The sequence below is a fragment of the Triticum dicoccoides genome, chromosome 5B, assembly GCF_002162155.2.
Source record: "Triticum dicoccoides isolate Atlit2015 ecotype Zavitan chromosome 5B, WEW_v2.0, whole genome shotgun sequence".
NCBI classification, from domain to species: domain Eukaryota; kingdom Viridiplantae; phylum Streptophyta; class Magnoliopsida; order Poales; family Poaceae; genus Triticum; species Triticum dicoccoides.
The window spans coordinates 155,853,640-155,925,728 of NC_041389.1; positions in this window are offsets into that span (position 1 = coordinate 155,853,640).

Genomic DNA, 72,089 nt, shown 5'->3' on the forward strand with positions numbered 1-72,089 from the left:
TTCTCGGAATGAGCTGAAACTTCTCAGAGAATATTTTTGGAATATATAAAAAATACTGGCAAAAGAATTAACACCAGGGGGCCCACACCATGTCCACGAGGGTGGAAGGCGCGCCCCCTGCCTCGTGGGCCCCCTGAGGCTCCACCGACCTCAACTCCAACTCTATATATTCACGTTCGGGGAGAGAAAATCAAAGAGAAGGATTCATCGCGTTTTACGATACGGAGACACCGCCAAGCCCTAATCTCTCTCGGGAGGGCTGATCTGGAGTCCGTTCGGGGCCCCGGAGAGGGGAATCCGTCGTTGTCGTCATCATCAACCATCCTCCATCACCAATTTCATGATGCTCACCGCCGTGTGTGAGTAATTCCATCGTAGGTTTGCTGGACGACTGTTGGTGTCAAAACCGGCGGATCTCGGGTAGGGGGTCCCGAACTGTGCGTCTAGGCGGATGGTAACAGGAGACAAGGGACACGATGTTTTACCCAGGTTCGGGCCCTCTTGATGGAGGTAAAACCCTACGTCCTGCTTGATTGATATTGATGATGTGGGTATTACAAGAGTAGATCTACCACGAGATCATGGAGGCTAAACCCTAGAAGCTAGCCTATGGTATGATTGTTGTTATTGTTGTTGTCCTACGGACTAAAACCATCCGGTTTATATAGACACCGGAGAGGGCTAGGGTTACACAGAGTCGGTTACAATGGTAGGAGATCTACATATCCGTATCGCCAAGCTTTCCTTCCACGCCAAGGAAAGTCCCATCCGGACACGGGACGAAGTCTTCAATCTTGTATCTTCATAGTCTTGGAGTCCGGCCGATGATGATAGTTCGGCTAGCCGGACACCCCCTAGTCCAGGACTCCCTCAATAGCCCCTGAACCAGGCTTCAATGGCGACGAGCCCGGCGCGCATATTGTCTTCGGCATTGCAAGGTGGGTTCCTTCTCCGAATAGTTTGTAGAAGATTGTGAACACCAGGATAGTGTCCGGCTCTGCAAAATAAATTCCACATTCCACCGTAGAGAGAATAATATTTACACAAGTTCAATCTGCTGACATATTTTGTGGCGTGACATCACACCACCACCAAGCCTTTACTTGAATCGTTTTTATTATACCACCTCAGCGCGTTTAGCGAAGCGGTTTCCTTGGCACGTCTTGTCGAAGCAAAGATCGTGTTCCCCTTATTCCGGGATTCTCATCAATACAGACGTGGGTAACCCAACTGCGCCATTGATTTCGGCGCTTGGGAGAAAAACGAGTTTTACCAGGCCGGTGGGGACGCATAATTTCGTCCGCCCATATATAAGGGGATAAGGATCCACCTTTTTACCTACGCCTTCTTCCTCCTTTGCTTATCCATCTCCGCGCACTCGAGCTCCAGCGCCCAAGTTCCCACATCTCACCTCATCCTCCTCCGACCATGTCCGGAGCGGGAGGCAAGTGGATGGCCTCCTCCGTTACGGAGGGGCACATTGAGAGGCTGCGCGGTGCCGGATACCTGTCCAGCGACATCGCGCACTGGCTCCCCGACAAGGGGCAGCTCATCCCCACCCCCAGGCCCCATGAGAGGGTGGTATTCCTTCCCCATTTCCTCCGCGGACTGGGCTTCCCACTTCACCCCTTTGTCCGGGGCTCATGTTCTACTACGGCCTGGATTTCCATGATCTGGCCCCGAATTTCATCCTCAACATCTCGGCGTTTATCGTCGTGTGTGAGGCTTTCCTCTGCATCCAGCCCCACTTCGGCTTGTGGCTCAAGATCTTCAATGTCAAGCCAAAGCTCGTGAAGGGGAATCAAGCAGAATGCGGAGGCGCCATGGTGGGCAAGATACCCAACGTTACTTGGCTCGAGGGCACCTTCGTGGAAACCATCAAGGGGTGGCAATCGGGGTGGTTCTACATCACCGAGCTGTGTGACCCTAAACGGGCAGCGGCCCCCGAATTCAGATCTGGCATCCCCACACGACTCACCTCTTGGAAGGAGAGTGGCCTGACTTGGGGCGATTCGGAGGAGCTGACCGGACTCCAAGCCTACATCCAGAAGCTGGTGGACAAGAAGCTCAAGCTTGTCAACGTAGTCCAGGTCATGCTCATCCGCCGGATCCTCCCGTGCCAACAACGGGCCTTTAAATTGTGGGAGTTCGATCTAACTCAGCACCGAACCTTGAGCGGGCTCTTCGACACTAGGTACGAAGATGCCTGGAAGGTGCTGTTTAAGGGCGCTGAAGCTCCCGCATCCGCTACCGAAGATCGCGGATTCCGCTCGCAGCGCCAGGCTAGCGAGGTAAGCGATTTTACCCTTTACGGGACACTTGTTTTCCATAGTTTGACTCTATGCGGGATCTAAACTCCCTTTCCTTTGACAGGACTGGATGAAGAAGGCCGAGCAGACTAACTGTCCGGCCCCCTTGCCAGAAGACCCAGTGGATGCCTGTCTAGCGGGGCTGCTGGTTCCGGCACCCCATGTGGTGCCGGAGAAGAAGGCCAAGAAGGAGGCCACGGTTACTCGAAAGAGTTCCCGTTTTCAGGTGTCCGCTAACTCCGAGGCGGACTCCTCCCCCGAGGACGAGGAGGAGAAGAAAAAGGTCTCTCCCCCAGCGGGGGGAGGGAAGAAAAGGAAGGCCTCCCCATCTAGGGAGGCCGAAGGGTCCAAGAAGGGAAGGACTCTTCCCCCGGACTGTTCCGCCAACGCCGATGACGACAACGAGGATTGGCCTCCAAGGGCCAAGCCCATAGCGAGATCGTAAGTATCCGGACTCCCGAATGACTTCATGATTTTTCTTTTTGCCACTTGGTGTCTTTCTAATGCCGCATACAACCCTGAAGTCCGCCCAAGGACGATCTTCCCACTTCGTCGAGTGGGTCCTTGGGCTCGTTGGATGTGAACATCACTTCACTTCCAACCGCCTCCTCTCCCCGCGACGCTGATGACGGCGAGGTGGGATCCCGCAGAGGGGCCCATCCGGAGGAGGAGGACCCGGAGGTGGCACAGGGCGACCTCCCGGACTTCGTGCCGGACTCCGCACCGGAACCTGTAGTAGTTCCGGAGTCCGGCGGGCGGCCCCTTCGTGGCACCGGCGGCCTCCGTCCAACCGGAGGCGCCGGATGACTTGCTGGAGGCGCTCAACGGCGCTTCCATCGAGGAGGAGCACCGCACTGTCATGAGTGCGGTGATTCAGAAGGTCCAGCTCGCCAAAAGCGGGCTGACCGAAGCCTGCAGCAGCCTTCTATCAAGCTTTGAGGTAAGAATATTAATATATATAAAATAGTACCGCATAGACAGTAGCCCCTGATGCTCGGTTCGGTGTTCGGAAAGAAAAGCCGAACTGAGGATCTAAAAAGATATACGCAGGAGTCTTAATAAATATGTCAATATGGGATTGCAGGCTGCGCTGCTGACCTCTACCGCACTGACTGCGGAGATCAATGCTGTGAAGCAAAGCCTCGAGCGGTCCGAGAACGAGCTTGGCCGTGCCAAGAAGCAGCTCGAGGACAAGGAAGGTGAGTAACACCTTATTAAAGTTGTACCTTATAGAAAAGGATTTGGTTGCAAGAGAAATGACAAGGATAACGTGGGTATTTCAGGGGCCACGAACGAGGTGGCGACCTTGAAGGAGGCGGTGTCCTCGGCCGAACGTAATGCGGCCGTGGAGCGTGCTGGGCGAGAGAAGCAGGAGGCGTGGGTGGCGGAGGTACAACAAGAGCTCCAGGCTCTCATGGAAAAGCATGAGAGTTTGGAGCGCGACTCGAAGACTCGAGAGTCCGAGCTTGCATCGGCTCTTGAGAGCGCCAAAGCCGCTAAGGCCGAAGCCCACAAGGCCCTTCAGGAGATCGAGGCATTGAAGAAAATAGTGGCGGGTAAGGCATTTTTCATGCAAAGCAAGCATGTGAATGTAAATTACCTATTACTTACCCGAATTCAGAGCTCTCCAGGAGCGTTCACAGATCTGCCCCGCAGCGTGTCCGATGCTGCCGCTTTCTACAGGGCCGAGGAGGGGAGCTCGACGGAGAAGGTCTTCTGGTCTCAGTATGCTGAGGCCGGACATCTGGTGCCCCTTAGCGACCAGCTGAAGCAGCTGGTCGAGCTCCACAAGGTGGCCGAACAAGCCATGAAGGGCCTCATAGTTCGGCTATGGCCCAATGAGGCCATGCCTGGGAGCTACTTCGTCCTGGTGCGGCGGCTGGTGGATGCGTGTCCATGGGTTGAGGTCATCAAGCTGTCCGCCTGTATTGAAGGTGCCCGTCGGGCCCTTGCCCGTGCCAAGGTACACTGGGGCAAGATGGATGCTGAGAAGCTTGTGACGGACGCGCCACCGCCGGGCAAGGAGTATCGCACGCCCGAGATGTATTACAAGAGTGTCCTGAAGGGTGCCCGCACTATTGCAGGTGAGTGCTCCAATAATGTAATATTTGAGTAGACTCGCATTTTGTTATCCTATGCGCAGAAAACATTGTTCATATGCGCTAAGCAACACTTGTTGATTTAAAATACTACCTTCTGTGCGGCTGTTTATGAAATCTGAGAGATGGCAAGTCGTCAGCTTCAGCCCCCATGCCACGAGTGCTGGGGTGTTCGGGATAAATTTGAGCACTCTTGTTCCCATATTTGGGTCCATCTAGGGAGGCGCTCAACACGACGAACTAGGCAACCAGACTTATAATACTTGAACACTCTCACTTAGCCATAGAATTCTATAATTTTAAATTTCGGCGAAGCCCCTAGTGTTCGGCAGGCCGAATTTGGGGCGCTATCCACGCCTGGGCCGGACAAAGCCGGTTCCTCGCTCTAAGCGGCATAAGTCTTTAGGGACTCGAAAAAACCTCTCGAACAGCGACCGGCTCTCACCTCATCATGACGGTCAGTTTTAGCTTTCTCCACTGAGGCGTTAGCCCAGCTCAACTGGGGCGCAATCGCAGTGGTTCTCCTAGTGCTACCTTAGCCGATACAACGGAACGTAAGGTACATGGGAGCCGGGCAAACCCAACTATTGACCCAAGACATGATTCGGAGCTGATGCATATAATGGTATAAGTTCGGGGTGCCGCACTTGTGAAAGTGTTCGGACTTATCACACCATGATGTGGGGAACATAAGCCCCTGGTGTTTTTAGCCGTACCAAAGTGTACGGATGCAACATGTCGTAAATGAACATATGTATAAGAAAGAAATGCAATTATAAGCAAAAAGGTGCTACATTTTTTTATTCAAGAAGTACTCCTATGAATGCAGAACGATACAAATAGTGCGATAAGCAAGGGATGGGACTATTAAATATGTCCCCCTCCAGGGGTAGGCTGCGCAGTGGTGTATAAAACAGATTTAATGCTCGTAAGGGAGACCACCTGGATATTCGTCGCAACCTTTCTCCTTCCCTGGCTGTTGCATCGTGAGTTTGGCCGGTCTACTGCCGGACAGGGCCTCTGGTGAACGGAGTCCTGTGAGTAAGAAAGAAAAAGGAAAAAAAAGAAATGACACACTTGGGAGCCCCTGATGTGGTTGAGCCGCATTCTGGGCCTGTCGTGGTCGTGCCCCTTCCCCTATGCCCATGGTATCTCTAGAGCGTAATGATGTATGCGAAGGACCAGTCTGGCGATCTTGCGAGGGCTGGGGTTGGGGCCGCATTGCTACGCGTGCTCAGAACGCGCCAGGTGGTCTTGTTGTAGGTTACTTCGGGCGCGTTTGGCCGTGTCCGGTCGCTTAAGGCCGGACTCGAGAATTGCCTTAAGAGGTTGCATTGTACTTCTGCCGCGAGAGCTGCTGTATGTTCCTCTGTTCGGAGGGAGCGCTCGGTGTTTCCGTTGACCGTGATGACTCCTCGAGGGCCTGGCATCTTGAGCTTGAGGTATGCGTAGTGCGGCACCGCATTTGAAGTTTGCAAACGCGGTCCGTCCGAGCAGAGCATGATAGCCGCTACGGAACGGAACTATGTTGAAGATTAACTCCTCGCTTCGGAAGTTATCCGGGGATCCGAAGACCACTTCCAGTGTGACTGAGCCCGTACAATTGGCCTCTACACCTGGTATGACGCCTTTGAAAGTCGTCTTTGTGGGTTTAATCCTTGAGGGGTCTATGCCCATCTTGCACACTGTGTCCTGATAAAGCAGGTTCAGGCTGCTGCCGCCGTCCATCAGGACTCTGGTGAGGTGAAATCCATCGACGATTGGGTCTAAAACCAATGCGGCGAATCCGCTGTGGCGGATGCTGGTGGGGTGGTCCCTTCGATCAAAAGTGATCGGGCAGGAGGACCATGGGTTGAACTTCGGGGCGACTAGCTCCATTGCGTATACGTCCCTGAGTGCACGCTTCCGCTCCCTCTTGGGTATGTGGGTTGCGTATATCATATTCACCGTCCGCACTTGTGGGGGAAAACCCTTCTGTCATTTATTGTTCGGCGGTCGGGTCTATTCTTCGTCATCGCTATGCAGCCCCTTGCCATTGTTTTTGGCAATTAGCTTGCTTGCCTGCTTGAATACCCAATAGTCCCTGTTGGTGTGGTTGGCTGGCTTTTCGGGGGTGCCGTGTATCTGGCACGAGCGATCGAGTATTCAGTCCAAATTGGATGGACCCGTAGTAGTTCTTTTGAATGGCTTCTCCCGCTGACCGGGTTTGGAGCCTCTGAATCCGGCGTTGACTATCGTATCCTCATTATTGTCGCCGTTAATGCGGCGTTTATTCTTGTTGCGACGCGACCTGCCATTGCGATCCTTGGTATCCGGACTGCCAGAATTTTTGCTGAGGTTGTTGCTGTGGGCTAGCTAGGTGTCCTCTCCCGCGCAAAAGCGGGTCATGAGTGATGTGAGGGCTGCCATGGATTTCGGCTTTTCCTGTCCCAGGTGCCGGGCAAGCCACTCGTCGCGGATGTTACGTTTAAAGGCCACGAGGGCCTCCGCATCCGGATAGTCGACGATTTGATTTTTCTTAGTTAAGAATCATGTCTAGAATTGTCTGGCCGATTCTTCTGGCTGCTGAATTATGTGGCTTAGGTTGTCAGCGTCTGGTGGTCGCACATACGTGCCCTGGAAGTTATCAAGGAATGCGGCTTCCAGGTCCTCCCAACATCCAATTGATTCTGCTGGCAAGCTGTTAAGCCAATGCCGAGCTGGTCCTTTAAGCTTGAGTGCGGGCCATGTGGATATGAAGGAGATAGTCTTCGATCCAAACCACGGGGTCTGTTGTGCCTTCATAGGATTCGATATTCACGGGTTTAAACCCTTCGGGGATTTGATGATCCATTACTTCGTCTGTGAAGCATAGTGGGTGTGCGGCGCCTCTGTATTGGGCTATATCGCGACGAAGCTCCAACGAGCTTTGTCTATTGTGTTCGGCCCGGCCAGATTTACTGTGTCCGGCGTGACGGTTGTCGTCACGTATCATGGGGCGCCCACGCGATCCGTAGATCGATCTTGATTGTCTTGCCTTATCCTCCGATATATCTCGCAAGTCTGGAGCATTCCCCTGTGGCCTTGTGCTGTTCGAGCTATGCCGGGGTACGGTTCTAGTGAAGGGCCTAGAGGCCTCTCTGTCGCGGCCACGAGGTGGCCGGTCAGCCGTATTGTGCTCTGGTGATGCAGGTTTATATGCTTCCTCCTATAATCGGGGGAGCAACTTGCGTTTGGGGTAGCTTTTGGAGGGGCGTTCGAGCTCATGCTCTTCGGCCACAAGGACTTTCGTCCATCTGTCGGCTAGCAAATCCTGATCAGCTCTAAGCTGTTGCTGCTTTTTCTTGAGGCTGTTTGCCGTGGCCATAAGCCTGCGTTTAAAACGCTCTTGTTCGACGGGATCCTCAGGCACGACAAATTCGTCGTCGTCGAGGCTTGCCTCGTCTCCAGAGAGAGGCATGTAACTATCATGCTCTACCTCTTCGTCTGCCGCCATCTCATGAGGGCTGGCATCTCCGTCCTCCTGCACTGAATCTTGCTGGAGGGGGTTGTCTTCGGCAGTGTCTGGGGTATTATTATCTCCGGTGCCGGAATCGCCATTCTTGCTGTGGCGGGATTTAGAGCGGCGCCGCTGACGCCGGCGCTTGTGCTGTTTCTTGGAGGGGTCTTCCTCCGCCATTCCTTCGTCGTTCCCATCCTTTGGGATATACACCATGTATATGTCGTATGACGAGGTGGCTTTCCAGTGCCCGGTAGGCGCTGGTTCTTGGTCGTCTCCGGCATCGTCGTCCATACCGTCGATGTCTTTGGAGTCGAAGTCTAGCATGTCGGTTAGATCGTCGACAGCGGCTACTAAGTGGGTGGTGGGTGGGTCTTGAATTTCTTCGTCGTCCGCATCCCAACCATCCTGACTGTAGTCCGGCCAGGGCTCTCCTGATAATGAGAGATATTTTAGCGAACTCAGAATGTCGCCAAAAGGTGAGTGTTGAAAGATGTCTGCGGCGGTGTACTCCATGATCGGCGCCCAATCGGATTCGATTGGAGGGGGCGCGGGAGGTTCGGAGTCCGGCAAGGAGTCCGGCACCTTGGAGTCACGAGCTTCAGAAGGGACAAGGTCAGTATTAGGCTCTATCGCCGTAGAGGTTGCAGCCCCCGAGGCGGTGTCTAACCATCCGTCCTCGATCTGCGCAGCCGGCTCCGAATCGAGGGTTGGAGCGGATTCGTGTGCGGCCTCCAGGGCACTGTCCGGCAGCAGAGCTAAATCATGCCCATCGTGACAGTGCGGCGCGCTCGGCTGTGGCTCGAATCCGTTGAAGATCAAGTCTCCGCGGATGTCAGCCGTGAAGTTAAGACTTCCAAATCTGACCTGACGGCCAGGGGCGTAGCTTTCGATCTGCTCCAGATGGCCAACCGAATTGGCCCGCAGCGCGAAGCCGCCGAATACAAAGATCTGTCCGGGGAGAAAAGTATCACCTTGGACCGCGTCGTTGTTGATGATCCAAGGAGCCATCGAGCCTATCGGTGACAACACAGAGGAACTCTCAATGAAAGCACCAATGTCGGTGTCAAAACCGGCGGATCTCGGGTAGGGGGTCCCGAACTGTGCGTCTAGGCGGATGGTAATAGGAGACAAGGGACACGATGTTTTACCCAGGTTCGGGCCCTCTTTATGGAGGTAAAACCCTACGTCCTGCTTGATTGATATTGATGATGTGGGTATTACAAGAGTAGATCTACCACGAGATCATGGAGGCTAAACCCTAGAAGCTAGCCTATGGTAAGATTGTTGTTATTGTTGTTGTCCTACGGACTAAAACCATCCGGTTTATATAGACACCGGAGAGGGCTACGGTTACACAGAGTCGGTTACAATGGTAGGAGATCTACATATCCGTATCGCCAAGCTTGCCTTCCACACCAAGGAAAGTCCCATCCGGACACGGGACAAAGTATTCAATCTTGTATCTTCATAGTCTTGGAGTCCGGCCGATGATGATAGTTCGGCTATCCGGACACCCCCTAGTCCAGGACTCCCTCAACGGCGATGGGTTGGATGAGATTCATCATGTAATCGATTTAGTTTTGTTAGGTTTGATCCCTAGTATCCATTATGTTGTAAGATTGATGTTGCTATGACTTTGCTATGCTTAATGCTTGTCACTAGGGCTCGAGTGCCATGATTTCAGATCTGAATGTATTATGTTTTCATGAAAATATGTGAATTATTGATCCTATCTTGCAAGTAAATAGTCACTTACTATGTGTTATGATACGGTAACCTCGAAGTGACAATAATCGGGACCACTCCCGATGATAACCGTAGTTTGAGGAGTTCATGTATTCACTAAGTGTTAATGCTTTGGTCCGGTACTCTATTAAAAGGAGGCCTTAATATCCCTTAGTTTCCAATAGGACCCCACTGCCACGGGAGGGTAGGACAAAAGATGTCACACAAGTTCTTTTTCATAAGCACGTATGACTATATTCGGAATACATGCCTACGTTACATTGATGAACTGGAGCTAGTTCTGTGTCACCCTACGTTATAACTGTTGCATGAGGAATTGCATCCGACATACTTATCCATCACTCATCCAATGCCTACGAGCTTTTCACATATTGATCTTTGCTTAGTTACTTTACCGTTGCCACTGTACAATTACTACAAAGCTGCTACTTTTACTTTTGCCACCGTTACTGTTACTTCCATACTACTTTGCTGCTAAATACTTTGTTGTAGATATTGAGTTACTTTGCTGTAGATATTGAGTTTTCCAGGTGTGGGTGAATTGACAACTCAACTGCTAATACTTGAGAATATTCTTTGGCTCCCCTTGTGTCGAATCAATAAATTTAGGTTGAATACTCTACGCTCGAAAACTGTTGCGATCCCCTATACTTGTGGGTTATCAAGACTATTTTCTGGCGCTATTGCCGGGGAGCATAGCTCTGTTCTTTGAGTCACTTGGGATTTATATCTGTTGATCACTATGAGGAACTTGAAAGATGAAAGACCAAGATTTATCCCTCAACCATGAGGGGAGGTAAAAATCTGCCATCTAGCTCTGCACTTGATTCACCTTCTGTTATGAGTAAACTTGTGACACCTACTCCTGCTATTGATTCTGATATGTCGCATGTTATTAATGATTCCACTTCTGCTTTGCATGATACTTATGATGAAACTACTTCTATGCTTGATTATACTGTGCCATTAGGTGAATTTATTGATGAACAACTTGCTAGGGTTAGAGGGAATGAAATTATTGAAACTGATAATATTGATGAAAGTGATGATGAAGATTCTCCCCCTAGATATGAATTGCCTGATGTACCTGCGGGTTATGTTATGGATGAAGAAACTTGTCGGTGTACAAAAGTAGGGGCTCTCCTTTTTACCCCTTTACTTGTGCACGGGCAGTCGGAGCCACGCGCCATGGCAACGCATAGCAGGGCAAAGGAGGGAAGCCGGAGAGAAGCCGAAGGCTCGAGACAAGCAACGCAACGTCAAGGACCAAGGCCACAAAGTGTGGATGGACGAAGCAGGATGCCCCAGCAAGACCCTTGCCAGGGGCAACCTCAGCAGCCCCGGCAAGGCCCTTGCCGGGGCAGCTCCCCCACACCAGCGGAGCGAGCCACCCTCGAGCCCACGGTTTCCAATGACCCACGTTGGACCAGGGCTCAGGAGGCGCCTCCGTGGTGGCATGCAGATCTTTGTGAAGACATAGAATGCTCAAGATCAGATGGGGTTTGAGAGGCAACAATCCTCACCAAAGGCCCTTACCGAAGAAACCCACAAGATCCCTGGCAAGATCCTTGTCGGGGACGCCGGCGCGCCACGGCAAGACCCTGGCGAGAGGCGACAGCGGGGCCACTACCAGGCCCGCACCAACCACATTCCCGCCACCGTTCGCATGCAGCTGCCAGCCCAACCAGCTAGGCAGGCACCTGCGTGGCAACATGCAGCTTCCAGGCCAACTCAGCAGGCACCTGCGTGGCGGCATGCAGATCTTCGTGGAGGCTCCATCATCGCGCCACCTCAGCTGCTTGCCTGCCTACATGGCACCGCATGCATCGCTGGCCAGGGCGCGTGTCCAAGCGAGGAGGAGCGGCGACGGACGGGACGGGCCTCGCTCCCATCCCCAATAAAGTGAGGGACACCTAAGCCATGCATTAAATGCATCTTGTCTTGTAATACAGGCGATAAGCTCGCAACACTGTAGGCCTTTCCACCTACTGTGTGCCACTGTGGCAGCCCCTTTCGCCTATAAAAGGAGGCCCATGGCATACAGGAAAAGGATTCGGCTCTTTCGAACCATGCAGCACCCGCAGCTAGTTCGAGAGCTCAAAAACACTCAATACATCCACCAAACAAGGACTAGGGTTTTACGCATCCTCGCGGCTCGAACCTGGGTAAATGATCCTTGTGCCAACTGCTAATCCTGCTCTTCTCACAACCCCGTGCCCCGCAACCGTAGTAGGGATTCTTGTGATCCCATAGGTGTCATTTCGCACCGACATCTTTGGTGCGCCAGGTACGGGGTGCAATTGTGAGAATCCGTTCTAGCAGTTGACCTAGTTGTTCTTCATCGCCATGGCTCCTAAGAAGAAGACGACCACGGCGATCGGTTCGTCGGGGACCGGATTGCCAGTACCGGTGCGGACCAGTAGCAGGCCAGTCACAGAGAGGACTCGTGGCACGGCCTGCGAACATCCACATTGCTCTGGCGGTCCAGGCCTGGCGAGCGGCGTCGTTCGCGCACCAAGCAACAAGCCGCTAGTCACGGGCTCCAGAGACGGAGTCGGCCCCCCCGCAGGCGGCGCGACGGCCTCCAAGACACCAACACCGGCGCCCACTGTAACGCCCAGATTCGATGCGCCAGGTGTCTCCCAGTTATTTTCCGTTGTTGCCATGTCATGTGCTTGTGTGTTGCATTTTATCATGTCATCATGTGCATTTCATTTTGCATACGTGTTCATTTATTGCATCCAAGCATTTTTCCTGTTGTCCGTTTTGCAATCCGGCACTCCTATGTCCTTCGGCGTCCCCCTTTTGTCTCTCATTGTGAGCGGGTGTTAAACGTTCTCGGAATGGACCGAGTCTTGCCAAGCGGCCTTGGTATAGCACCGGTAGACCGCCTGTCAAGTTTCGTGCCATTTGGAGGTCGTTTGATACTCCAACGGTTAACCGGGTAACCGTAAAAGCCTCTGTTGTCTTGCAGCCCAACACCCCTCCAAAGTGGCCCAAAAACCCAGCAAACTCCCCTCCATGCTCTCGGTCGTTCGATCATGATCGTGTGGGCGAAAACCGCTCCTCATTTGGACTCTCCTAGCTCCCTCTACCTATAAATTAGTCCACCTCCCCCAAATTCGCGGTCTAATCCTACCCTAACCCTAGCCCTGCTCCCTCGCGCCGCCAGACATGTCCGCTCCCCCGCCGGACATGTCCGCTTCTCCGCCCCCGGCCAACCACGACGCGCCACGTCGCTCCCCGCCGCCGTCTCCGCCGCGCCAGGCCTGCTGGGCCCGGATCGGGCCCGCGGGGCCCATCTCGTCGCCGTCGCCCGGGCGCCTCGCCCCCGCGCCTATGCCTCCCGCCGCCCGCCGCCGGAGCGCGCCCCCGTCGCTGCCCCGACGCGCCTCCTCGCCTCTCCCCGCCCGGATCCGGTCGCCCTCGCCCGCCCCAGCATCTTCTTCCTCCTCTCCGGCCCTTTTCCGGCGAGGGTCCGGCGAACTCCAATGTGCCTCGACTTCCTTGCCAAAAATCAACCCTAGATCCGGAGGGTAATATATCACTAAGTCCTTTTTCTCTGTAACATTTTATGCCTCTGTTCATCACATCATAACTCCGTACACACTGCTCCATTTCATGCGTGTAATATATCAAATTGTTCGACTCAACAAGTACTTCATTTCATTCCATTGCATCATTTTCATTTGAGCTCATCTTGATGCCTGAATCATCGTTGCAAGAGTGCATGTTGCTGTTAATCTGCTGAAACTGTTATAACATGCTCATTTGTCATTTTTGCCATGTTTGATGTGTGCATCCTATGTGGTTCATGTCTACATGTGTTTTGAACTATGCCATGCCATCTTTACAGGGGTGTATGATGTGTATTTTTGTGATCAATGTGGTGACCAGCACAAGCATGTAAACTAGGCCTTGTGATGTTGCTGATTTTAGTCCCTGTTCTGCTGTTATTTTTATGCCATGTAAACTTGATGCTACAGAGAGATCCATGCTTATTTTGAGATACTTCAGTAAGGATGTTTTGTACATATGGTTATGCTCTATCCATTCATGCCCCTGGTTGCATTTATATCTTGCTGTAGATTATTCATATCTTGCTCCAAACTTGCTAAATGATGTTGCTGTCAGCCTCTTAACATGAAGTTCAGTTTTGCCATGTGATTTCCTAGTGATCCATGCACCATATGAACTTGATATTGCCATGCTTTACTTCATAAACATGTATTATTACTGTTGGTTGCATTTCCATGCAATGTATTGCTCTGTAGTGAGTGGTTCAAGCTCACCAACATGCCTACTTATTGTTGTTCCTGCCATGTATGAATCTGTCATATAACTTTCCATGTTTACATGGGTGCCATCATATCTTCTGATCCTTTTTGTCTCTTGGTCAGTAAGGGACTTTTGTTCTATGCAATTAGTAGGTTCATGCCATGCCTTTGTTTGCCATGATAAGTTTCTGTAACATGTTGCTTGATAGCTCTAAACATTGCAACCTGATGTTATGTCTGCTAAAGTCTGAAACTGTTATTATTTGTAATCTTGCCGTGTCATTTTGAGCATGTTCTAGTAATTTCTGGAGTTAGTTCAGTGTTCATGTTTTGTTATGCTTTACCTGTACTTCATGCCCATGCATTTTATTTTTAGTTCAGATGCTGTAGCTTGTTGTTTTGATGCTTGCAATATGCCTAGTTGCTGTTTTGGACAGATTGTTGCTATAACTTGTATAGTGCGTATGTGTTGCACCGTTGCTCCGTTTTGAGTGTGCTCTATATGAAACTTGCTTAGTTTTGTATGTAGTTTCATATTATCATGTTGCATCCTTGTTTTGGAGTGTTTGCTTGATGTTTGTATGCATTTTGCATCAATGCCATGTTTAACTTGTTTTGCTCATATCTTCTAGGCCGTAGCTCCAAATCTAATGAACTTTATATGTAACTTGACTAGAATCTCGTGTAGATCATCTTGGTGCATCTTAACTTGCTGTTTAATAACTTGAACATAAGGTTTATTCAGATCTGGACCAATTTCGAAATATGCATATGAGGACTTACCGGATTTGTTATATGTTGTTCCCGGCCTCATTGAAACTTGCTTTGATGTGTTGCTCTTGTTTGCATCATCTCTTGCCATGAGTAGCTTCATGTAGTCTTGTCTTGCATCATTCTTGTTTGTGCATCATGTCTTGTCTATGTGTGGTGTGTTTACCATGTTGTGTGCTTCTTCTCGATAGTTCCCGTTTCGTTGCGATCGTGAGGATTCGTTCGTCTATGCTGGGTTCGTCCTCGTGGCTTCATCTTCTTCATGGACTCGTTCTTCTTCCTAGCGGGATTTCAGGCAAGATGACCGCTACCCTGGATCTCACTACTATCATTGCTATGCTAGTTTGCTTCGTTCTATCGCTTTGCTGTGCTACGTATCATTTGCTCGTCAAGCCTCCCAAATTGCCATGAACCTATAACCTTTGACACCCTTCCTAGCAAACCATTGCTTGGCTATGTTACCGCTTTGCTTAGCCCCTCTTATAGTGTTGTTAGTTGCAGGTGAAGTTGAAGTTTGCTCCTTGGTGGACAGGATTTTGTTGGGATATCACAATATCTCTTATATTATTAATGCATCTATATATTTGGTAAAGGGTGGAAGGATCGGCCTTATGCCTGGTGTTTTGTTCCACTCTTGTCGCCCTAGTTTCCGTCATACCGGTGTTATGTTCCCGGATTTTGCGTTCCTAACGCGGTTGGGTGATTTATGGGACCCCCTTGACACTTCGCTTTGAATAAAACTCCTCCAGCAAGGCCCAACCTTGGTTTTACCATTTGCCTCACCACCACCTACATTTCCCTTGGGAGTAATTAACCCGAGGGTCATCTTTATTTTAGCCCCCCCGGGCCAGTGCTTGTCTAAGTGTTGGTCCGAACCGGGCAGACTGCGGGGCCACCTCGGGGCAACTCGAGGGTTGGTTTTACTCGTAGGCTGACCTATCCGGTGTTGCCCTGAGAACGAGATATGCGCAGCTCCTATCGGGATTGTCGGCGCATCGGGCTGCTTTGCTGGTCTTGTTTTACCATTGTCGAAATGTCTTGTAAACCAGGATTCCGAGTCTGATCGGGTCTTCCTGGGAGAAGGAATATCCTTCATTGATCGCGAGAGCTTATCATGGGCTAAGTTGGGACACCCCTGCAGGGTTTTATCTTTCGAAAGCCATGCCCGCGGTTATGGGAAGATGGGAATTTGTTAATGTTCGGTTGTAGATAACTGGACACCAGATCCGAATTAAAACACATCAACCGTGTGTGTAGCCGTGATGGTCTCTTTTCGGCGGAGTCCGGGAAGTGAACATGGTTTCTGTGTTATGTTTGACGTAAGTAGGAGTTCAGGATCACCTTTTAATCATTGCTAGCTTCGCAACCGTTCCTTTGTTTCTCTTCTCGCTCTCATTTGCGTATGTTAGCCACCATATATGCTTAGTCGCTGCTGCAACCTCACCACTTTACCCCTTCCTTTCCCGTTAAGCTTTGCTAGTATTGATACCCATGGTAATGGGATTGCTGAGTCCTCGTGGCTCACAGATTACTACAACAACAGTTGCAGGTATAGGTTTATCCGATGATCATGACGCGAGAGCGATGTTTACTTGTTTTGGAGTTCTTCTTCTGCTTCTTCTTTGATTAGGGGATAGGTTCCAGGTCGGCAGCCTGGGCTAGCAGGGTGGATGTCGTTTGAGCTTCTGGTTGTGCTTCATCCGTAGTCGGATGTTGATCTTATGTAAGATGATGTTGTATTCATGTGGCATTGTATGCCTTATGTATGTATCCCTACCTATTATGTAATGTTGATGTAATTATATCCACTTTGCAAAAGCGTTTCAATATGCGGGTCTATCCTTGGTGGGACCTTCGAGTTCCTTTTGGATAGGGTCACATATGGGGCGTGACAAGTTGGTATCAGAGCCTCGACCGACCCTAGGAGCCCCCTTGATTGATCGTGTAGTTTGGCCGTTGTTGAGTCTAGAAGAAAACTGTTTTCTGATTCTAGTTATATCGGAGAGTAGGATTTCTTTTTACTCCTCAGCCCCTTCGTCGCTCTGGTCAGGAATCTTGACGTAGGTGTTTTGACTTACTCCTCTTCCCCTTCAAATTTTTCTTTAGGATCACGCGTTAGTTATTCGTTCGTTGGTTCTCAGCTCTTTTATCCGGTGCATTTCTCGTCAAGTTGACTCGAACCTCTTCATCTTTTCCAAGTTCAATCCTCAGTTGTTTTCTTTTCCCACCCGCCCACCCTTCTTCCTCTCAGAGCCGGAGTTCGTAATCGAGTATCCATCCTACTTGTGCGAAGTCTTTGCTTTCTTTCCTCAATTATTTCAACCAGTGTTTTATCTTCAAGATATTCGTCGGTTTCTCCCTTCCAAGCTGCTTTTGTTTTCAAGCCCTCCCACCCTTTTCTTCCCGGAGTTTGAGTCTCTTTAGACCATCAATTTCATTCGTGCGGAGCCTCTGCAGTCTTTCGTCAATTGTTTCAACCGGTGAATTCTCTTTCATTTGACATTCTTCATCCCTTTCTTTTTCCGGTGCACTCAATTCAAGTTTTTCGGGTTAATTATATTTTTTCCTTCGAAGTGTTTTCCCATTGCTCGTTCGCCTCTCGCCAGTCTATCTTTTCGGAGTGCTCAAGACATCTCAGGAGATTTGTCTGTGTGCCAATTAATTCGAGGTTGCCACCTCATTCAAATAATTCAATTGTTCCGGTGCATCATCTATCTGTTCGACATCCTTTTTCAACAGTGTTATGTCTTGAGTGGGCCCTAACCCACAGGTCTTTTTCCAGGATCTTACCTGACTCTTCTAATTATTCCGGAGCCATTCCTATTTCTTTTCAAGTCTGACATAAGTATGATTTCATCAGTCAGATGCCTTTCCAAGATCGATTTCAAATTCTTTTCATTGTTGGCTCAACCTTTTCGGTTTTCATTCTCCCGGAGTATCTCAGTAATTTTGGTGGTGTTTTCCGTTGTCTTTTGAAGACCGAAGGAGAGTTTTTCCTCTAAATCTTGCCTGTTCTCTCGAAGTTTCGTGGTTCTAGCTTCATGTTACCCTCTCATATTATTCCATTTGTAAATTATTCCTTTTTCTTACCCATCCGGAGTATGTCAGGAGTTGTTTTTCCATTTCTTTTCACCGGAGGCCATCATTCCAGTTATCGTTCTCTATTTATCCCGATGCTTCGTTCAAGTGTTCTTTAATCAGCTTATGTTCTCCCCGTTCTTTTGCATCTAAATCCCCTCTAGCTTATTGGTTCTTCTAATTCTTCCCGGTAATTCAGTCTCTTTCATCAGTCATTTTTGAATTCTTACAGTGGTTCCTTCAAGATTCTTTTTCCTTGATTATCATTTTAATTCATTCGTCACTTTTCAATCCTTTTCAAGAAGAATAAGTGGTATGCAAAATCCTTTGCTTGTCATCAATTTAATTTGATGAAGGATAAGCATACAATAAATCTTATTCTTATTTCCTCCATGTGAGTAATCCCTTCCTTCGGAGTTTGTTCTTGATGAATAAATTCTAGTTCCAAGTGTTTTCATCTTTTCTTTCCCGGAGTTCAAAGTTTCCTTGGCCATCTCGTCGGAACCTCCATCTAATCATCGAAACTTTAGTCTTATTCTTTCAATCTTCATTCTATCTCATCATCCCTTTTGTCACCAGAGCTCTTCACGGTGGTTCTTCATGATTTATTTCATTCTTCAAGAGTTCATCAAGATTTTGTTGGAGAAATTCAAGTATCTTTTCTTCTCCGTTCTTTTCATTCAACTCTTTCAATTCTTTCCGGAGTTTTTGTGTCATGTCTTCAACAAGTTTCATTCCATCCTCTCAAGTTCATGTTCTATTCTTTCCTTGTTCAGCCGGAGTGCTGCCTAAATCCTTTCAGTCTTATTCGTTACTTATCTCGTTCTAAGCGGAGTGGTTTCATAGTCTATCTAATTCCGTGAGCTTTTGATTCTCGTCATTCTCGTCGTTCCTCTCTTCTTCTCGAGTGCTCTCGATTCCTTGCTTCTTCTCTTGAGTTCTTGTTTCACCTCATCCTTTTTTTCCATTCCGTCTCGGGACGAGATCTCTTGTTAGTGGAGGAGTGTTGTAACACCCCGGATTCGATGCGCCAGGTGTCTGCCAGTTATTTGCCGTCGTTGCCATGTCATGTGCTTGCGTGTTGCATTTTATCATGTCATCATGTGCATTTCATTTTGCATACGTGTTCGTTTATTGCATCCAAGCATTTTCCCCGTTGTCCGTTTTGCAATCTGGCACTCCTATGTCCTCCGGCGTCCCCCTTTTGTCTCTCGTTGTGAGCGGGTGTTAAACGTTCTCGGAATGGATCGAGTCTTGCCAAGCGGCCTTGGTATAGCACCGGTAGACCGCCTGTCAAGTTTCGTGCCATTTGGAGGTCGTTTGATACTCCAACGGTTAACCGGGTAAACGTAAAAGCCTCTGTTGTCTTGCAGCCCAACACCCCTCCAAAGTGGCCCAAAAACCCAGCAAACTCCCCTCCATGCTCTCGGTCGTTCTATCACGATCGTGTGGGCAAAAACCGCTCCTCATTTGGACTCTCCTAGCTCGCTCTACCTATAAATTAGTCCACCTCCCCCGAATTCGCGGTCTAATCCTACCCTAACCCTAGCCCCGCTCCCCTCGCGCCGCCGGACATGTCCGCTCCCCCGCCGGACATGTCCGCTTCTCCGCCCCCGTCCAACCACGACGCGCCACGTCGCCCCCGCCGCCGTCTCCGCCACGCCAGGCCCGCTGGGCCCGGATCGGGCCCGCGGGACCCATCTCGTCGCCGCCGCCTGGGCGCCTCGCCCCCGCGCCTGCGCCTCCCGCCGCCTCCGCCGGAGCGCACCCCCATCGCTGCCCCGGCGCGCCTCCTCGCCTCGCCCCGCCCGGATCCGGTCGCCCTCGCCCGCCCCGGCATCTTCTTCCTCCTCTCCGGCCCTTTTCCGGCGAGGGTCCGGCGAACTCTGACGTGCCTCAACTTGCGTGCCAAAAATCAACCCTAGATCCGGAGGGTAATATATCACTAAGTCCTTTTTCTCTATAACATTTTATGCCTCTGTTCATGGCATCATAACTCTATGCATACTGCTCCGTTTCGTGCGTGTAATATGTCAAATTGTTCGTCTCAACGAGTACTTCATTTACTTCCATTGCATCATTTTCATTTGAGCTCATCTTGGTGCCCGAATCATCGTTGAAAGTGTGCATGATGCTGTTAATCTGCTGAAACTGTTATAACATGCTCATTTGTCATTTTTGCCATGTTTGATGTGTGCATCCTATGAGGTTGATGTCTACATGTGTTTTAAACTATGCCATGCCATATTTACAGGGGTGTATGCCATGTATTTTTGTTATCAATGTGGTGACTAGCACAAGCATGTAAACTAGGCCTCGTGATGTTGCTGATTTCAGTCCCTGTTCTGCTGTTATTTTTATGCCATATAAACTTGATGCTACAGAGAGATCCATGCTTATTTTGAGATACTTCAGTAAGGATGTTTTCTACATATGGTTATGCTCTATCCATTCATGCCCTGGTTGCATTTATATCTTGCTGTAGATTGTTCATATCTTGCTCCAAACTTGCTAAATGATGTTGTTGTTAGCCTGTTAACATGAAGTTCAGTTTTTCCATGTGATTTCCTAGTGATCCATGCACCATATGAACTTGATATTGCCATGCTTTACTTCATAAACATGTATTCTTACTGTTGGTTGCATTGCCATGCCATGTATTGCTCTGTAGTGAGTGGTTCAAGCTCACCAACATGCCTACTTATTGTTGTTCCTGCCATGTATGAATCTGTCATATAACTTTCCATGTTTACATGGGTGCCATCATATCTTCTGATCCTTTCTGGCTCTTGGTCAGTAAGGGACTTTTGTTCTATGAAATTAGTAGGTTCATGCCGTGCCTTTGTTTGCCATGATAAGTTTCTGTAACATGTTGCTTGATAGCTCTAAACATTGCAACCTGATGTTATGTCTGCTAAAGTCTAAAACTGTTATTATTTGCAATCTTGCCATGTCATTTTGAGCATGTTCTAGTGATTTCTGGAGTTAGTTCAGTGTTCATGTTTTATTATGCTTTACCTGTACTTCATGCTCATGCCTTTTGTTTTTACGTTGAGATGTTGTAGCTTGTTATTTTGATGCTTGCAATATGCCTAGTTGCTGTTTTGGACAGATTGTTGCTATAACTTGTATAGTGCGTATGTGTTGCACCGTTGCTCCGTTTTGAGTGTGCTCTATATGAAACTTGCTTAGTTTTGTATGTAGTTTTATATTATCATGTTGCATCCTTGTTTTGGAGTGTTTGCTTGATGTTTGTATGCATTTTGCATCAATGCCATGTTTAACTTGTTTTGCTCATATCTTCTAGGTCGTAGCTCCAAATCTAATGAACTTTATATGTAATTTGACTAGAATCTCGTGTAGATCATCTTGTCGCATCTTCACTTGCTGTTTAATAACTTGAACATAAGGTTTATTCAGATCTGGACCAATTTCGAAATATGCATATGAGGACTTACCGGATTTGTTATATGTTGTTCCCGGCCTCATTGAAACTTGCTTTGATGTGTTGCTCTTGTTTGCATCATCTCTTGCCATGAGTAGCTTCATGTAGTCTTGTCTTGCATCATGCTTGTTTGTGCATCATGTCTTGTCTATGTGTGGTGTGTTTACCATGTTGTGTGCTTCGTCTCGATAGTTCCCGTTTCGTTGCGATCGTGAGGATTCGTTCGTCTACGCTGGGTTCGTCCTCGTGGCTTCATCTTCTTCATGGACTTGTTCTTCTTCCTAGCGGGATTTCAGGCAAGATGACCGCTACCCTGGATCTCACTACTATCATTGCTATGCTAGTTTGCTTCGTTCTATCGCTTTGCTGCGCTACGTATCATTTGCTCGTCAAGCCTCCCAAATTGCCATGAACCTATAACCTTTGACACCCGTCCTAGCAAACCTATGCTTGGCTATGTTACCGCTTTGCTTAGCCCCTCTTATAGCGTTGTTAGTTGCAGGTGAAGTTGAAGTTTGCTCCTTGGTGGACAGGATTTTGTTGGGATATCACAATATCTCTTATATTATTAATGCATCTATATATTTGGTAAAGGGTGGAAGGCTCGGCCTTATTCCTGGTGTTTTGTTCCACTCTTGCCGCCCTAGTTTCCGTCATACCAGTGTTATGTTCCCGGATTTTGCGTTCCTAACGCGGTTGGGTGATTTATGGGACCCCCTTGACAGTTCTCTTTGAATAAAACTCCTCCAGCAAGGCCCAACCTTGGTTTTACCATTTGCCTCACCACCACCTACATTTCCCTTGGGAGTAATTAACCCGAGGGTCATCTTTATTTTAGCCCCCCCGGGCCAGTGCTTGTCTAAGTGTTGGTCCGAACCGGGCAGACTGCGGGGCCACCTCCGGGCAACTCGAGGGTTGGTTTTACTCGTAGGCTGACCTATCCGGTGTTGCCCTAAGAACGAGATATGCACAGCTCCTATCGGGATTGTCGGCGCATCGGGCGGCTTTGCTGGTCTTGTTTTACCATTGTCGAAATGTCTTGTAAACCGGGATTCCGAGTCTGATCGGGTCTTCATGGGACAAGGAATATCCTTCGTTGATCGCGAGAGCTTATCATGGGCTAAGTTGGGACACCCCTGCAGGGTATTATCTTTCGAAAGCCGTGCCCGCGGTTATGGGCAGATGGAAAGCCGTGCTTCACGACCGTTCCTTCGTTTCTCTTCTCGCTCTCATTTGCGTATGTTAGCCACCATATATGCTTAGTCGCTGCTGCAACCTCACCACTTTACCCCTTCCTTTCCCGTTAAGCTTTGCTAGTCTTGATACCCATGGTAATGGGATTGCTGAGTCCTCGTGGCTCACAGATTACTACAACAACAGTTGCAGGTACAGGTTTATCCGATGATCATGACGCGAGAGCGATGTTTGCTTGTTTTGGAGTTCTTCTTCTGCTTCTTCTTTGATCAGGGGATAGGTTCCAGGTCGGCAGCCTGGGCTAGCAGGGTGGATGCCATTTGAGCTTCTGTTTGTGCTTCATCCATAGTCGGATGTTGATCTTATGTAAGATGATGTTGTATTCATGTGGCATTGTATGCCTTATGTATGTATCCTTACCTATTATGTAATGTTGATGTAATGATATCCACTTTGCAAAAGCGTTTCAATATGCGGGTCTATCCTTGGTGGGACCTTCGAGTTCCTTTTGGATAGGGTCGCATATTGGGCGTGACACCCACGGTGCGCTCTCCTCAGGTTGTGCGTGACGAGTAGCGCCGCCCTGCTGGTGACCCTGGGCGCCGTCCTGGGAAGAGTCCCATGCGCCCTTCACATGATCTGGAAGGCCAGTATGCACGCCGAGGTGCTGACGGGGATGGCGAACGGCTGCGCGGCCGTGACGCGGCTCCTTGTAACACGGTTAGAAGTCGAGGCGCATCACGGTCCACCTAGCTTTAACCAGCACTCACTCCAGCGGAAGCCCTAGCACGCGCGCAGCTGCTCCTCGATTTTCCTCCCACCGTGGAGAAGCTCGATGAATGGAGGGCCACCGTCCGGAGTGTAAGTGCATCTAGTGCCACCCCTAGTTGGTTTTGGAGTATTAACGACAAAGTTGGTTGAGGGACTAATGCGTTTGTGAGAATTGCAGGATAACGCAGGTAGTGTCCCTCATTGATTCGGTTTACCTACCGGAGATGACCCCTAAAAATGTATGAAGACATTGAAGACAATGGTGGTATGAGAAGATATTCATATTGAAGACTATGACATGAGAAGACATTACGTGAAGACAATGGAGCGCGAAGACTGTGTGGTTTCGTTGTTTCCTTTCTTCTTTGTTGAGTCATAGGAACCACCGTACTGTTAAGTGGGGTCCAAGTGAACTAAGTCAGAGTGACTGAAGTGATGCCCAACCCAAATCCTATGTCTTCGAGCGAAGACAATGAGAGCAAATCTTATCCAAAGCTGGATGAGTCAGCTTTGCTTGTAGCCCAAGTAAAGTTGTCGCGTGTGTTTGAAATCTGACCGTTGGAACACGTGTCAGTTCCTTAGTGACCCAGGGTCATTTTGGACAAATCAGGTCGGGTTGCCTAGTGGCTATAAATAGCCCACCCCCTACACCATAAATTGGTGGCTGCTCAGAGTTTGTGCACAGCTTTTGTCGTTTGAGAGCAACCCACCTCGAAGCATTTGAGAGAGAGAGAAATCCTTGCGAGGACAAAGCCCAAAACACCCAGAGCCATAGAGTGTTAGGCATCACTGAAGTCTTTCTGTCTGTGTGACCTGAAGACTTATTACACTTGAGGACTGTGTATCCTCCAGCCGGTTAGGCGTCGCGTTCTGAGCATCCAAGAGTCATTATGGATTGCCGGTGAACGAAGTCTGTGAAGGTTTGGAAGTCTCCCTTGAAGACTTACCAGAGTGATTGGGCGAGGACTGGGTGTCCTTAGCTCAAGGGGAATAAGGTGAAGACACGGTCTTCTGAGTTAAATCTCAGCCTCCCTAACCAGACGTACAGTTGTCACAGCAACTGGAACTGGTCCAACAAATCTTGTGTCTTCAACAAGAAAATGGTTCTATCCCTTCCAACCTTACTTAAGTTTGTCTTCATGAAGTCACTGCTTATCTGTATATCTGTTTGACTTCATTGCTTGACTACTATTGTTGATTGGCTTCACAATATCTTCCATCTTGATCCTTACTACCTAACTGCTATTAGTCCTGTGTTTTCACATTATTACATACTTGACTATGGCTTGTTTATGGTAGTTTATCTTCCGTTGCATATCAATTAGGTTGTTTCTGTTGTTTGTCTTTGAAACTTCCAAGTTTTGAAGACTTTCATAAAAATCGCCTATTCACCCCCCCTCTAGTCGATACTAGCACTTTCAATTGGTATCAGAGCAAGATACTCCCTTGTTCTGTGTGATTCGGTTTAACCACCTGGAGTTTCAGCTATGTCGACTGCAGGGATAATCAAGGTCTCCGCTGCGTGCCCCGTGTTCGATGGAACTAAATATCCCTACTGGAAGAATAAGATGCGCATGCATCTTGAAGCCATTGATGTCGACCTCTGGTATGTCGTCAAGAACGGCGTTCCCAAAACTGGTGAAGGTGTCACCCCCACTAATGTCAAGAAGTTCATTCAACTGGAATCCACTGCAAAGAACATCATCTGTGGTCATCTGACCAAAGGACAGTATGGCCGTGTGAGTGCTCTGGAAACGTCGAAGCTAGTCTGGGACTGGCTATCCAAGGTCAATGAAGGCGCCTCAACCTAGAGAGATCAAAGGATCAGTGTTCTTCGCAACCTCTTCAACCGCTTCAAGAGGAATGACAATGAAAATGTCCAACTCACGTTTGATCATCTGACTGACATCACAAATGAGCTTCAAGCTCTTGGCGCCACTGAGATCACCAAGCATGAAATCGTCAAGACACTGTTGAGATCACTTGACAGCTCCTTTGACACCCTTGCCCTGATGATACAAGAACGTCCTGATTTCAAGACACTCGATCCATCTGATATACTTGAGAGGCTCAACACACATGAGTTCCAGCTTTCTGAGAAAAGAGATATCTATGGTCCAAACTATGGCCGAACTCGTGCTTTGAAGGCAAAAGTTGTTTCCTCATCTGAAGAAGAATCTGACTGCGGTTCTGATGATCCTGAAGACATTGGAAAGGAACTTGCCATGCTGGTGAAGAAGTTTCAGAGGTTCACCAAGAAAAGGGGCGTCAGAAAGTCTTCACGATCCAGCTCCAAGAATGATGAAGCTTCCACACATGACCACAAGAAGAGAACCTGCCACAAGTGCAAGAAAACTGGTCACTACATATCTGAGTGTCCACAGTGGGATAATGAGAAGAAGAAGAAGAAGAGCAAGGAATATGATTCTGATGATAAGAAGAAGAAGAAATCCTCAAAGTCTTCCAAGTCTTCTTCCAAGTCTTCATCATACAAGAAGAGCTCATCTGGCAAGGCTCATGCTTTTGTTGGCAAGGAAATGGATTCAGAGGAGGAGTCAACTTCTGAGGAGGCGGAGGTGGAATCTGGAGAGGAGTCTGACCCTGGCGTTGCAAGTCTGGCTTTAGCCACAGCCTATGTCGCCAAGTCCATCTTCAACACTGAAGACAATGACTTCCGCACCAACGCTGCAGCCAATGACGAAGACGATCCTTCTCCCACCTACTGCTTCATGGCACGTGGTGCCAAGGTAAAATCCCGCGATGCTTACTTTGAAACGTCAAGTGAAGATGACTCTGATTGTGAATCCAAACCCAGCTACAAAACACTTGCTAAAATTGCAACTAAACAACAAAAGGCTATGGAACATACTCAAAAACTGTTAGACAAAAGCGATGACCTGTTGGACGCTGAAATGACACGCTCACAGTCCTTAGTTGATGACATAAAAAATCTTCATGCTAAGTACCAAGAACTTGAAGGTCGTCATGAATTGCTCTCAACAACTTATGAAAGGCTCTCCTATGATTATCTTCAAAGGAAACAAGAGCTTGAGAAATTGAGAGCGTCTCATGAAGATCTTCAAAAGGTGAATGAGTCACTTCGCGCCCGACAGACCAGTTCCGCTTAGGATGTATTTGAACCACCATCTTTAAAATGCATTGAGCGTGATAACGCTACATCTGTTGCTGAATGTTCCACTACTACTGTTGTTTCATTGTCTTCACCTACTGAAGTGGTTACTAACCCCTCTGCGGAGGATACCACTAGTATTGCTGATGAAAATGCTAGGTTGAAGACATTGCTTGAAACAGGGATGGACAAAAGTTTGAAGGGACACCAGACACTCTGCGATGTCCTCAAAAAGCAGATTCTGAACCGAAACTCTAGGAAAGAGGGTGTTGGGTTTGAGAGGAAAATGAATGCTGATGGTTCCTACTGGAAGCCTGAGCAGCATCCCAAAACCACATGGGTTGCTGCAAAGGAACCTTCAGTGGATCCATCCACCTTATCTGGATTTACCTGTGCTAATCCTATTATCATTGATGAATCCTTTGATGCAAACTATAAGCTGTTCAAAAATCAGAATGGTGAAGTGTTTGCCAGGTATATTGGTACTAACTGCAGGAATGGACCTCCTATGAAGAAGATCTGGGTTCCCAAAAGCTGCCTTGAGAATCTTCCTGTGAATGTCATCATGACACCACCAGTGAAGAAGACAAACCCCAGACCAAGGGCATCATATGGTCCAACGGCTACTTACAAACACAGGACTCACTTGAGTCACCCTAACGCCAATGTTTTGCAGGGAAATCATACTCAGACTCATGAATACGAGCGTGTGTCTTCAAACCGCTATGTTCATAGAACTAAGAACTTTTCTTCCTATTCACATGAGTATCATTCTCAGATGCTGCACTTAGACTCATGGCTTCTAAGCCACCCCTGAAAATGTGGGTGGTGAAGAAGAATTAACTCTCTGTTGCAGAATGTGGTCTCTAGCCAGCAATCAATGACGTCCGATATTATTGCTGGGGACCTAAAACTCACTTGGACGCATGTTAAAATATCATTCTATATGCTTCACATCTGAATTTCTTATCTGTCAAACTATGTCCTAACCTTGATATAAGATGTGACTATCCCTATATGTGTCAAATGCTTATTCTTCACAACATACTTGTGAAGCCTATCCTCCTAACTGCACTGTAGGGTACATCACCAAAAGCTTCAGAGTGGATTATGGACAGTGGATGCACAAATCATATGACTGGTGATCGAAGTCTTCTCATGGACTCAACCTTACGTCCATACGACAAGAGTCAAATCACATTTGCTGACACTGGTAAAAGCAAAGTATTGGGTCTAGGCAGAGTTGCAATCTCAAAGGATCAACACATTGATAAAGTGATGCTTGTTGAATCCCTTGGTTTCAACTTAATGTCTGTCTCAATGCTTTGTGACTTGAACATGATTGTGATATTTGGCAAATACCGTTGCCTTGTACTAATGGAATCTGACAAATCTCTAGTCTTTGAAGGGTATCGAAAAGATGATCTATACATGGTAGATTTCTTAGCAGGTCCACAACTTGCCATATGTCTTCTCACAAAAACTTCAGAATGCTGGCTCTGGCATCGAAGGTTGGGACATGCTGGCATGAGGAACTTACACTCGCTCGTCAAGAAGAAGCATGTGATAGGCATCGAAGATGTCAAGTTCAAGAAGGATCATCTGTGTGGTGCCTGTGAAGCTGGAAAGATGACAAGGGCAAAGCACCCCTCAAAGACAATCATGACAACATCTCAACCCTTCGAGCTGTTACACATGGACTTATTTGGACCTACTCACTACTCCACCCTCACAACAATTGCCTGTCTCTATGGCTTCGTCATTGTTGATGACTACTCAAGATACACATGGGTTCATATAATTCTGTGCAAGACTGAAGTGCAAGATGTCTTCAGGCGCTTTGCAAATCGAGCAATGAACAACTATGGTGTGAAGATCAAGCACATCAGAAGTGACAATGGCACTAAATTCAAGAACACTGGACTTGATCTCTATCTGGATACAATGGGAATTACTCATGAGTTCTCTGCTCTATACACACCTCAGCAAACTGGCATCGTTGAGCGCAAAAACAGAACCCTCATTGAGATGGCTCTGTTGGGGAACGTTGCAGAAAATTAAAATTTTTCCCACGGTTTCACCAAGATCCATCTATGTGTTCATCTAAGCAACGAGTCAAGGGAGTGAGTTTGCATCTACATACCACTTGTAGATCGAGTGCGGAAGCATTCAAGGGGATGGTGATGATGGAGTCGTACTCGCCGTGATTCGGATCACCGATGACCAAGTGCTGAACGGACAGCACCTCCGCGTTCAACACACGTACGGGACGGACGACGTCTCCTCCGTCTTGATCCAGCAAGGAGGAAGGAGAGGTTGAGGAAGATTGCTCCAACGGCAGCACGACGGCGTGGTATTGTTGGTGCAGCAGTACTCCGACAGGGCTTCGCCAAGCGCGTACGGAGGAGGAGAGGTGTTGGGGAGGGGAGGGGCTGCGCCTTGAGTTGTGTACAGCAGCCCTCCCCTCACCCCTCTATTTATAGGGGAAGGGGCAAGGGGGGCCGACCCCTCTAGATGGGATCTAGAGGGGGGGCGGCGGCCAGGGAGGGGAGGCTTGCCCCCAAGCAAGGGGGGCGCCCCCCTTAGGGTTTCCCCCCCCCCAACCCTAGGCGCATGGGCCCAAGGTGGGGGGCGCGCCCAGCCCTCCAGGGGCTGGCTCCCTGCCCCTTGTGGCCCATGTGTCCCTCCGGGAGGGGTGGCCCCTCCCGGTGGACCCCGGGAACCCTTCCGGTGGCCCCGGTACAATACCGATATGCCCCCGAAACTTTCCGGTGTCCGCATGACAACTTCCCATATATAAAACTTCACCTCCGGACCATTCCGGAACTCCTCGTGACATCCGGGATCTCATCCGGGACTCCGAACAACTTTCGGTAATCACATACAAGTCTTCAGAATAACCCTAGCGTCACTGAACCTTAAGTGTGTAGACCCTATGGGTTCGGGAGACATGCAGACATGACCGAGACGACTCTTCGGTCAATAACCAACAGCGGGATCTGGATACCCATGTTGGCTCCCACATGCTCCTCGATGATGTCATCGGATGAACCACGATGTCGAGGATTCGATCAAAACCCCGTACACAATTCCCTTTGTCAATCGGTACGTTACTTGCCCGAGACTCGATCGTCGGTATCCCAATATCTTGTTCAGTCTCGTTACCGGCAAGTCACTTTACTCGTACCGTAATGCATGATCCCATCACCAACCACTTGGTCACTTTGTGCTCATTATGATGATGCATTACCGAGTGGGCCCAGAGATACCTCTCCGTCATAAGGAGTGACAAATCCCAGTCTCGATCCGTGTCAACCCAACAGATACTTTCGGAGATACCTGTAGTGCACCTTTATAGTCACCCAGTTACGTTGTGACGTTTGGTACACCCAAAGCACTCTTACGGTATCCGGGAGTTACACGATCTCATGGTCTAAGGAAGAGATACTTGACATTGAAAAAGCTCTAGCAAACGAACTACACGATCTTGTGCTATGCTTAGGATTGGGTCTTGTCCATCACATCATTCTCCTAATGATGTGATCCCGTTATCAACGACATCCAATGTCCATAGCCAGGAAACCATGACTATCTGTTGATCACAACGAGCTACTCAACTAGAGGCTCACTAGGGACATATTGTGGTCTATGTATTCACAGGTGTATTACGATTTCCGGATAATACAGTTATAGCATGAATAAAAGACAATTATCAAGAACAAAGAAATATAATAATAATTTTATTATTGCCTCTAGGGCATATTTCCAACAGGCTCGAACAATGCTAGATGAATACAAGACACCAAGGAAGTTCTGGCCCGAAGCTATTGATACTGCATGTCACATCATCAACCGTGTGTACATCCATAAGCTTCTCAACAAAAAATCATATGAGATGCTCACTGGCAAGAAGCCAAACGTCAGTTACTTCAGAGTATTTGGAGCTAGATGCTGGATCAAGGATCCCCATCACAAGTCAAAATTTGCACCTAAGGCTCACGAAGGCTTCATGCTTGGCTATGGAAAGGATTCACACTCCTACAGAGTCTTCAACCTTTTTCTCTACAAAATCGTTGAAACTGTGGATGTGAAGTTTGATGAGACCAATGGTTCACAGAGAGAGTTTCTGCCAAGTACACTAGATGAAGCTCCTTCAAACGAGTCTATCAAGCTGATGGGAACTGGTGAAATCATGCCCTCTGAAGCACAGCCTGAAGAGGAACTTATCATCTCTGCACCAAATCAACCTGAAGACAATGCTCAGACCGAAGACAATTCTCCCAATGATGACAATGATCAGCGAGAGCAAAATCTTCATCCTGTTCATCCTCGTGTTGCAAATGAAGTTCAAATAGAGAAGATTATTGACAACATCAATGCACCTGGTCTACTCACTCGATCAAGAGCAACACAACTAGCAAACTTCTGTGGGCACTTTTCATTTGTGTCAATATCAGAACCCAAGAAAGTTGTTGAAGCCTTTATGGAACCTGAGTGGATTCAAGCCATGCAAGAAGAACTTCAGCAGTTCAAGCTGAATAATGTTTGGGAACTTGTCAAGAGACTGGATCCTCGCAAGCATAACATTATTGGAACAAAATGGATATATCGAAACAAGCAAGATGAGCACGGTCAAGTCGTCAGAAACAAAGCTCGTCTTGTGGCTCAAGGTTACACTCAAGTTGAAGGAATTGACTTCGATGAAACATTTGCTCCTGTTGCTAGGCTTGAAGCTATTCGAATACTGCTAGCCTATGCTAATCATCACAATATCTTGCTACATCAAATGGATGTGAAGAGTGCATTTCTCAATGGCAAGATTGAAGAAGTATATGTCGCACAACCACCTGGCTTTGAAGATCCAAAACATCCTGATATGGTGTACAAGCTAAACAAGGCACTGTATGGCCTCAAACAAGCTCCTCGCGCCTGGTATGATACAATCAAAGACTTCCTGAAGAGTAAAGGCTTCAAACCTGGATCCCTCGATCCCACTCTCTTCACGAAGACATATGATGGTGAACTATTTGTGTGCCAAATATATGTGGATGACATAATCTTCGGATGCACCAATCAGAACAAAGGAATCACATCTTTATATCTCAAGAGAAATACCTCAAAGACTGTCTGAAGAAGTTTGGAATGGAAGACTGCAAAGGCTACACGACGCCAATGCCAGCCAAACACCATCTTGGTCCCGACGACAATGGTAAAGAGTTCGATCAAAAGGTATATCGCTCCATGATTGGTTCTTTGCTTTATTTATGTGCATCTAGGCCAGATATTATGCTTAATGTTTGCATGTGTGCTCGATTCCAAGCGGCACCAAAGGAATCGCATCACTTAGCTGTGAAGCGAATTCTTCGATATTTGGCTTACACCCCAACACTCGGATTATGGTATCCCAAGGGCTCAAGATTCGATTTGGTTGGATTCTTGGATGCTGATTATTCTAGTGACAAGGTGGATCGCAAGTCTACATCTGGCACATGTCATTTTCTTGGTCGATCACTTGTCTGTTGGTCTTCGAAGAAGCAGAACTGTGTATCACTCTCAACTGCTGAATCTGAATACATTGCTGCTGGATCTTGTTGTGCTCAACTTCTATGGATGAAGCAAACTCTCAAGGACTATGACATCAATCTGAAACAAGTACCACTCTTCTGTGACAACGAAAGTGCCATCAAAATAGCCAACAATCCAGTCCAACACTCGAAGACAAAGCACATTGAAATTCGTCATCACTTTCTTAGAGATCATGTTATGAAGAAAGATATAGATATCATGCACGTCAACACTGAAGAGCAACTGGCATATATCTTCACAAACTCCTTGGATGAGAAATGGTTTTGCAAGTTACGGTGTGAGCCAAATATCTTGGAATCCTCGAATGTCCTGTGATCAAGCACACATCCTAACACTTATGCATGTTGATGACTTAGATGTGCAACACACAAAGTAATGTATGTCTTTAATCAATGAAGATTTACACTCTAAGTGTGAATACATTAACATGGAATTTGACTTCGGAGCGCCACGATAATTGTGCGCCGTGTCTGGGTCTAATACTTCCTATACGGTGGGTAACGCCACCACCAACTTTTCTTGTTTGAAGTGTTTCACTCAAGGCGTTATATTGCAATGACTTTGCATTTGGTTTGTCTTCAGTTTCAATTTGTCTTCATGACTTTCTGCACTATGATGATTTGATTGCTTTCTAATATATATACACTAGTGTTCTGTCCTCTACATCGTTCACTTATAGCTATGTCTTCAAGATTGAATCTTTTGAACTAAGTGAATGTGATCGGACCCTAACCTCTCGAATGTCTTCTCTGCGTCCTAGTCAGCAAAAGGCAAAGAGACAAACATTAAATCTGTTTTAAATGGCTTATCTTTACTGTTGAAATCCGGAGAAGCCGGAACAACTCTCCGACATGCCTGGCGAGCGTGGGAACGTGGGACTACTCTGAGTATGTTGCATGCTTGCCACGTGCCTCTCAGATGTGAACCACCAGGGGCACCTGCGTAATTGCGCTGGGTCTCTCACCTACTTATAAATACCTGTCCCCTGTGGTAAAGAAATTCTTCTTCCACCTCTCCACCTCTGTCAAAACCCTAGCGCCACCGCTAGCTCACGACGACGCCGGCGATGAAGCGCTTAGCTGCCGCAACTTCTCCGACGCCGTCCTCACGCCGGCCGCGGACATCGTTCTCTCCGTCGTTGCCGTAGGTGTCCTCCGTCGCCAAGTTAGGGCACGGTGGGCTGAACTGCTCGGTCTCCCACTCTTACCATCTAGCAGTTCATCGTGCGGTAATTATAACTCTATTTTTACCACCTTTTTGATCTTCAAGATTCATCCTGTTTACCGAAAGTAGTTTCTGTCTATTCAAAGCTAGATCTATTTCGTCTGCATCTCATACTGCTTAGTCGATTCACTTAGATTTCCTATCTAGGTTGATTCCTCACTTGTACTTGTTCACGGATTGGTACAAATCTGGAACCAACTCACCTATATAAGTGAATGTCTTCGCATCATGAGGTCAATGTCTTCAAACTGATTTCTCTTCAAAATCTTCTGAGAATGCATATGACCTCTTCCCCTTCCCTCGCATCTCTAATGCTGCCACAGGTACATGTCCGTGGGAGAATCCCTTGGTTCTCATAGTCTGCATTCGTTTGCAGAATACTTACAGCATCATATAAATTCTCCTGAAGCCAGTTCCTGCTTGACCAGCAAGCGAAAGTCTCTGAAGCCTTTGAACGTATTGAAGCCTTTTAGTTTGAAATTCATGGCTTCAGAAAAATCTGCAAGAAAGGGTGGCAGACAGCACAGAAAAGGTAAATCCAAAGATCTGCCTGAAGACTTAGCAGAACTCTACAAGACAGATCCAGAAGAGAATTATCATCAGAGGAAGACGTGAATCCAATGGATTCGACGCTATTGGGCTGAACAATGGTTCAAGTACAAATTCGTGACCAAGGAATATGCAGAGAAGTATGCAATCAAAAGTCCTTGGGGCGATATTCTCTATCGAGGCCTTCAACCCAAGAACAGAGCTGAAGATGTTGATCAAGGCTTCTATCCTTGCATGGTCCGTGGACCTCAGCCTAAGAGTGCCAATCCCACCTCATTACTCTGGTGTCGTGATGATGCCCTCTTCAAGCGCAACTTCCAGCACGCAAAGGCTTCGGCCAAGGAAAACAAGAAATCATTGGGATTAGACTTCAACCCTGGTCCCTCTGCTCCTCGTGCTGACGGCTCTCGTGATGCAGAACCAAATGTCGTTGGCCCCTTCGCCAACCTTGACGGCCTCATCACTTACATCATGGTCCAAGGTGCCAAAGTTGATCATTCTGATCATGATGCTGATACTGATGAAGCCCCTGCTCCTCCTCCAAAGGCACAGAAGCAAAAGAAACTAAAGGCTTCAACATCAGCTGCACCTCCAAAGACTTCTCGTGCGAAGCCACTAGCCACTGCACCTCCTGAAGCCAGTGTGCAATCTGAAGATCTGTCCCGTATCTCCAAGAGAACGGACAAGAAGAAGCAACTTGTTAGACCATCTGATCAAAGAGCCTTGACTCCTGCCGCAATTCTGCGCGATGATCCCATTGATCTTTCAAGTGATGAAGATCTTGCTGATGATGCCCTTGAGCTATTGATCAAAAGCAAAGAAGAAGCAGAAATCTTCAACAACTTGCCTCTCTTTGATGTGGCAATTATTAACAACTTCATTGATGAATGGTTCGACACCCCCAATGTTAGCTTTGATGACTTGCAGCTTCCCATTGGCCTCAGCGTTGCCTTCAATGGCGCCATTGCTTATGAGCTGGCTATCGCTCAGCGAATCGTTGAGCTCAAAAACAAGATTGATTTTGAGAAGGCTCAATTCAAGAAGCATGTGGCTAGTCTAAGTGTTCAAGACGTCAAAAACTTCAAGGTCATGATGCATGAGCTCAAAGAAGCCTTTCTCAAGAAGCGTCAAGAAGCTCAAGGCTCTCGCGAGCGTATGCAAAGTTTGGCTGATTAGTGTGTGCTTGCCTACAATGAGGCTGAGAAGCGAAAGTCACTTGGCCGTCCTGGCATTGACCCCAGGATGGCTGCAAAGAAAAAGACGAAGTTTCCTGCTGACCAGCCCACACCCTCAAGCCAAGAAGCCCCTCGCATTATCTTCCCCAGCAGCATGACTGGCTCGAAGCCAAAGGACACAACAACCGCTTCAGAATAGAAGAAGACAAGGGCTGCAGAGGCTGAAGCCAGAAAGAGGAAGAATACTGAATCCTCTGATGCTGCTCCCTCCAAGAAGAAGCGCAAGACCAAGAAAAATCGGGCTGCTCCCACAGAGCCCCTCATGGTTGAACCCATCTCAATGGTTCGCCCTGAGTCTGAACATCAAGAAAGACAGATTATAGTCCATGAGCCTGCTACCACAGAGGCTCATGTGACTGAAGATATTCCAGCAGCTGAACCCAACGCTGCTGAAGACATTGGTCAAGATGACAATGTAGCTGATGATGAAGTTCTTCCTCAAATCGAAAATGACTTGGTATCATCGCCTGTTCATACGAACAACGAATTCATCAGCATTGGTCGTCCATTGACGCCAATTGCTCAGGATGCATCGTGGGCTGATCACCCACAACTATAAGACTCCCCCAGTACTCCCCTACAACAACAACAAGCTACCCCCAACGTGCAAGAAGAGGATGAAGACGTTCAGGCTCAGCCAACTCCATCTCCTAAAGTGAAGCCAGCTCTTCGCAGGCTTCGCCGAGGACAAAGGCCTGAAGTCCCTCTGTCGAGCGTTCCAGAAGGAGAAGTGCAACGTTCACCTGTTGCACGGCAAGTATTTTCTGAACCTGCTCCAACTGTGAATGTCTCCGAGTCTGAAGCACATGTTGCTGAAGACATTCCGGCTGCATTAGCCGAAGAAAATCAAGAAGAAGTGCATGTACCAACCCCCCAGTGATTGAAGAAGAAGCAGTTCATGATCTGAGCGTGTCTGTGCCCGACCCTCCTGTTCGTCAAGAGGAGGTTGAAGATGTTGAGGCTGCCACCACCAACGTCAATAAAGCCAGTGACGTAGTCATGGCTGATGCTAATGTGGAGCCTGCACTAACTGTGCCTGAAGCCAATGAGGATGCTGCACCTGAAGCCAATGAGGATGCTGCACCTGAAGCCAATGAGGATGCTGCACCTGAAGCAAATATGACAACTCCTCCCGAAGCACCTGTCGTGCAGCCTGCCTCCGATGTTGCCTCTGCTCCTATTCCGCCTCCAAGGCCTCACACAATTGAGCAAGCATACAGTCATGGTCATCTCACTACTGTCTGATGGCTCGCTCTGGTGCCTCCACCCTCTGCCTCAGGACCGCAATTTGACTATCGTGTTGAGCATAGGCCTCAAGTGCAGAAGCCAAAGCCCAGGTTGCCAAGGTTTCCAGGTACTGCCAACTCCCCCGGGTCCTTCAATGCTAATGGCTTCAAAAGCCACAATACCTTCTTTGACAGCGCCAAGAACCCCTACTCCAAGCCAAGAATATCATCAGATAGGTTATGGAGCTATCAACAGAGAAGCTATTACTCATGCGTGTTATATGATCAAGGGCGCATTTTCCCTCATATGCGCCTTGACACTGAAGCCATTGCTGGACTGCCGTGCTTAGAAGAAGCACTTGATTGCTTTCGAGATGCTGGTCTGCTCCATTTTGTGACAGACAAAGAACATTGGAATGAAGAGCTATTGCTTCAATTCTATGCCACTGTGCACATTCGCGGTTACTACAGAGACATCAAGACTTGGGTTCTCGAGTGGATGACTGGAAATGTTCATCATGAAGCCAAAGCTATGGATATCATTGAGCTTATAGGGCTAGCCACTCTAGGAGAACTATATGAGCCTAACTGTCAGCTACACCACAATGCTGTGGAGAGCATCTTTCATAAGCCAGAACCCAATATGAGCCAGATACTGAGCATGATGAAGCCTTTGCCATCTGACGCTGAGGATCCCACACATTTCTTTGTTGAAGACCTTGAGTATCTGCCTCGAACCATATATCATATCATCAGGCGAACTCTATGGCCAGTCAAGGGACACTCATCAGCGGCCAAGCTTGAAGGAGCTATGAAGACTTTGGTCTTCTATATCCTCAATGGCATCAGCTTCAACACTCAATAATTCTTCATCAGGCAACTTGCTGCTTCCGGCTCTGACCTATTTGGTCTGAAGTTTTATGCTCCATGGGTCATGCGCCTCATCAAGCGACACTCATCTGTCAATTATCTGCCCTCTGCTCGCAATCATATAATATTTTTACCAGAGGTTGATATGTCAGTTGAAGCCATATACCCTGATCCTCCCAAGAAGCCTCTTTGTCTTCAGCATGCCGAGCACCAAAGCTTCACTCAACCCATTGAAGGTGTTCAAGCAGCAACCAGAATCTATCCACTTGCTGGTAACACTCATCTGCCTCATCAAGCACCCACTGAAGCCACTGAAAGCACCATTGCCCAAAGGCGTCCGAAGCGTTCTCGTGTTCTGAATGACCGAGAACTTCTCGTGGCCCTTCATCAGAAACAGGATAAACATCACTTTTGGCTCAAGAGACAGATGCAAAGCCTCTTGGTGGATGTCAATCGCATTCGCAACCTTGCCACCAAGAATGCCTTTGTTGCTCATGAAACTTGCCGGAGATCATGGAAGAGTTTGACCCTGCTCAGTGCTGAAGCGGATCTTCAAGATGATGGCTTCAATGAATGATTTCAGTTTGACTCCACTCCTCGACGGACTGCTACCCTGCGTCGAACTCCATCTCTTGAAGACTCTGAATATTCCTCCTCCGCGGCAACAGTTAATGCCAGAGTGATCGATGATGAAGATGATGCTACTTCACCACCTCCAACTACTGCGCGCATCGACACTGCACCAAGTTCATCTACACCGCCAACCAACGACAACGACCCTGCTGCATCACCTACTCATGACGAGTAGATGCTCTATGTATTCAAACCTTTTTGGTCATTACTGACAAAAGGAGGAGAAACATATGAGTTGATAGTCTTCAAGCGGGTTCATATGGGCGGTTGCATTATATTTTGCTGCATGCTTACAACTCTTGCATTTTGATACATTTGGTTCTTTGAGTTGTAACACCTAAACTTGATGGTTGTCTGCTACTTCTGCTACGTGTTTGCTTTACTCTGATGCGATGATAAATTCCGCACTTAGATCATTCTGCACACGTCCATTTTTCATTATGCATGTTATTCTACTTGTTATACCAGTTCATGCATGATGAATTATCTTCATAAGTTGAAGTGGATCTCCATAAGTAAAACCTGCCATGTGCATTTGCATTCCAAAAGCAAATTACTTATATGCACATCTTCAGGGGGAGCCCTTGCTACTTATGAAGACAATTCCCTATCCTTACAATTTCACATACTTTATCCCCATTGAAAACTTCAACCAGTTTGTCATCAATCACCAAAAAGGGGGAGATTGTAAGTGCATCTAGTGCCACCCCTAGTTGGTTTTGGAGTATTGACGACAAAGTTGGTTGAGGGACTAATGCGTTTGTGAGAATTGCAGGATAACGCAGGTAGTGTCCCTCATTGATTCGGTTTACCTACCGGAGATGACCCCTAAAAATGTATGAAGACATTGAAGACAATGGTGGTATGAGAAGATATTCATATTGAAGACTATGACATGAGAAGACATTACGTGAAGACAATGGAGCGCGAAGACTGTGTGGTTTCGTCGTTTCCTTTCTTCTTTGTTGAGTCATAGGAACCACCGTACTGTTAAGTGGGGTCCAAGTGAACTAAGTCAGGGTGACTGAAGTGATGCTCAACCCAAATCCTATGTCTTCGAGCGAAGACAATGAGAGCAAATCTTATCCAGAGCTGGATGAGTCAGCTTTGCTTGTAGCCCAAGTAAAGTTGTCGCGTGTGTTTGAAATCTGACCGTTGGAACACGTGTCAGTTCCTTAGTGACCCAGGGTTATTTTGGACAAATCAGGTCGGGTTGCCTAGTGGCTATAAATAGCCCACCCCCTACACCATAAATTGGTGGCTGCTCAGAGTTTGTGCACGGCTTTTGTCGTTTGAGAGCAACCCACCTCGAAGCATTTGAGAGAGAGAAATCCTTGCAAGGACAAAGCCCAAAACACCCAGAGCCAAAGAGTGTTAGGCATCACTGAAGTCTTTCTGTCCGTGTGACCTGAAGACTTATTACACTTGAGGACTGTGTATCCTCCAGCTGGTTAGGCGTCGTATTCTGAGCATCCAAGAGTCATTGTGGATTGCCGGTGAACGAAGTCTGTGAAGGTTTGGAAGTCTCCCTTGAAGACTTACCAGAGTGATTGGGCGAGGACTGGGCGTCCTTAGCTCAAGGGGAATAAGGTGAAGACACGGTCTTCTGAGTTAAATCTCAGCCTCCCTAACCAGACGTACAGTTGTCACAGCAACTGGAACTGGTCCAACAGATCCTGTGTCTTCAACAAGCAACTGGTTCTATCCCTTCCAACCTTACTTAAGTTTGTCTTCATGAAGTCACTGCTTATCTGTATATCTGTTTGACTTCATTGCTTGACTACTATTGTTGATTGGCTTCACAATATCTTCCATCTTGATCCTTACTACCTAACTGCTATTAGTCCTGTGTTTTCACATTATTACATACTTGACTATGGCTTGTTTAGGGTAGTTTTTCTTCCGCTGCATATCAATTAGGTTGTTTCTGTTGTTTGTCTTCGAAACTTCCAAGTTTTGAAGACTTTCATAAAAATCGCCTATTCACCCCCCCTCTAGTCGATACTAGCACTTTCATGGAGCCTCATCGGCATCGCCAACAACGATAAGTTGCGGCCGGCAGGACCCATAGGCCGTCGCTCCGTCGGGCCACCACATGCCAGCGGAGGCCGGGCTGGAGGCGATGCAGCCACGATGCACTCGCCTCCTCCATCCCGACCACCGCGGGTGTCGGTCCGTCACGACGACGCTCATGATGATATCTCCATAGCGTCGTCCGACCCGCGAACCCACCGCGACCAACGCCAGGTTCTTTGAGAGCGAGTTCATGAAGACGCTCAAACCACCATCGAGCGTCGGCGCGACGCGCACCACCAGTCGGACAGGCGGGCAGGGCCCACTACGGACCACCCAGCACTGGAAGGCTACAGTGGCCTACCTTACGAGGTAGGTTGTCCGGTTTTCACCCATGAGCTGCGGTAGTTCCAGTGGCCCTCCCACCACAGTCCGCATGTTCAAGCCCGACGTTGGCGTAAAGTACAACGGCAAGACTCACCCGTCGGAGTTCCTCAGCATCTACACCATCGCGATGCAAGCTGCTGGGGCCCGCAACGATAAGGTGCTTGCCAATTACTTTCCGTTGGCACTCAAGCCCAATGTTATGTCATGGTTGATGCACTTGCCGGTAGACTCCATTTCTTCTTGGGCGGATCTGTGTCATGAGTTTGTTGGCGCCTTTACCGGAGGCCACCAAGCTCATGGCCAGGCGAGTGATCCACATATTATCCCCTAGAAGGAAGGAGAAAACTTGCACAAGTACATCCAAAGATTTAGCCGAGTGTGGTACAACATCCACGACGTTCATCCTGCCATCGTGATCAGTGCATTCCATCAGAATGTGCGTAATCGTAAGATGCGTGAAGACCTGGCGATGAACAAGGTCAGAGATGTGGCCGAACTTTATGTTCTGGCCGATCGGTGCGCTCGCGCCGAGGAGGGAAGGAAGTACCCCGGTGAAGACGCCGGTGCAGAAACCAACTCCATGGATGATACCGCCACCCCGGCAAAGAAGGGCCGATGCCATAACAGGAAGCGCCGGAGCAAGACCATGCTTGCCGTCGAGGGATCCGACGATACCGGTGCCACCAAGAAACCCAAGGCAAGTGACCCCAGCAAGGAGGTTGCCGGGTGTGCCTCTTGCCAGGCCTTGGCGGCTGCCGATAAGCCAGGAGGCTCCGACAAGCAGTATTGCAAGATCCATCGCACCAAAGGCCACGATCTCCAAAACTGCCGGCAAGTAGAGCTGCTCGCTGAGAAGCAGAAAGCCGAATACGAACGAAGGGACAAGGAGAAGGGCCAAGAAGGTGCTGAAGGGTCCGGCAAGAAACGTGGCGGCCAAGGGGGCCGCCGCAGCAAGGACAATCAGCAGGAGAGGCCCGCTCGGGGCCGCGACAAGAAACATGAAGATGATGATCGTGACGAGGATGATGAGTCTGGCAACCACAAGTTTCTGAAAGCCACAGTAGCCATGTGCGTTGACGGTGGCACCTCGCTGCATACATCCCACCACCAGCTCAAGCAGTGGGCGCATGAGATCATAGCGGTGGAGCCGTCGGTCGACGCACGGAAGCCGCTAAGGTGGTCCAGTACGCCTATCATCTTCGACGCCGAGGACCACCCTGACCACACTACTGCGATCGCGTGCTTGCCATTGTTTGTCTCACCAACAATCCGCAACCTTAAGGTGACGAAGATGCTAGTTGACGGTGGGGCCGGTCTGAACTTGATCTCGCCTGTCGTGATCAACAGGCTGCAAATCCCTGATGGAGACCTCGAGGAGACAGGCACGTTCCAAGGGGTCAACCCAAGGAGGAGCCAACCGAAGGGAAAGGTCACGCTGCCCGTAACATTCAAAGGCGAGCTGAACCACAGGACGGAGAGGATTATCTTCGATGTAGCTGAGATCCCCTTGCCCTACAACGGGATCCTCGGCCGCCCGGCACTAGCGAAGTTCATGGTGGCTTCACATTACGCCTACAACATGGTGAAGATGCCTGGGTCGATGAACATCATCACCGTCCCCTCCGACAAGAAAGATGTGTTGATTTGCGCCGACCAACTCTATCGGGAAGCAGTTGCAGCAGCTGCCGCCAAGGCACCTGCTCCTGCCGACGGAGCCCCGGGAGGAAAGAAGACCGGCGAGACCCCTCGCACCTACTCCGGCAAGGGCACCTCTTTGGGGTGTTGCGCTCCCGTTGAGGAAGTGCCTGAGAGCTCCGCCGGCAAGAGCAAGAAGTCCAGAGCTGCACCACCGGAAACCAAGAAGGTGCCCGTCAAGGACGACGGTTCGGGAGGAGCTTTCACCATAAGCTCCACCCTCGACAGCAAATAGGAAAGTGAGCTCGTCACTTTCCTGTTGGCAAATGTCGATCTGTTTGCATGCTAAGCCTCCGACATCCCCGACATTCCCAGGGAAGTGATTGAGCACCATCTTGCTGTCTGTCCTCATGCGCGGCCCGTCAAGCAGAAGGTCAGGAGACAAGCTCTAGAAAGGCAGGAGTTCATCACGGAGGAGATCAGAAAACTAGAGGTGGCAGGCTTGGTATGAGGAGTACTCCATCCGATGTGGTTGGCTAATCCGGTAGTGATGCACAAGACAAACAGGAAGTGGAGACTGTGTATTGATTACACAGACATCAATAAGGCTTGTCCAAAGGACCCCTTCCCGTTGCCACACATTGACCAGATTGTTGACTCCATGGCTGGGTGTGACCTGTTATCATTCCTCGACGCCTACTCGGGATACCACCAGATCTTCATGACGAAAGAGGATGAGGAGAAGACAGCAGTCATCACCCCATGTGGTACGTATTGCTTTTTACGGATGCCTTTCGGGTTGAAGAGTGTTGGCTCAACCTTTGCAAGAGCGGTCCAAATCGGTTTTGAGCCCCAGCTACATAGAAATATGGCGGCTTATATGGATGACGTAGTGGTTAAAACCAAGGACAAAGCAACACTTGTGCAAGATCTGGAGGAAATATTTGCAAACCTGCACAAGATCAGCCTCAAATTGAACCCTGAGAAGTGTGTCTTCGGCGTCCCGTCTGGCAAGCTTCTCGGATTCTTTGTGTCACAGCGCGGGATTGAAGCAAACCCAGATAAGATCAAGGCCATTGAGCAGATTGAGGCACCCAAATGGATCAAGGACGTGCGTCGGCTCACTGGCTGCATTGCCGCCATAAGCCGATTCATCTCCAAGTCCGTGGAGCGTGCCCTTCCTTTTTCAAGTTCTTGAAGAAAACGGGGCCAGTAGAGTGGACCCCGGAGGCCAAGGCGGCGCTGCAGGATTTGAAGAAATACCTCTCCTCTACCCCATTGTTGGTCATGCCCAAACCACAATAACCGTTGCTGCTGTATCTAGCGGCAACAAATCAGGTGGTTAGCACCGCACTAGTGGCGCGGAGAGAGGTCGACGAGGAGGCAGCAGCAGCGGCTGAGTCAACAGATGGCAAGCCGGAACCCTCTCCAGCAGGCTTGGTCCTGGCAAGACTGAGTCCCCGACAGAGGCTGACGCCAGTGCGACAGGGCCACGTGACCGGGTGAAGAAGCGCAGAAGAAGAAAATGGTGCAGCACCCAGTTTACTTCATCAGCTCCCTCTTGCAGGGGGCTAGGTCGAGGTACTCAGGTCTGCAAAAGCTGCTCTTCGGCCTTCTTATGGCCTCGAGGAAGCTGCGCCATTACTTACAAGCGCACGAGATCACGATGGTCACCCGCCTCCCGTTGCAGCGGATACTGCATAACCCAGATGTGACGAGAAGGATCGTGGAATGGGCCCTGGAGTTGTCAAGTTTAGGTTTAAAGTTTGAAAGTACCTCGACGATTCAGAGCAGAGTCCTAGCGGAGTTTGTTGCAGAATGGACCTCGACGCCCGACGAAGAGGTGCAGGAGACCACTCTCCCGGGCAAGGAAACGAGCTGCAACTGGATCATGTACTTTGATGGGGCCTTTTCGCTGCAAGGCGCCGGTGCCGGTGTGCTTCTTGTCGCACCCACCGGAGAGCACCTGAAGCATGTCATCCAGATGCACTTCCCTCGGGAGATGTCAACTAACAACACCACCGAGTACGAAGGTTTGCTTGCCGGTCTCAGGATCGCGGCGGACCTCGGAATCAAAAAGCTCATCGTCAGGGGCGACTCATAGCTCGTTGTCAAGCAGATCAACAAGGATTGTCAAAGCCCGTTGATGGAAGCTAACGTAGATGAGGTGAGGAAACTGGAGGAGCGCTTTGACGGTATACAAGCAGGGCATGTCCCTCGGACGAAGAACAACATCGCCGACTACCTTTTAAAGCGCGCTGCCCTCAAGCTACCTGTGGAACCAGGTACTTTTGTGCTTCAGTTAACTCAACCATCCGTCGAGCCGTCAACCGGGCAGAACAAGCGGAGGAAGCTAGGCTCCGGCAAGTACTTCCCCACCAAGCTCCCTGGAGCCGCCGGCGAAGATGTTGCCGTGGATGTCGATCCTGCCGCGGGGCAACCGACTCCGGCAGGGCCTCAGGTCATGGTCGTAGAGACGGCCGCTCCCATGGGAGAAGAGATGCCTTTGGTCCTTGTCATCGAGCCACAGGCTCCGGCATTGGCGCAGCACACCGTCCGATTCCTCCAAAAAGGAGAGCTTCCTGAGGAGCAGGAAGAGGCAGAAAGAGTAGCCCGCCGGTCTGCTCTGTACCAATTCATTGACAACGTATTTTACATAAAAAGACCAAATGGGGTGAAATTGAAGTGCATCTTGTTGGTGTCAAAACCACTGGATCTCGGGTTGGGGTCCCGATCTGTGTGTCTAGGCTGATGGTAATAGGAAGCAAGCAGATGTTTACCCAGGTTCAGGCCTTCTCGATGGAGGTAAAACCCTACTTCCTGCTTGATTAATATTGAAGATATGGGTAGTACAAGAGTAGATCTACCACGAGATCGCAGAGGCTAAATCCTAGAAGCTAGCCTATGATGGTATGATTGTAATTGTGATCGGCCTTCTAAGGACCAACCTCTCCGGTTTATATAGACACCGGAGAGGGCTAGGGTTTACATGGAGTCGGTTACAAGGAAGGAAACACAATATCCGGATCGCCAAGCTTGTCTTCCACGCAAAGGAGAGTCCCATCCGGACACGGGCCAAAGTCTTGAGTCTTGTATCTTCACGCTTCAATAGTCCGTACGTTGTACACTGTCCGTCCGTCCGGATACTCCCTAATCCAGGACTCCCTCAGTAGCCCATGAACCAGGCTTCAATGGCGATGAGTACGGCGCGCAGTATTGTCTTCGGCATTGCAAGGCGGGTTCCTTCTCCGAATACTCCAAAGTACCTGTTACGACGAATAGTGTCCGGCCTCCAATCAATGTTGTGCTCCTCGACTTCAGTGCCTCAATAATGACCATCTCCACGTGCCGAGCGAATGCGAGGAGCCGAGGCATTTTTGCATTTGACACCCTCCACTACAAAAAAAGACACATCCGTGACATTTTGGGCGGAACGAATTTTTTTTCTGTCATACATATGACACTTCTGTGATGATAATTGTGACAAAACCCGGTATCATCATAGATGTGGTGGGATCCTACTTCTATGACAAAAAATCATGACAGAAAATGAGCTTTTCGTCCTGGGCGGGCCGAAGACGCAGCTGCATGACATTCTTTGGGCCGTCCATGACGGAAAAAGCCATGGTAGAAGCGAGGGGGAGTAAAATTTCGGGGAGTTGCTGTCGGCGTTCTGGGAATGGGGGTACCCAGACTTGCCTGCCTGCGGCCTGCGACGTGGCTCAGGGAGTGGCCCAGTGCGGCCCATCTTCATCAACACATGCTCAAGACCCTCGCGAGGGGCCAAGCCTCGCGGGGCGGACGACAGGAGGCTTCCTCGGGCACAACCTCGTCAGGCTGGTTCGCGAGGAGGTGGAGAGATCAAGGCGGGGTACCTCACGAGGTGCCCATGATGCAAGCCATGACGACCGAGGCCAGGCGGGCGCCGGCCTGCGCAAAGTCCTTGTTTCCTCTTTGGTGCAAATGGGGCAAGCGCAGGCAAGAGTATCAAGCAAAGGCAACCATTTCGGTGCAACAAGACCAAGACCAGCAGAATGGCAGGATGGAGGTCATCATGGAGCCCAAGCCAGCGTCACCGTCAGGGTCTTTGGCGGGCGAGGACCGACTTTAATCAGGATAAGTGTACTAGATGTTCCCCTTCAAAATGGCCAATTGTTGGCGCCCTTCCCGATCAATATTTGGGAAGAGGCCCAGGGCCTCCCTCTATAAATAGGACTAGTCACCCACAGGGTAGAGGGAGGCGAGAGATCAGCTAGAGAGAGAGAGAGAGAGGTGACTGAACTCACCCAAGCAGTTCATCGCACCAGCCGAGAACAGCCCCTCGCGAGGCTGTTCTTCCTTGTACTATTCATCATCAGCCCCTGAGGCAATCCACCACACCACAAACTGGAGTAGGGTATTACACCACAATGGTGGCCTGAAGCAGTATAAATCTCGTGTCCCTTGTGTTGTTCTTCGTGTAGTTTAGATCCTTGCAAGGCGACGAGACGTGGGTAGGCAGGAGGTGTGATCTCCGCGTGCACCCCAGAGTTCGAACCTTGAGGGTCTGCCGGAACCCGAAATCCGACATTTGGCACGCCAGGTAGGGGTGCGCCGGAACCCGCCTTCCGTCGCCTCGTGTTTCGCCGCCCGTCACATCCATGTCAGACGCTCGTTGTCACAGCCCTAGCATTAGCTTTGCTTGTCTTTGCATCATCATCTTGCATCATGATTAAATTCCTTTTAAACTTAAAAAGGGGATTGTACAAACCCTAGCACTAAATCAGTCCCTCTAGGCTTGATTAAAATCTTTTTCAATAAACCCAAAATGTCCCTAAGAAAAGTTCATGATTTCTGGTTGAGGTGAAAACCTCTCCCAAAAAAATGATGGGTATATTTCTAGGTCATCTTTGGATTTTTGAATTAACACAAAAGTATTTGAATTGGAGCCGTTTAAATGCTATATATATTTTAAATGGTCCAAATATTCTGAAGTTATTAGTGGAGCCAGAAATAGTTCAGTTAACCACAAAAATAATTTTCAGAATTATCTAAAATGATTTGGTTCCTAAACTAAATCAGAACAAAGAAAACAGAATAGAAAAAGGAAAATAGAAGAGAGAGAGAGAGAGAGATAGTACCTGGCCACCTACCTGGCACCCCAACCGGCCCACCTCTGTAGCAGCCCGGCTGGGCAAAGCCAGCCCAGCCCACCAGGGGCAAGGTTGTCTTCAACCTTGCGCCAGTAGGACGCCGAGCGTGTGCTCGCCGCACGCGCGCCCTCCGAGCGCCACCTCCTGCCTCTCTGCTCGCTTCCCCGACCCCCTGGAGATGCCATGCACCTCCCTGGCGCCACGTCCACTTCTCCCTCCGTCCCTATCCCCCTCTGCTCTCTCTCCCTCCCGCGACCGAATGGAGCCCGTCGCCGCCAACCAGCGCTCGCGCGGCCGCAGCCATCCCCAAGCCTCTCCGACACGCCCTCGAGCTCCGCCGGTCCTCCCTCGTCCTCCTCGTCGTCTCACGCGACCAGAAGAGCCCCGGCGCGCCGTCCCCGCCCCGTTCTTCCTCCTTCGGCCATGGAGATCGCCGGCGATTTTCCACTGTCACCGAGCCTTCCCCGAGCACGCCAAGGCCACCTATGCACTCGCGGTGAGCCCCTCTTCCTCTTCCCTCTTCTCTTAAGCTCGCGCTCGTCCCCTAGCTTCATTTTCCACCGCGGCCGAGAGCTTCTCGCCGCCGGCCATGGCGTGGCCGTGGCCACAGCCACCGCAGCTCGTTCCCGAGCCCACCGTCGTGCTCACCACGATCTCAGGAGCCCGTAGCCACCACCAGCTCCTCCTGCCGTGCACCATAGGTCCTTCTCCCCTCCCCGCCGAACTCCGTCCGCCGCCGCGAGCTCACTTCCGGCGAGCTCCGACCACCCTGCGACCTCCCACCTGCTCCGTTCGATGCGCGCGAATGAGGGCCTTCTCCCTGTGCCCTTCTCTTGCCCAGCCGCCGCCTGTAGCGCCGCCCGGCGAACATCCACCGCGTTTCGGGTCGCCGCCGGCCGAACTTCGGTGGCCGGTGACGTGGCACGTCATTTAGCCACTGATGACCCCACTAATTAACCTCTAGTGAAACTGACAGCCGGGCCCCACATCCTAACTAACTGGCTAACTAAACTAGATTAAGTTTAATCTTATTACCCTGGACCCACGCGTCAACATTGACGGTGCTGACGTGTCCGTTGGCCGGACCCACCTGTCAGCCACACTAACCAGCACTGGGTCACTGACCAGTGGACCCCACTGGTCAGGTTTGACCTGGACCATGCCCGTTGACCTGCTTACGTCAGCATGATGTCATGCTGATGCAGTAAACTATTTTCTGGTTTTAGTCTAATTTAAATAGCAAGGAAATTCCAGAAAATTGTATAAACTTCCAAAATTCATAGAAATTCAACCGTAACTCCAAATGAAATAATTTATATATGAAAAATGATCAGAAAAATCCATTCTATCCATCTGTACCATTTTCATGCATGTTAGAACAACTTATAGCTGCTGTTTAGCACAAATCATATAAATGGCATTTAAATAATCACATGTGGAGTTTGAATTTGAACCTAGGGTTCAAACCAACTCCATTTAACTTGCTGCTAGTTGCATTAGCGCAAACCACAGCATATTGCCATGTCATGATCATGCATCATATTGTTGCATTGCATAGATTGTGTTTCCTTCTGTGTTGCCGGTATTTGTCCCCTCTCGATAGACGTGATACCGATGATGAGATCGATGACACCGATGAAGAACTATACTATCTTCAGAAGTGCCAGGCAAGCAAAACCCCCTTGTTCATTCCGATATAATCCCACTCTCTCGCACCTGCTCTCTTTTACTGCATTAGGACAACAACGATTCAACTGTTACTTGCTGCGGTAGCTGAACCCCTTTATCCTTTGCATGACCTGCCATTGCCACAGTAAATAGATGAAACCCACTAGTATGAGTAGGAGTTATTTGAGCCCTATTGTGCCTACTCATTCATGCTTGGTTGTCATGCCTGCTACTGCTTAGAGTTGAGTCAGGTCTGATTCATCGGGGAAATTAGAGGTGTGTGAACATGTCCTACTGTGTGTGAGCTAAGTGTGTGAACACGATTTGGTAAAGGTAGCGGTGAGAGGCCATGTAGGAGTACATGGTGGGTTGTCTCATTGCAGCCGTCCTCAGGAACTGAGTTCTGTGTTTGTGATCCATGATTCAGCTACTACCACGCATTGGGCCCGAAACCAATGGACCCTCTCGGCTTCTTAATCACCCTTGTCCTCTGTCCAGGAGTTGCAAGTAGTTTCTGGTGTTTGTAGTATGCTGGAGGCCGTGGGCAGCGCTGACCGGAGGGGTGGGCTGTGATGCAGTAGGCACGTGGCCGGGTAAACCGGGCGCCGTTTGGTGTCTCGGAACCCTATTCACATTGTTTGGGGCTGTGAACGAAACCCCGTCCGGATCTCCTCATGGATGGAACCTGAATAGGCGATAAACCTGGACTAGAGACTTGAGTGTTTAGGCAGGCCGTGGCCGACACCCTCGTAGGGCTTCCACTTGAAGGTTGCCGAGTACATGTCGTGTAAACGGCGGTAAGTGGTGAGAGCGTGTGTGAAGAAGTACACCCCTGCAGGGTTAACATCATCTATTCGAATAGCCGTGTTCGCGGAGAAGGACTTCTGGGTTGCCTGTACAGTTCATAGACAAGTGAAAGTGGATACTCTAAAATACGCAAGATAAGCGTGAGTGCTATGGATGGCGTTCTCGTAGGAAGACGGGAGTGGATCCATAGTGGTGTATTGGTTGGTGAATATGTGGACTCGTGTGTGCCACCTCAAAAGAGTTACCTGCAGTCGTAGTTTAGGATAGCCACAGAGTCAAAGCTGGCTTGCTGCAGTTAAACCCCACCATCCCGTTTGTCGCTAATGATGCATATGTAGATAGTTCTGATGTAAGTCTTGTTGGGTACATTTGTACTCACGTTTGCCTATTTTATGTTTTTGCAGAGAGACTTCAGTCTCACTAGTAGTTCCGCGTGGACTTCGACGTTTAGCTTGTTACCTCAGCTACGATCTTGTGCCCTCGGCAGGATCTGGTAGATAGTCAGGCTTCTCAGCCTTTTTCATTTGTAGATGTCTGTACTCAGACATGTTAGCTTCCGCTTGTGCCTTGATTTGTATGCTCTGAATGTTGGGTCATGAGACCCCTGTTTGTAATATCCCGCTCCTCGGAGCCTAATGAATGAATATTTGAGTCGTAGAGTCATGTTGTGATGCCATGTTGTATTTGCACATATCGAGCATATTGTGTGTATGTTATTGAAATGCTTGGTATGTGTGGGATCTGACAACCTAGTTATTTATCCTTGGTAGCCTTTCTTACCGGGAAATGTCTCCTAGTGTTTCCACTGAGCCTAGCTTGCTACTGCTCCGGAACACTTAGGCTGGCCGGCATGTGTCCTTCTTCGTTCCTGTGTCTGTCCCCTCGGGGAAATGTCACGCGATGAATACCGGAGTCCTGTTAGCCCGCTACAGCCCGGATCACCAGAGTCCTGCTAGCCCAGTGCTACAGCCTGGATTCACTCGCTGATGACCGACACGTTCGATGCTGGGTCATGGATGCCTGTCCCTGTAAGTTTGTGCCACTTTGGGTTTACAACTAGCCATGTCAGCCCGGGCTCCTTATCATATGGATGCTAACGACACTATCATATACGTGTGCCAAAAGGCGCAATGGTCCCGGGCAAAGGTAAGGCGACACCCGTGGGAATACCGTGCGTGAGGCCGCAAAGTGATATGAGGTGTTACATGCTAGATCGATGTGGCATTGAGTCGGGGTCCTGACAGCTTTGGTATCAGAGCCTGACTGCCTGTAGGATTACCAAGCCAAACTGGTCGAAGTTGAGTCTAGAAATTCTTTAGTTATATAAGGCAATTGATTGTGGGATGGAACGTAAGGCTCTTTTTACTTCTTATACATCATGGCCTTCTGATCTGAGTCATCCTCTTCTCTTCTACGGGGATTAAGAACTAGGCCTTCTCATCTATCTATCAGGATCACGTGTTACTAATCCATATCCTTATAGGATTGTTGGTTTCAAGCCCCAGTTCAGTTCCTACTACTTCCGTGTGTTTTTAGTTGACCTCAGAACCTTGTTATTGTGATGTTGAGTGGTCATGCCACTATTTTCCAGGATGTCTCCAATCTTTTCGAGCAATTATAGCCGTTATGCTGTCCGAGTCATCCCAGGTTTCTAAATAGTCTGAAGCATTTGCAAAATTCCTTCCTCCCGTTTTGATGTTCCTTTGGGCCAGGTTAATCACACTAATTGCTGCGTTGAGGTAATTTATTGCCTTGACATATATGTTGGAGCTATTATTATGACCCTAGATGTTTTAGGGGATCATCTAGTAATCTAGCCATAATTTGTGTCCCAGTGTGGTGATTCTGGCCTTTATTCTCGAAAGCATCCCGTGATGCCACTTAGTAGTAGGTATTCTACTCCTTGGGTTTTGAACCCGAGATTCACCCTACTTACTTCATGTTGATAGTGTTTGCTCGTTCCTTTAGGTTATTAGTAACCCTTGCATTAGTCCTGAGGTCCGTGGTATTTCCTTCATCCAAATACTATGAACCACTTATGGCAGAAGTTTGTTGGATTAAAGGATCACAATGGGAGTGCTCTCGATGAGTTCTCCATTCTATATTACGACTCTGCCAGTTCTACCTTTCTGCATGGGTTATCCGGAAGAAACCTGTTGAACTTGATTCGACATACTAACCTATGCATCCACAACTCAGAAAGTTATATGTTCCCCGAGTTGTTCCTCCTTAGTTGCATTCTGACCCCCATCTATCAATTGGTAGTCAAGAGTATGCGCGCGTTTGTTTATCGGTGCCTATTACTCTTGTGGTCCATCAAGCCATTCTACTCCGGAATGACTAGGAGAAACAAACTCCAGTACCTCGTCCATCTCTGGGTTTGGGTCAAAGCAGTTGTATTCCGCAGATCAAAATGCTAATCCAGCTTTTGATTCTGTTCTACCTCGGAGTATTACCTTTTTTATGTCAGTATTGTCATGAGAATTGCAGCATCTCTTATGAATTCTTGATGCAGTGATACCTCTCGCCATCATTATTCATTTCTTGGTCCCGTGTTGTTGTAACCGGAATGCCGACAAGTGAACTGTGATGTGCGAAATCAATACTGCTAGCAACTCTGTTGCTTGGTAGTTAAATGGACGATAACCTCATTCTTAGCGTGTTGATTATTGAATCGTCACCCTAAGATTGATTGTGCTACCTAGTCCTTGTTCTCGGTGCACTCATCGATCGATGAGTTAGGATTATTTCAAATCTTCGCTCTATTGATCATATTGTCTTGCCTCAAAAGCAAGATTGTTCTCGAGCTTAGTAACATATCGGTGGTTCGTGATTTTCCAAATATCTTCACGGAAGTATCACCAGGTTGTCGCCTGACCGCTATGCTAAGTTCGTGATCAAGTTGGTTTACAATAAACCACTCCTTCCCAAGAATCCGTGTTGGATACCCCTGAGCTAGTTGGTTAAGCCAGGCAACAACTTGGAGAGTTGGAGGATAAAAGCTTGCCTGGCTTAGTTCATTTTAAGGGATATCTTTTTGTGTGTGTTGAAGAAAGATGATATCTTCATCAATTGATCCTTGAGACCAGTTGTTGGAGCTATTGTCTTGCCAAAACCTTGATTTGAGTGTGGGCTATTCTCAAATCAAATCAGAACCAACGATGTTCGTAATGTTGTCTTACTCGTGGATTTTCCTCGAGCATACACCATTATATCTTTTGGGTCTGACCAATACTATCACCTTGTTCACATAGTTATGGAATTCCATCTCCATGGAAATCCCGATAACTTGTTGTTGAGCCCATCAGCAGCATTTTGTCTCATCCATGATTCGTGTTGAACATCCAGCTAGTGTTGGAAACTTTTATAAGCATTATCTTCATGTCCCGTGCATGAAGCATATGTTCGGATGTAAGAAGTGACTTCCTCCAGTTCATGTGCATTTGATGCAAGTTGCCGCTGTGGATTTGAGGAAGTCAATGTTTCTTCCTTTGGAATCGTCTCAAGTCAGTCATGCATACGTGTGAAGTATTCTGTGGTGTGGAGACTTACAACCTTCATTCTATATGTGTCCCTAGCACACCAAGCCACTGATTGATTTGTTCAAGGAGAAGAAGTTCCTTTTTAAGAATCATGACTTATATTAGGACTTCGTTATCTTCGATGATGGTTCCCCAACCTGAACTTGGTAGTATTTTATTATAAGACTAACACGTGGTCCCGTTTGTCTCAAACAACGTGGGTTCACATGTTTGTAGTAGAACCGGCTCATATTTTGGAGCTTACTACCGTAGTCCATTTCCCGAGAATCTCACAACGCCGTCTCGTCGGTTTGTGTTGTAAACTTTCATCTTTCTCTCTAGACTTGATGAGTCTGGAATATTCTGACACCAACCAGATCTGAATCTCAGGCAGATGTGATGGTTGGAACACTTCCCAAGAATTATAATGTCAGGACCCCGACTCAATGCCACATCGATCTAGCATGTAACACCTCATATCACTTTGCGGCCTCACGCACGGTATCCCCACGGGTGTCGCCTTACCTTTGCCCGGGACCGTTTGCGCATCCATATGATAAGGAGCCTGGGCTGACATGGCTAGTCATAAACCCAAAGTGGCACAAACTTACAGGGACAGGCATCCATGACCCAACATCGTACATGTCGGTCATCAGCGAGTGAATCCAGGCTATAGCACTGGGCTAGCAGGACTCTGGTGAACCGGGCTGTAGCGGGCTAATAGGACTCCGGTGTTCCTCGCGTGACATTTCCCCGAAGGGACAGACACAGGAACAAAGAAGGACACATGCCGGCCAGCCTAAGTGTTCCGGAGCAGTAGCAAGCTACCATGGCTCGGTGGAAACACTAGGAGACATTTCCCGGTAAGAGAGGCTACTAAGATAAACAACTAGATAGTCAGATCCCACACATACCAAGCATTTCAATAACATACACACAATATGCTCGATATGTGCAAATACAACATGGCATCACAACATGACTCTATGACTCAAGTATTTATTCATTAGGCTCCGAGGAGCGGGATATTACAAACATAGGTCTCATGACCCAACATTCAGAGCATACAAGTCAAAACACAAGCGGAAGCTATCATGTCTGAGTACAGACATCTATAAATGAAAAAGGCTGAAAGCCTGACTATCTACCAGATCCTGTCGAGGGCACAAGATCGTAGCTGAGTAACATGCTAAACGTCGAAGTCCACGCGGAATTACTAGTGAGACTGAAGTCTCTCTGCAAAAACATAAAATAGGCAAACGTGAGTACAAATGTACCCAGCAAGACTTACATCAGAACTAACTACATATGCATCATTATCAACAAGGGGATGGTGGGGTTTAACTGCAGCAAGCCAGCTTTGACTTGGTGGCTATCCTGAACTACGACTGCAAGCGACTCTTTGAGGTGGTGCACACGAGTCCACATATTCACCGTATCAATACACCACTATGGATCCGCTCCCGTCTCCCTACGAGAACGCCATCCATAGCACTCACGCTTATCTTGCGCATTTTAAAGTATCCACTTTCACTTGTCTATGAACTGTTATAGGCAACCCAGAAGTCCTTTTCCGCGGACACGGCTATTCGAATAGATGATGTTAACCCTGCAAGGGTGTACTTCTTCACACACGCTCTCACCACTTACCGCCGTTTACACGACATGTACTCGGCAACCTTCAAGCGGAAGCCCAACGTGGGTGTCGGCCACGGCCTACCTAAACACTCAAGTCTCTAGTCCAGGTTTATCGCCTATTCAGGTTCCATCCATGAGGAGATCCGGCCGGAGTTTCGCTCACAACCCCAAACGATGTGTGCAGGGTTCTCGAGACACCAAACGGGCGCTCGGTACACCGGGCCACGGTGTATCTACCGCATCACAGCCCACCCCTCCAGTTAGCGCTGCCCACGACCTCCAACACATATCCTACAAACACCAGAAACTAGTTGCAACTCCTGGACAGAGAACAAGGGTGATTAAGAAGCCGAGAGGGTCCATTGGTTTCGGGCCCAATGCGTGGTAGTATCTGTTTCATGGATCACAAACACAGAACTCAGTTCCTGAGGACGGCTGCAATGAGACAACCCACCATGTACTCCTACATGGCCTCTCACCGCTACCTTTACCAAATCGTGTTCACACGCTTAGCTCACACACCGTAGGACATGTTCACACACCTCTGATTCATTCCCGATGAATCAGACCTGACACAACTCTAAGCAGTAGCAGGCATGACAAACAAGCATGAATGAGTAGGCACAACAGGGCTCAAACAACTCCTACTCATGCTAGTGGGTTTCATCTATTTACTGTGGCAATGACGGGTCATGCAGAGGATAAAGGGGTTCAGCTACCGCAGCAAGTAACAAATGAATCGATGTTGTCCTAATGCAGTAAAAGAGAGCAGGAGCGAGAGAGTGGGATTGTATCGGAATGAAAAAGGGGGTTTTGCTTGCCTGGCACTTCTGAAGATAACATTGAGTCTTCATCAGTGTCAACGATCACATCATCGGTACAACGTCTATCGAGGGGGAACAACACCGGCAAACACGGAAGAAACACGATCAATGCAATGCACAATATGATGCATGCTATGACATGGCAATATGAATGTGTTTTGGGCTAATGCACCTAGCTATGATTTAAATGAAGTTGGTTTGAATACATGATTCAAACTCCAACTCCATATATGATTATTTAAATGCCCTTTATTTGTTTTGTCCCAAACAGAGGACAAACATTGTCCAAACATGCATGAAAATGGTACAGATGGATTCCTTGAATTTTTCTGATAATTTTTCATATATAATTTATTTAATTTGGAGTTACGGTTGAATTTCTATGATTTTTAGAAGTTTAGGACATTTTCTGAAAATAATAAATCATTTAAGATTTATTTAAATTCCAGAAAACATTTACTGCATCAGCAGTGCATCACCGTGACGTCAGCAGTCGGCTGACCAGGTCAAACCTGACCAGTGGGGTCCACTGGTCAGTGACCCAGTGATGTTTAGTGTCACAGACAGGTGGGCCTGGTCAACGGCCATGTCAGCGTGGTCAAAACTGACGCATGGGCCCAGTCCGATTAGATTAAACCTAACTAATTCCGTTAGTTACTTAGTTAAACTGGTCGGGCACGTCTGTCAGTGGCTCAGGGCTGGTTAGTTAGCTGGTCATTAGCGGCTAATGACAGCGCCACGTCAGCTCACCGGAGGCTAACCGGCGACGACCACGGCCGACGGCGGAGGTGCACTGTACACTCGCTACGAAGCACCATTTGACACGCGGTTTTCTCCTACGGGTTCCTGGGAGAGAGGCGCATCCAGAGAGACAAGCGGCAACAGCTGGGGTGGCCGGAGCTAACGGCGGCGAGCTCTTTTGCGGCCGCCGGAGTTCGGTTGCGCGCGGGATCGCGTTTCAGTGCGTAGAAGAGCGGGGCAAGGGGCTAGAAGGGCGCTACGCATCGCGAGGAGTAGGTTGGACACTCCAGGGTGACCATTTGGTCACCGGAGCATCGTCGACGGCGAGCTCAGGCGGCGGTGCATCTCGGTCATCAAGGGGGCGACGGCTACGGCAATCAAACGAAGAGGGGAAGAGGGGGAAACGGTGGCGGAGCTCACATGGGTCGCGTAGAGATGGTCAGCGAGCTCGGGGAAGCGACGATGGTGGCGAATCGACGGTGAAGATCCTCGGCGGCCGGCGATGGAAACGGCGATGCCGGCGACATTGTGGCGCATCCGTAGTTCCATGGCTTGGTGGAGAGGATGAGGAAGACGTCCCGGAGCTCTTGGACAGGTCAGGGGAGCAAGGGGGTGGCTGTGGCCGCGGTAACGGCATCGGCGGTGACGGGCTCGGCTCAGTGGGGAAGAGAGAGGGATCCAGGGGGAAAGTGAGGGTGAGGGAGCGAGCGAGGAGGGTCCAGGAGATGTCGTGGCGTTGCGGGAGACGTCCAGGGGAGGAGGAGGCAGCCAGGCAGGGAGGAGGTGGCCGGGGCGCGTGGCCGCGCGCGCCGGGCGCATGCCCGTCCTCCTGGCAGGGAGGAAGACGACAGGGGAGGAGGCGGTGATGGGCTGGGCCGTTGGAGCTGGGCCGGTTGGTGGGCTCCAGGTAAGTCCAGGTGGGTTCTCTCTCTCTTTCTTTCTCTTTTCTATTTCTGCAATTGGTTTTGATTTGATTTAAAATATCAAATCATTTTTCTAAAACTTTCTGTAAATTGTATGTGAGCTCAGGAACTAGTCCAATGTCACAGGCAACTTACAAAAATATTTGAACTTTATTTCTTATATAATAGAAATAAATTCAACTCAAATATGTCATTGGTTTAAGTCAAAGGCCCAAAAATAAATAATTCTGTGATTCCAAAAATATTGGTTTGAATTTTACCTCTTACCAATATTTTCACAGAGTAACAGGAACATTTCTTTGGACTCATTTGATGAGATTTAAATGTTGGTTATTTTTAGAGGTCTTCTGAGGCTTTTGAAAATTCCTCAATTCAAATTTCATTTGAATTTAAACATGATGCTGACATGAGGGTCTAGCCTAGTACATAACAGGACCAGGGATGTGACAACTCACCCCCACTAAACAAAAATCTCGTCCCGAGATTCAAGCGTGAGGTAAGAAGACAAGGGGTCACTAAGTAACACAAACTTCATGATCCAACTGCCTTCTCGAGGTTGTTGATTTGCCGACTCAAATTGATCTTGATGTCTTGCATTCGAAATCTTCATCCAACATGACGATGACAGAAGGAAACTCTACAGAATCGATCTTCTCAAAGATCGAACAACTCGGGATCAACTCACGGAATGAAACATAGTAACATCTCCCAAGCTGAGACACGAAGCACACATCTAGAGGGATGGAGTGGAACAAATGACGAGGGTTCACTAGGTAGACAACAATTCCACACTTACGAGGGTGGTGAACAGTTGTCAACGTAGCGAGGTGTTGAGTTGCCATGATACCTCAGCGAGACATCCTGGGGGAGGGTGATTCGTAGATTATTACCTTAAGTGGCAAAAAGAATTACCTTTGATTCAGAGATCATTGAAACTCTTTATACCAGCCTAAGGCAATTCTCGAGCAATCGTTTGGAGGGGGTCGGTAGAATGGCATACTCGGACTTGGATGATGTGGATTACCTTGTTGAAGACAACGTAATGGATGAATTTGCTTACCACCGGAAATGGAAGAGACCCATGGTAGAATGGCACATTGGCGGTTCAAGCTGGGAACAAAATGCAAATGCTGGGAATGATTCTGGTAACTGGGGAAGTACCCAACAATAGAGAGTGAATTCACTATTTGAAAAGGTCATAGCATTGCCGAGGAAACTGAGAGCACTATACAGTTAATGCCGACGATCAAACCTAGCACTTGCGCGTGCTCTCAAGAACTTGAGCATTTCCATAATCATCAAGATTTTACCAATATCCGTGTCAAGGATCCTGGCAACACAACTTGCTACCATGATGAATGATGATGGATGATGCAGATGCAAAGGAAGATAACACTTCTCAGATTTCACCTTAGCGAGGCCAAGGAAATAAAATCTGGATGATCGACCGAGAGACATTTAGCACTCCGCTTCTAATGCTCTCCTTAATGTGCTAGCATAATCCATTTATTGAAATGGTTTGGTAACCAGACCATCAAGTAAAAAGGTCGGACTTCGGGAGCACAAAAATCATAAGGCATAGCTAGGGGGTAAATCCTACGAAGTCCTTATGGGGAGGTGGCCAACTTCCTCAAACAAGATACTATAATAATAGATCTACCGGATGGGTGTGTTGGCCATGACATCCACCTTACCGGTTATCGAGAGACCAATATTATAGTTCTTGGGAAATGTTCCAACCATCATATCTGCCTGAGATCTAGATCTGGTTGGGGTCAGGACAATCCAGACTCATCGAGTCTAGGAAGATAAATGAAAATTTGCAACACAAATCGACGAGATGACATTGCGAGATTCTCGGGGAATGAACTACGATAGCAAGTTCCAAAACATGAGCCGGTTCTGCTACAAACATGTGAACATGTTGTCCAAGACAAGCACGACCACGTAGTAGTCTTATAATAAAACACTACCGAGTTCAGGTGGGGAACCATCATCGAGGATATTGAAGTCCTTGTATAAGCCTCGGGTCTTAAGAAGGAGCTTCTTCTCCTAGAACAAATCAGTGAGTGGCTTGGTGTGCTAGGGATACATATAGATTGAAGGTTGCAAGTCTTCAAACCACAGAATTCTTCGCACGTGTGCATGACTGATTTGGAATGATTCCAAAGGAAGAAACATTGACTTTCTCGAATCCACGGCGGCAACTTGCATCAGATGCACATGAATTAAAGGAAGTCACTACCTTCATCCAAACATATGCTTCATGAACGAAACACGAAGAAATGCTTACACAAGTTTCCAACACTAGGTTGATGTTCAACATGACTCATGGGAGAGACAAAATGCTGCTGATGGGCTCAACAACAACTCATCGGAATTTCCATATCACTGGACTTCCACCATCATGTGAACACGGTGATAGTATTGGTCAGACCAAAAGATGTAATGGTATATGCTCGAGGGATCAACCACGAGTAAGACAACATTACGAGCATCGTTGGTACTGATTTGATTTGACGATAGCCCACACTCAAATCAAAGGATTGATAAGACAATAGGTCCAGCAACTAATCACAGGGACCAATCGATGAAGATATCATCTTTCTTCAACACACACTACACAAGAATATCCCTTTGGAACGAACTAAGTTAGGCAAGCTTTTACCTTCCAATTCTCCAAGTTGTTGTCTAGCTTAACCAACTAGCTCAGGGATATCCAACACAGATTCTTGGAGAAAGGGTGGTTCACAAGAAACCAACTTGATCATGAGCTCAACATAACAGTCAGGAAACAACCCGGTAACACTTCCAAGAAGATATTTGGAAAGTCACGAACCACCGGTATGTTACTAAGCTCGAGAACAATCTTGCTTTTGAGGGCAAGACGACATGATAAAATGAGTGAGGACTTGAAATAATTCCTAACTCATTGGTCGAGGAGTGCACCAGAAATAGGGACTAGGTAGCACAATCAGTCTTAGGGTGACGATTCAATAATCAACACGCTAAGAATGAGGTTATCGTCCATTTAACTACCAAGCAACAAAGTTGCTAGCAGTATTGATTTCACACGCCATGATTCATTTGTTGGCATTCCGGTTACAATAACACAGGAACCGAGGAATGAACAATGATGGCAAGAAGTATCACTGTACCAAGAGTTCATAGGATGGTGTGCAATTCCTATAACAATCCCGATATAAAAGATGGTAATACTCCAAGGTAGAGCAGAACAAAAGCTGGATTAGCAATTTGTTCTGCGGAGCACAACTTCTTTGACCCAATCCTGGATATGGAAGAGGTACTGGAGTTTGTTTCTCCTAGTCATTCCACGATAGAATGGCTTGACGGACCACAAGAGTAATAGGCATCGATAAACGAACGCACGCATACTCTTGACTATCAATTGATAGACGAAGGTCAGTAGACAACTAAAGAGGGACAACTCAAAGGAACATATAACTTTCTGAGTTGTGGATGCATAGATTAGTATGTCGAACCAAGTTCAACATAATTCTTCCGGATAACCTATGCAGAAAGGTTTAGCTGGCAGAGTCACAATATAGCATGGAGAACTCATCGAGAGCACTCTTGTTGTCATCTTTTGGTTCAGAAGAACTCCTGCCAAGAATGGTTCATGGTAATTGGAAGAAGGATGTACCACGAACCTTGAGGACTATCGCAAAGGTTACTAATATCCTAAAGGAACTAGCAACACTATCAACATGATGTAAGTAGGGTGAATCTCGGGTTCAAGAACCCAGGAATAGAATGCCTACTAACTAAATGGCATCACGGGATGCTTTCGATAATGACGGCCAGAATCATCACACTGGAAACACAGATCATGGCTAGACCACTAGATGATCCTCTAAGCACTTAGGGTCATAATAGGAACTCCAACATATATGTCAAGGCAATAAATTACCTCAACGCACCGGTTAGTGTGCTTATTCTGACCATAAGGGACATCGGGAACGGAAAGAAAGGATATGCAAATGCATCAGACTATTTAGAAACCTGGAATGACTCGGACAGCATAACGGCTGTAAATGCTCAAAAAGATTTGAGACAGTCACAAAAATGGTGGCATAACCACTCAGAAGCACAATATCAAGTTTTCCAGATCATCAGTAACAGACAGAAGTAGTAGGAACTGGACTGAGGCTTAAGTCCAACAGTTCTATAGGTCTACGGATTAGTAACACGTGATCCTGATAGAAAGAAGAGAAAGCCTAGTTCCTTAACCCCGTAGAAAAGATAAGATGACTCAGATCAGAAGGGCATGAGGTATAAGGAGTAAAAAGAGCCTTACGTTCCATCCCACAATCAATTCCCTTACATAACTAAAGAATTTCTAGACTCAACTTCGACCAGTTTGGCTTGGTAATCCTACAGGCAGTCAAGCTCTGATACCAAAGTTGTCAGGACCCCGACTCACTGCCACATCGATCTAGCATGTAACACCTCATATCACTTTGCGGCCTCACGCACGGTATCCCCACGGGTGTCGCCTTACCTTTGCCCGGGACCGTTTGCGCCTTTTGGCACACGTATATGATAGTGTCACTAGCATCCATATGATAAGGAGCCCGGGCTGACATGGCTAGTCGTAAACCCAAAGTGGCACAAACTTACAGGGACAGGCATCCATGACCCAACATCGTACGTGTCGGTCATCAGCGAGTGAATCCAGGCTGTAGCACTGGGCTAGCAGGACTCCGGTGAACCGGGCTGTAGCGGGCTAACATGACTCCGGTGTTCCTCGCGTGACATTTCCCCGATGGGACAGACACAGGAACGAAGAAGGACACATGCCGGCCAGCCTAAGTGTTCCGGAGCAGTAGCAAGCTATCATGGCTCGGTGGAAACACTAGGAGACATTTCCCGGTAAGAGAGGCTACTAAAGATAAACAACTAGATAGTCAGATCCCACACATACCAAGCATTTCAATAACATACACACAATATGCTCGATATGTGCAAATACAACATGGCATCACAACATGACTCTATGACTCAAGTATTTATTCATTAGGCTCCGAGGAGCGGGATATTACAAACATAGGTCTCATGACCCAACATTCAGAGCATACAAGTCAAAACACAAGCGGAAGCTATCATGTCTGAGTACAAACATCTATAAATGAAAAAGGCTGAAAGCCTGACTATCAACCAGATCCTGCCGAGGGCACAAGATCGTAGCTGAGGTAACAAGCTAAACGTCGAAGTCCACGCGGAATTACTAGTGAGACTGAGGTCTCTCTGCAAAAACATAAAATAGGCAAACGTGAGTACAAATGTACCCAGGAAGACTTACATCAGAACTAACTACACATGCATCATTATCAACAAGGGGATGGTGGGGTTTAACAGCAGCAAGCCAGCTTTGACTCGGTGGCTATCCTGAACTACGACTGCAAGCGACTCTTTGAGGTGGCGCACACGAGTCCACATATTCACCATATCAATACACCACTATGGATCCGCTCCCGTCTCCCTACGAGAACGCCATCCATAGCACTCATGCTTATCTTGCGCATTTTAAAGTATCCACTTTCACTTGTCTATGAACTGTTATAGGCAACCCAGAAGTCCTTCTCCGTGGACACGGCTATTCGAATAGATGATGTTAACCCTGCAGGGGTGTACTTCTTCACACACGCTCTCACCACTTACCGCCGTTTACACGACATGTACTCGGCAACCTTCAAGCGGAAGCCCAACGTGGGTGTCGGCCACGGCCTACCTAAACACTCAAGTCTCTAGTCCAGGTTTATCGCCTATTCGGGTTCCATCCATGAGGAGATCCGGCCGGAGTTTCGCTCACAGCCCCAAACGATGTGTGCAGGGTTCCCGAGACACCAAACGGGCGCTCGGTACACCGGGCCATGGTGTATCTACCGCATCACAGCCCACCCCTCCAGTCAGCACTGCCCACGGCCTCCAACACATACCCTACAAACACCAGAAACTAGTTGCAACTCCTGGACAGAGAACAAGGGTGATTAAGAAGCCGAGAGGGTCCATTGGTTTCGGGCCCAATGTGTGGTAGTATCTGTTTCATGGATCACAAACACAGAACTCAGTTCCTGAGGACGGCTGCAATGAGACAACCCACCATGTACTCCTACATGGCCTCTCACCGCTACCTTTACCAAATCTTGTTCACACGCTTAGCTCACACACCGTAGGACATGTTCACACACCTCTGATTCATTCCCGATGAATCAGACCTGACACAACTCTAAGTAGTAGCAGGCATGACAAACAAGCATGAATGAGTAGGCACAACAGGGCTCAAACAACTCCTACTCATGCTAGTGGGTTTCATCTATTTACTATGGCAATGACGGGTCATGCAGAGGATAAAGGGGTTCAGCTACCGCAGCAAGTAACAAATGAATCGATGTTGTCCTAATGCAGTAAAAGAGAGCAGGAGCGAGAGAGTGGGATTGTATCGGAATGAACAAGGGGGTTTTGCTTGCCTGGCACTTCTGAAGATAACATTGAGTCTTCATCAGTGTCAACGATCACATCATCGGTACAACGTCTATCGAGGGGGAACAACACCGGCAAACACAGAAGAAACACGATCAATGCAATGCACAATATGATGCATGCTATGACATGGCAATATGAATGTGTTTTGGGCTAATGCACCTAGCTATGATTTAAATGAAGTTGGTTTGAATACATGATTCAAACTCCAACTCCATATATGATTATTTAAATGCCCTTTATATGTTTTGTCCAAAACAGAGGACAAACATTGTTCAAACATGCATGAAAATGGTTGGATTCCTTGAATTTTTCTGATAATTTTTCATATATAATTTATTTAATTTGGAGTTACGGTTGAATTTCTATGATTTTTAGAAGTTTAGGACATTTTCTGAAAATAATAAATCAATTAAGATTTATTTAAATTCCAGAAAACATTTACTGCGTCAGCAGTGCGTCACCGTGACATCAGCAGTCGGCTGACCAGGTCAAACCTGACCAGTGGGGTCCACTGGTCAGTGACCCAGTGATGTTTAGTGTCACAGACAGGTGGGCCTGGTCAACGGCCATGTCAGCATGGTCAAAACTGACGCGTGGGCCCAGTCCGATTAGATTAAACCTAACTAATTCCGTTAGTTGCTTAGTTAAACTGGTGGGGCACGTCTGTCAGTGGCTCAGGGCTGGTTAGTTAGCTGGTCATTAGCGGCTAATGACACCGCCACGTCAGCTCACCGGTGGCTAACCGGCGACGACCACGGCCGACGGCGGAGGTGCACCGTACGCTCGCTACGAAGCACCATTCGACACGCGGTTTTCTCCTACGGGTTCCTGGGAGAGAGGCGCATCCAGAGAGACAAGCGGCAGCAGCTGGAGTGGCCGGAGCTGACGGCGGCGAGCACTTTTGCGGCCGCCGGAGTTTGGTTGCGCGCGGGATCGCATTTCAGTGCGTAGAAGAGCGGGGCAAGGGGCTAGAAGGGCGCTACGCATCACGAGGAGTAGGTTGGACACTCCATGGTGACCATTTGGTCACCGGAGCATCGTCGACGGCGAGCTCAGGCGGCGGTGCATCTCGGTCATCAAGGGGGCGACGGCTACGGCAATCAAACGAAGAGGGGAAGAGGGGGAAATGGTGGCGGAGCTCACATGGGTCACGTAGAGATGGTCAGCGAGCTCGGGGAAGCGACGATGGTGGCGAATCGACGGTGAAGATCCTCGGCGGCCGGCGATGGAAACGGCGATGCCGGCGACGTTGTGGCACGTCCGTAGTTCCATGGCTTGGTGGAGAGGATGAGGAAGATGTCCCGGAGCTCTTGGACGGGTCAGGGGAGCAAGGGGGTGGCTGTGGCCGCGGTAACGGCATCGGCGGCGACGAGCTCCGCTCGGTGGGGAAGATAGAGGGATCCAGGGGGAAAGTGAGGGTGAGGGAGCGAGCGAGGAGGGTCCAGGAGATGTCGTGGCGTTACGGGAGACGTCCAGGGGAGGAGGAGGCAGCCAGGCAGGGAGGAGGTGGCCGGGGCGCGTGGCCGCACGCGCCGGGCGCGTGCCCGTCCTCCTGGCAGGGAGGAAGACAACAGGGGAGGAGGCGGTGATGGGCTGGGCCGTTGGAGCTGGGCCGGTTGGTGGGCGCCAGGTAAGTCCAGGTGGGTTCTCTCTCTCTTTCTTTCTCTTTTCTATTTCTGCAATTGGTTTTGATTTGATTTAAAATATCAAATCATTTTTCTAAAACTTTCTGTAAATTGTATGTGAGCTCAGGAACTAGTCCAAGGTCACAGGCAACTTACAAAAATATTTGAACTTTATTTCTTATATAATAGAAATAAATTCAACTCAAATATGTCATTGGTTTAAGTCAAAGGCCCAAAAATAAATAATTCTGTGATTCCAAAAATATTGGTTTGAATTTTACCTCTTACCAATATTTTCACAGAGTAACAGGAACATTTCTTTGGACTCATTTGATGAGATTTAAATGTTGGTTATTTTTAGATGTCTTCTGAGGCTTTTGAAAATTCCTCAATTCAAATTTCATTTGAATTTAAACATGATGCTCACATGAGGGTCTAGCCTAGTGCATAACAGGACCAGGGATGTGACATATAATATTGGTCTCGCGATAACCGGTAAAGTGAATGTCGTGGCCAACACACCCCGCCGGAAGACCTAATATCGTAGTATCTTGATTGGAGAAGTTGGCCACCTCCCCATAAGGATTTCGTAGGATTTACCTCCGTAACTGTTCCTTATGGACTCTATTGCTCCCGAAGTCCGACCTTTTACTTGATGTTCTAGTTATCAAACCATATCTATGAATGGGATACACTAGCACATCAAGGAGAACATTAGAAGCGGAGTGCTAAATGTCTCTCGGTCGATCATCCAGATTTTGGTTCCTTGGCCTCGCTAAGATGAAATCTGAGAAGGTGTTATCTTCCTTTGCATCTGCATCGTCCATCAGTACTCATCATGGTAGTATGTTGTGTTGTCAGCACCCTTGACACGGATGTTGGTTAAACCTTGATGATTATGGAGATGCTCAAGTTCTTGAGAGCACGCGCAAGCTCTAGGTTTTGTTGTCGGCATTAATTGCATAGTGCTCTCAGTTTCCTTGGTTATGCTATAACCCTTTCAACAGTGGACTCACTCTCTACTGTTGAGCTTCTCCCCAGTTAATAAAATCATCCCTTGTGTTGTTTTCAACAAGGTAATCCACATCATCCATTCTAGTCCGAGTATGTCATTCTACCGAACCCCTCCAAATGATCGATTGTGATTTGCCTTAAGAGGGTATAAAGAGTTTCAATGATCTTTGAATCAAAGGTAATTCTTTGTGCCACTTAAGGGGATATTTCTAGGAGTCACCTTGCCTAAGGTGCATCGTTATGGTATCATGGCAATTCAACTCCTCGCTACGTTGACAACCGATCACCACATTCTTAAGTCTGGAATTGTTGTCTACCTAGCGAGCCGTCGTCATCTGTCTCACTCCATGCCTCTATATGTATGCTTCGTGTCTCAGCTCAAGAGATATTGCTATGACTCACTTTGTGAGTTGATCCTAAGTTGACTAATCTTCGAGAAGATCGATTCTTCTGGAGTTGTCCTTTTCCTCTCGTTGTCATGTTAGATGGAGATCTCGGAGCAAGACGTTGAAACAAAGATGGTGATCGAATCAACATTCTCATGAAGTGCACCTTGGATCGTGGAGATTGTGTTAGTTTGCGTCCCCTCTATCTTCTTACCTCACGTCTTGAATCTCGGGACGAGATTCTTTTTTAGTGGGGGTGAGTTGTCACAGCCCTAGCATTAGCTTTGCTTGTCTTTGCATCATCATCTTGCATCATGATTAAATTCCTTTTAAACTTGAAATGGGGATTGTTCAAACCCTAGCACTAAATTAGTCCCTCTAGGCTTGATTAAAATCTTTTTCAATAAACCCAAAATGTCCCTAAGAAAAGTTCATGATTTCTGGTTGAGGTGAAAACCACTCCCCAAAAAATTATGGATATATTTCTAGGTCATCTTTGGATTTTTGAATTAACACAAAAGTATTTGAATTGGAGCCGTTTAAATGCTATATATATTTTAAATGGTCCAATTATTCTGAAGTTATTAGTGGAGCCTGAAATAGTTCAGTTAACCACCAAAATAATTTTCAGAATTATCTAAAATGATTTGGTTCCTAAACTAAATCAGAACAAAGAAAACAGAATAGAAAAAGGAAAATAGAAAAGAGAGAGAGAGAGATAGTACCTGGCCACCTACCTGGCACCCCAACCGGCCCACCTCTGTAGCAGCCCGGCTGGGCAAAGCCAGCCCAGCCCACCAGGGGCAAGGTTGTCTTCAACCTTGCGCCAGTAGGACGTCGAGCGTGTGCTCGCCGCACGCGCGCCATCCGAGCGCCACATCCTGCCTCTCTGCTCGCTTCCCCGACCCCCTGGAGATGCCACGCACCTCCCTGGCGCCACGTCCACTTCTCCCTCCGTCCCTATCCCCCTCTGCTCTCTCTCCCTCCCGCGACCGAACGGAGCCCGTCGCCGCCGACCAGCGCTCGCGCGGCCGTAGCCATCCCCAAGCCTCTCCGACACGCCCTCGAGCTCCGCCGGTCCTCCCTCGTCCTCCTCGTCGTCTCACACGACCAGAAGAGCCCCAGCATGCCGTCCCCACCCCGTTCTTCCTCCTTCGGCCATGGAGATCGCCGGCGATTTTCCACCGTCACCGAGCGTTCCCCGAGCATGCCAAGGCCACCTATGCACTCGTGGTGAGCCCCTCTTCCTCTTCCCTCTTCTCTTAAGCTCGCGCTCGTCCCCTAGCTTCAGTTTCCACCGCGGCCGAGAGCTTCTCGCCGCCGGCCATGGCGTGGCCGTGGCCACAGCCACCGCAGCTCGTTCCCGAGCCCACCGTCGTGCTCACCACGATCTCAGGAGCCCGTAGCCACCACCAGCTCCTCCTGCCGTGCACTATAGGTCCTTCTCCCCTCCCCGCCGAACTCCGGCCGCCGCCGCGAGCTCACTTCCGGCGAGCTCCGACCACCCCGCGACCTCCCACCTGCTCCGTTCGATGCGCGCGAATGATGGCCTTCTCCCTGTGCCCTTCTCTTGCCCAGCCGCCGCCTGTAGCGCCGCCCGGCAAACATCCACCATGTTTCGGGTCGCCGCCGGCCGAACTCCGGTGGCCGGTGACGTGGCACGTCATTTAGCCACTGATGACCCCACTAATTAACCTCTAGTGAAACTTACAGCCGGGCCCCACATCCTAACTAACTGGCTAACTAAACTAGATTAAGTTTAATCTAATTACCCTGGACCCACGCGTCAACATTGACGGTGCTGACGTGTCCGTTGGCCGGACCCACCTGTCAGCCACACTAACCAGCACTGGGTCACTGACCAGTGGACCCCACTGGTCAGGTTTGACCTGGACTGTGCCCGTTGACCTGCTTACGTCAGCATGATGTCATGCTAATGCAGTAAACTATTTTCTGGTTTTAGTCTAATTTAAATAACCAGGAAATTCCAGAAAATTGTATAAACTTCCAAAATTCATAGAAATTCAACCGTAACTCCAAATGAAATAATTTATATATGAAAAATGATCAGAAAAATCCATTCTATCCATCTGTACCATTTTCATGCATGTTAGAACAACTTATAGCTGCTCTTTAGCACAAATCATATAAATGGCATTTAAATAATCACATGTGGAGTTTGAATTTGAACCTAGGGTTCAAACCAACTCCATTTAACTTGCTGCTAGTTGCATTAGCTCAAACCACAGCATATTGCCATGTCATGATCATGCATCATATTGTTGCATTGCATTGATCGTGTTTCCTTCTGTGTTGCCGATATTTGTCCCCTCTCGATAGACGTGATACCGATGATGAGATCGATGACACCGATGAAGAACTATACTATCTTCAGAAGTGCCAGGCAAGCAAAACCCCCTTGTTCATTCCGATATAATCCCACTCTCTCGCTCCTGCTCTCTTTTACTGCATTAGGACAATAACGAGTCAACTGTTACTTGCTGCGGTAGCTGAACCCCTTTATCCTTTGCATGACCTTTCATTGCCACAGTAAATAGATGAAACCCACTAGTATGAGTAGGACTTGTTTGAGCCCTGTTGTGCCTACTCATTCATGCTTGGTTGTCATGCCTGCTACTGCTTAGAGTTGAGTCAGGTCTGATTCATCAGGGAAATCAGAGGTGTGTGAACCTGTCCTACTGTGAGTGAGCTAAGTGTGTGAACACGATTTGAGAAAGGTAGAGGTGAGAGGCCATGTAGGAGTACATGGTGGGTTGTCTCATTGCAGTCGTCCTCAGGAACTGAGTTCTGTGTTTGTGATCCATGATTCAGCTACTACCACGCATTGGGCCCGAAACCAATGGACCCTCTCGGCTTCTTAATCACCCTTGTCCTCTGTCCAGGAGTTGCAAGTAGTTTCTGGTGTTTGTAGTATGCTGGAGGCCGTGGGCAGCGCTGACCGGAGGGGTGGGCTGTGATGCGGTAGGCACGTGGCCGGGTAAACCGGGCGCCCGTTTGGTATCTCGGAACCCTGTTCACATCGTTTGGGGCTGTGAGCGAAACCCCGGCCGGATCTCCTCATGGATGGAACCCGAACAGGCGATAAACCTAGACTAGAGACTTGAGTGTTTAGGCAGGCCGTGTCCGACACCCTCTTTGGGCTTCCGCTTGAAGGTTGCCGAGTACATGTCGTGTAAACGGCGTTAAGTGGTGAGAGCGTGTGTGAAGAAGTACACCCCTGCAGGGTTAACATCATCTATTCGAATAGCCGTGTCCGCGGAAAAGGACTTCTGGGTTGCCTGTACAGTTCATAGACAAGTGAAAGTGGATACTCTAAAATACGCAAGATAAGCGTGAGTTCTATGGATGGCGTTCTCGTAGAAAGACGGGAGTGGATCCATAGTGGTGTATTGGTTGGTGAATATGTGGACCCGTGTGTGCCACCTCAAAAGAGTTACCTGCAGTCGTAGTTTAGGATAGCCACAGAGTCAAAGCTGGGTTGCTGCAGTTAAACCCCACCATCCCCTTTGTTGATAATGATGCATATGTAGATAGTTCTGATGTAAGTCTTGCTGGGTATATTTGTAGTCACGTTTGCCTATTTTATGTTTTTGCAGAGAGACTGCAGTCTCACTAGTAGTTCCGCATGGACTTCGACGTTTAGCTTGTTACCTCAGCTACGATCTTGTGCCCTCGGCAGGATCTGGTAGATAGTTAGGCTTCTCAGCCTTTTTCATTTGTAGATGTCTGTACTCAGACATGTTAGCTTCCGCTTGTGCCTTGATTTGTATGCTCTGAATGTTGGGTCATGAGACCCCTGTTTGTAATATCCCGCTCCTCGGAGCCTAATGAATGAATATTTGAGTCGTAGAGTCATGTTGTGATGCCATGTTGTATTTGCACATATCGAGCATATTGTGTGTATGTTATTGAAATGCTTGGTATGTGTGGGATCTGACAACCTAGTTGTTTATCCTTGGTAGCCTTTCTTACCGGGAAATGTCTCCTAGTGTTTCCACTTAGCCTAGCTTGCTACTGCTCCGGAACACTTAGGCTAGCCGGCATGTGTCCTTCTTCGTTCCTGTGTCTGTCCCCTCGGGGAAATGTCACGCGATGAATACCGGAGTCCTGTTAGCCCGCTATAGCCCGGATCACCGGAGTCCTGCTAGCCCAGTGCTACAGCCTGGATTCACTCGCTGATGACCGACACGTTCGATGCTGGGTCATGGATGCCTGTCCCTGTAAGTTTGTGCCACTTTGGGTTTACGACTAGCCATGTCAGCCCGGGCTCCTTATCATATGGATGCTAGCGACACTATCATATACGTGTGCCAAAAGGCGCAACGGTCCCGGGCAAAGGTAAGGCGACACCCGTGGGAATACCGTGCGTGAGGCCCAAAGTGATATGAGGTGTTACATGCTAGATCGATGTGGCATTGAGTCGGGGTCCTGACACTCGTCGAGCCCGCGCTGAGCGTCGGGCCGCTCTCACCACTCGCAATGCCTAGACGGCTCCCGTCAGCGGGCGCCCCCGCCGTTCCCCGTCGCCTGCCGTCAATGCCGCCACTGGCTCGGCGGGTAACGAGCAGCAGGCATCATCCCTGCATCCTTCGGTGCGGCGAGAAGGCCGCACCGCCACCCTGATGCTGACTCCAGCCAGTTCCTTGTCCCACGCCCATCGCACTCCTGCGGACGCGCACGCCGCGCTGCTCCTGGTGCGGGAGCTCCTGCACTACCATCCCGTTGACGACCTCTACGATGAGTGGCTCGCCCGCATCACCGAGCTCGTCAGCGCCGCTGGGGGCTCCCTTGTGCCATCCCTCTTGCTGCACCGCGCCCCGCCCTGTGTGGGCGACGAAGCTCCGGGGGTGCCTCAGCCGCCTCCCCCTCAAGAAGGCACCTTGGCCCCAAGGCGCGTGGCCCCTGGGCGGAACCCACTCCGTCCGGTGGCAGCAGAGTAAGAGAAGAGCTGCCAAGAGATCCCTCGCCCCCAAGAAGATGCCCGTGTGCTCCCCGCACCGGCCCGACATGAACGCGCTCATGCTCCAGCGCGTCAAGACCCCGCGCTGCTCCTGGCGGCAGCGCACGGAGACTTCCAAGATCAAGCTCTCCGTCACCCAAGGCCTCCCGCGGCCACTGCAGGCTGCCGTGCCTTCACCACCGAGCTGCGCAGCGTGGCCTAGCCGGGCAAGTTCAAGCCAGATCACCCCTCGCGCTACGATGGCACGGCTGACCCTGCCGAGTTCCTCCAGCTCTATGAGCTGGGCATCGAAGCCGCCAACGGGGATGAGAAGGTCATGGCGAACTGGTTCCCCATGGAGCTCAAGGACGGTGCCCGCACCTGGCTCCCAGCACCATCTCCTCCTGGGACGAGATGCGCACCTGATTCATCGCCAACTTCCAAGGCACACGCGACCGGCCCGCGGCCATGAGCAACTTGCGCCGCATCAAGCAGCAGCCGGGAGAAACCCGGTAGAAGTTCATCCAGCGTTTCAACAACGCTCGCCTTAAGATCCCCAAGGTGTCTGAGGAGGCCATCATCTCAGCCTTCTCTGACGGCGTGCGTGACGTCAAGATGAAGGAGGAGCTCGCGATCCATGAGGACTTGTGCACCTCCCTGGAGCTGTTCAATTTGGCGACCAAG